The 72089-nt window shown below is 33.2% G+C and overlaps 7 protein-coding genes across 11 annotated transcripts in view; 1 reads left to right on the top strand and 6 right to left on the bottom strand.

Annotated features, from left to right (window-relative positions):
* Nucleotides 1–1184, bottom strand: part of LOC114759383 (NAC domain-containing protein 7) — a 4399-nt gene extending 3215 nt beyond the window's left edge. Inside the window, exon 1 of the mRNA XM_028948546.1 lies at nucleotides 539–1184. The gene's annotated coding sequence lies outside the window, so the exon portion shown is untranslated. The remainder of the gene's footprint in view (nucleotides 1–538) is intronic.
* Nucleotides 1185–13838: 12654 nt separating this feature from the next.
* Nucleotides 13839–17500, bottom strand: LOC114759382 (legumain). 2 transcript variants are annotated; one of them, XM_028948544.1, is made up of 7 exons: nucleotides 17029–17500; nucleotides 16728–16892; nucleotides 15604–15760; nucleotides 15427–15512; nucleotides 15072–15320; nucleotides 14754–14963; nucleotides 13839–14644 (listed from the first exon to the last, which is right to left on the bottom strand). In XM_028948544.1, the coding sequence occupies exons 1-7, from the start codon at nucleotides 17272–17274 to the stop codon at nucleotides 14255–14257; spliced, it is 1503 nt and encodes a 500-aa protein (XP_028804377.1). In that variant the 5' UTR covers nucleotides 17275–17500; the 3' UTR covers nucleotides 13839–14254. The 2 variants fall into 2 exon arrangements, with proteins under 2 accessions (XP_028804377.1, XP_028804378.1); XM_028948545.1 differs by having other exon boundaries at nucleotides 16728–16897; nucleotides 17029–17264.
* Nucleotides 17501–21728: 4228 nt separating this feature from the next.
* On the bottom strand, nucleotides 21729–28848 carry LOC114759384 (NADH dehydrogenase (ubiquinone) complex I, assembly factor 6). Of its 4 annotated transcripts, none has more exons than XM_028948550.1 (2): nucleotides 28579–28848; nucleotides 21729–23018 (listed from the first exon to the last, which is right to left on the bottom strand). In XM_028948550.1, the coding sequence occupies exon 2, from the start codon at nucleotides 22997–22999 to the stop codon at nucleotides 22085–22087; it is 915 nt and encodes a 304-aa protein (XP_028804383.1). In that variant the 5' UTR covers nucleotides 23000–23018; nucleotides 28579–28848; the 3' UTR covers nucleotides 21729–22084. The 4 variants fall into 4 exon arrangements, with proteins under 4 accessions (XP_028804383.1, XP_028804384.1, XP_028804385.1 ...); XM_028948551.1 differs by lacking the exon at nucleotides 28579–28848 and adding an exon at nucleotides 28276–28521; XM_028948552.1 differs by lacking the exon at nucleotides 28579–28848 and adding an exon at nucleotides 27990–28267.
* Nucleotides 28849–31169: 2321 nt separating this feature from the next.
* On the top strand, nucleotides 31170–34465 carry LOC114759381 (hsp70-Hsp90 organizing protein 3). Its single transcript, XM_028948543.1, has 7 exons — nucleotides 31170–32240; nucleotides 32677–32965; nucleotides 33078–33163; nucleotides 33254–33477; nucleotides 33620–33686; nucleotides 33796–33855; nucleotides 33980–34465. Exons 1-7 carry the CDS (start codon nucleotides 31326–31328, stop codon nucleotides 34091–34093), a joined length of 1755 nt encoding a protein of 584 aa, XP_028804376.1. The 5' UTR covers nucleotides 31170–31325; the 3' UTR covers nucleotides 34094–34465.
* Nucleotides 34466–38315: 3850 nt separating this feature from the next.
* Nucleotides 38316–42549, bottom strand: LOC114759386 (elongation factor G-2, chloroplastic). The gene is made up of 4 exons (XM_028948555.1): nucleotides 42196–42549; nucleotides 40163–41577; nucleotides 39206–39718; nucleotides 38316–38707 (listed from the first exon to the last, which is right to left on the bottom strand). The coding sequence occupies exons 1-4, from the start codon at nucleotides 42455–42457 to the stop codon at nucleotides 38540–38542; spliced, it is 2358 nt and encodes a 785-aa protein (XP_028804388.1). The 5' UTR covers nucleotides 42458–42549; the 3' UTR covers nucleotides 38316–38539.
* Nucleotides 42550–49944: 7395 nt separating this feature from the next.
* Nucleotides 49945–50780, bottom strand: LOC114759389 (pectinesterase inhibitor 9-like). Its single transcript, XM_028948558.1, has one exon. It carries the CDS (start codon nucleotides 50774–50776, stop codon nucleotides 50162–50164), a length of 615 nt encoding a protein of 204 aa, XP_028804391.1. The 5' UTR covers nucleotides 50777–50780; the 3' UTR covers nucleotides 49945–50161.
* A 4378-nt stretch (nucleotides 50781–55158) lies between these two features.
* Nucleotides 55159–55617, bottom strand: LOC114759378 (uncharacterized). The gene has a single exon (XM_028948541.1). It carries the CDS (start codon nucleotides 55615–55617, stop codon nucleotides 55159–55161), a length of 459 nt encoding a protein of 152 aa, XP_028804374.1.
* Nucleotides 55618–72089: the final 16472 nt, after the last annotated feature.

Below are 72089 nucleotides of genomic sequence, written 5' to 3'. Positions count from 1 at the left end.
TATATATGTACACTAGCTAATTCGATGAGTAGACATTTTTCAGACGTAAACCAAACATGACTTGGGACTTGGAAGCAGATTTGAGGGGAAACATTTTCACCTGTCTGTGGGTGTCTGTTGAACTTAATTAGTATAAAACAAAATTAATTAATGGTGTTAGGTGTAAGACATAAGAAGATGAGGGGAAAAGTGAAAACAAACATGATTTTAGAGGTTGGTGTTGATTAGATATATAATCTACAACCGAAACTCAGATCAAAGTCATGTCAAAGATTTTCCTAACATATATTTAGCGTTTGACTCTTAGGGCTTCTCTCTTTGTCTTTTAGTTGTCTGTTGGACTCATAATCTCTGTCTTTGACTCCCAACAACCAGGTTACTGAATTCGTGCGTGCTCATATTTATAACTCTAAAGCAGTTTTCAGAAGATAGTAAATAATTAAAGATGAAACGCCAAGAGAAACCCAGATGATGCAAAGTGAACAAGAGAGAAAACAGTATGTGTGTGTGTAGACCACCCAAAAAGGAAAATAAAAACCTTGATATGTTGCCGTCCCAAGAATGTAATGACTCCAAATAGGGTTGTTCAGCAGATGGATCTGATGAAAAACAACCTTGTCTCTGCAGCACTAAATCGTAGGATAGATATGGTAGATGAGAGAGACTTTATGAAGCTGCCTTTCCAATTGCATCGACAAGCTCAATAATAGCTTGGCGGAGTCCAACATAAACAGACAAAAAAAGCACAAAAGCGCACAGAGAAAGAAAGACGAGAAACACACAAACAAGAAGACAACAAAGTGGAAATTTTGAAAAGTGATGTCCTCGGGAATTGAACTGATAATAAACTTGTTCTTCGTCTCTAGTCGCGATCGAGCAAAAGAGAGATCTCAGATCCCGAGAAAGACCAAAAAGGAGAAGTTAAGGTAAAGCTGGGTAGGGAATTAAGGTTCTCAGGAATGGGAAATAAAGACGAAGTAGGGTTAAATAGCTAGGAAGAAACAGGTGAATGAGGAAGAAGAAGAAAGGACGTGTATATGAACGATACGAGAAAACCCTAGTAAGCCATCCTTCTCAATAGTTTCTATCTATCTCCTTCTCTCTGCGAGTTAGAGAGAGAGAGAGAGATGTGAAACTCTAGCACCAGCCACCAGAAACTGATGGAGACGAGAGAGAAAGATTGATGTAATTGGGGGGAGACAAAGAGTGGGAAAAAGATCAAATGGTGATGAAGACGAAAGGGAGGGGGTCTATAATAAAAGGACAAAACAAGTAATATATATAAAATAATAAAATAAATGTATAGGGGATAGTAGTAGTAGCAGTATAATAATAATGTAATATAATGTGTATAATGATGATGATGATAGGGAATGGAAGGAAGGGATATTTTTGTTTTGGTGGTGATCTCATGACTCTTATAGGTTACAACATATCCATCTTTCTTTAATTTGCCTCCCACCAAAAGTTACTCGCCTACTTAATTAGCTCTTCTTAAGCTTCTTCTATATCTTCTTCACTGTAGCCTCTCTCTCACCTTTTTTCTTTTCCTTTCTCTTTTTCCCTTCCTGAGTCCACACACTGCGTGGTGTACACGATCAGATTTAATTAATTTATAGCTTGTGGTAATCATAGTAATAAGGATGGTTCTTCTAGATGCCTCCCATTTAATTTCTTTGCCAATTAATATGTTATGTTAAGTACGGTAACTATTAATTAATTCCTTGCATTTACCCTATATATATATCGTCACAATTACCTCAGCCTAGCCAGCTAATGAATATGTAATTAATTTGTTGGTACGTACAATTCCATTAATAATGGAAATGTAATTCTCTATTATTCTGACCACTTCAACATTTGAATTTCTTGGGTATATGGAAAAGCAGTGCAAGAAAGTGTTTGGCGAATGATTTAGCCTCTCTATAAGGAACGATGTGGTACGAAGCAGACACTAATAATTTGAGCTCACAAATAGAATTGAATTCACAAACTTTCACTTGTATCAAAAAACTTTCATGTCACTAAATTACAAAATTGATTAGTATGAAATACTCCTTCGGTCCTATTTATAGAGCAGAAAGAGAAGATATTTTTTGTCCTATTTATGGGGTATTGAGAAAAACTTTTTGTATGGATGTATAATTTTACTTTTCATTTATTATTATGTTGACTTTTTTGTATGATGTATAGTGTATATTAAATAGGAATAAAGTTAAAAAGCTGTTGAATTTTAAATGAGAGTTCATAAAATTTAAAGTTTTTCTTGATCTATGTGAAACATGGTAGAAGTAACTTATAGAAGGGATTAGAAGAGTACTTGCTATGTGCGGAGAAGAGGCATTGCAATTTCAAGGAACTCAAGTCTTTCATACACTTAATTTTTTTTAACTTCTCTTTGTTTTAAAAAGAAAAGAATAGAGTGTGTTTCTGGGAGGAAAAGTGCAAATAAAAAAAAAGAGAAATAAAGAAGGGAGGGAGAAGTGGAAGGTGAGTGGTGGTGTTAGGGTTTAGAGAGGAACTAATAATAATAATAATAATAATAATAATATATGACAATGAGGTGCAGCAACCGCACGCGGTCTCTGGTTGGTTGGGAATAATTAAAAACGGTCCAAAAGCCTGCACGGGGATGGGCCCCACAGGGACCGACCTTGGACAATACGAAAGTGACACCTCTCCCTCCAAATACAAGTATACAACCTTTCGTTCTCCTCCCTCCCCACACCAAATTAAACTGCTCAATACCTTATCTTCATCATACTCTCACTTACGGTGGATGATTACAAGTATAGCCTTCTATCCCGTTCTGTGGACTCTGGGCCCCACGGCCCATTGTTTTCAGCCCAAAGGCTCTTCTCACTACTACTCTCAAACATGTATCTTATTAGTGTTAAGTTGAATACATACTGTCAGTAAGATTAAGTTTAGTGGAAGAAACTAGTTTTTTATAACATGATGAATTAAAATTTGAATCTTTGCTAGGAGTTGTGTTCATATTTAATCCCTGACAGTGTGTTGAATAGAATTGCTTCTAATAAGAAGATAACTCTACGAAACAAAGAAAAAAAAGTCGAATACATATTAGTAAAAGTTCAAAAATTCAATGGTAGAAGTACATATATGGCATCTGAACCTTCCTCCTTGTATTTTTCCTGTTCACATCAAAGTGCTGAAATTAGAACCAGTCAAAATATTGGTTTAAAAGTTAATGGTTTAAACTATCAGATTAATAATAATTAAAATAATATTTAAATAACAATATTAATTCACAAGTATATAAAATATTTATGTATAAACCACATATAATACAGAGTTCCTAAGACATTAATACAATGGATTGCAATATAAAATCATATGTAGGTAAAAAGAGAAAAATATAAAATCTAACCTAAGACACACCTTTTGATCGTCTGTATTGAAACCATATACCCAATTGTTAATGGAAGTCATTTTTAATATGTACAATTAATATATAGGGATAATTTAGAAAAAAAAAGTATAAATTTAAGAGATAAAGTTGATTAAGATATTATGTTTAAAATCAAATTAAGAAAGCCTATCAGCTGGCTACTATGTTTAAACCGAATGGAATATTAGTTATAGGTCATAAATAACGAGACTTATTAAATACTATAAACATGGGTGACATCTGGATTATTATTTTGATTAAAAAAATACTACTCCCAGAACATAAGCTAAATGAATAATTTAGGAGGAATGATTAGTTATATATATGTGAGAATGAAAAGGTTAGAGAGAGTGAGGTGGAGGTGAAATGATTAGGGACATAGACACATTATTTTTAGGGTTCCCCACGTTCCACTCCCACCAAAACACTGCCCACCAGGCAACTCAACTCCATTACTTTTGGCTTATCCTACACACCTTGTCAGTTAAATTATTCTCCCCCCTTCTCCCTTTTTCCTTTTTTTTTTATTTACATCAAATAAATTATACTCCTCAATATATATATATATATATATATATATATGTGTCTCAAAGTCTCACTGGCGAAAAGGGCAAAAAAGTCCCACATTTATGTATGCAAGCCAGCACTGTACTGAACGGATAATGTTAACTGGTCATGTAGCCAACAGGGCTCATTATTCTCCTCCGGTCATAAATGTAATAACCATTTTTATGAATCTGTTGCAAAATCCTGAAATCTAATTACCTGCAGAGCAAAGGTTAATTAATTTTAAATATATATATATATCTCTCTCTCTCTCTCTATATATATATATATATAGGAAGTCCTCATGCTCACCTTATATGTGTGAGACACCGTTTTTAATTTTATGTATTCGCTTGTTAAACTGAATCTTAGAAGAATTTTGTAGCTTTTAACTAATTAAACTGATGGCTCTGAGGTTATCTCAAAAAATAAATTAAAAAATGACGCTTACCCTCACAAGGATGATGTATAGAAGTAAAGGTTGGGGAATTGGTAGAGGAGTACAAGTAGGGCATACGCTAAACACAGAGAAAAAGTATATTTACAACAGATACGAGTGTCGTATAAATAAGGAAGAGATAAGCTCGTTGATTACATTAACACAAGTAATTAATTAAGATACGAGTTAGCTTGTTACCTTCTTCACATTCAGAGCAATAAATTCCACTGCTTCATTAAGCAATGAATCCTTTTATATACTCATCTGGTCCTATTTATAAGTCACTTCCAATATGTTTTATGCAGACACAAAAAAAAAAACCTTAAACTTCATTAACTCTCATTTAAAATTAAACAACTTTTCAACTTTATTTTTATTTAATATACATTATACCTCATGTAAACAAAGTCAATACAATAATAACTAAAAGGTAAAATTGTACATCATATAAAAAATTTTTCTCAGCGCCCCATAAATAAGACTAAAAAATGTCTTATCTCTCTGTCGTATAAATAAAACCAAAGGAGTATTTCTCCAACCTAACTAAACACATGTAATTCCTAATTACTACGTCCAGTCTTTGATATAAAAGCTAGTTGATTAATTTGAGTAGATCAGGAAAATTAACTGTTAGTTATTTATAAGAAATATGTATTGTCTTTCCTAAAATATCCTTGCTAATCATGTGTATTGCTTAGAAACCTAGAACTACACTTTGTCGAATTATTTAACACATGTAACCCGTACAAGGACTATCTTGGAAAAAAATGAATAAATATAGGAAACAAAGTGAATTGTGATCTTATATTTAGGAATAAACTGAATGTCAAACTATCTCTTATACTAAGGATTGTAGGTAGTGTGTGTGTGTGTAACCTCATATATATATATATATATATATATATATATATAGGACAGCTGATTCCAGAAGTTATTATATATCAGAAAGAAACAAAAAGAAAAGGGATGGTTGTTGAGTTGAGGTGATGAGAAATTAAAGTACGAGTCTTTATTACACGCGCAACACATACAGAGCCATATTATCGATCTGCACTAATTTGATCTTTCACAGAATGTCTAAAGAAATGATTAGATTATATGATATTTGATGCACGTGATGAAATTTTGCTTGGAAGCTTTTTGTTTCTTTTCAGCTGAGAATTAAAGAGCAAAATTTTCACTTTGTCACCTCATAAATATATGCTCTCACCCACCTGCCTTGCATTTTTCGTCTTTCATTTCCATTGGACTTTGGACATTCAATTCACTTCTCCATCCGCTCTCTCTCTCTCTCTCTCTCTCATATATCTCTTCCTAATTTATCCAAGTGAAATGAACTCAATTTACTTCCTAATAAGTTGTATAATATTGATGTTTCAGAGCTAGGCTGATTCATTGGGTTGGCAGCATGGATTGTATGATGTTATTGCACTTATCAATAACCAAATCTCTAACCTCTAGGCATATTGTCAACTAATTTTACTGAGTACTCTCTTTGATTTTGCTCTACTCATTGTTAGAGTATTTCATACCGTCTGATCTACCTCCCTTGTTAGCACCTCCAACAACATTCTTTGTATATATATTACATTTTAACTTCAATAGATATCATACCAACTGATCTTTCCCATATATCACGACTAAAAAAGGATTTTTGACGACGACTTTCAGCACTAAAAATGTTTTTTTTTTTTGTAGTGTATGTTCATTAGAAATTATCTATTTTTTATAGCCACATCTATTTCAACATCTTCATCTCTCTTGCCTCAACTTTATGCTGGCTATTATTGTCTTTCTAATTAAAACCCAATATTTATTACCATACAACATAAAAAGTCATGTTGACAAATATATATATATATATATATATATTCCTAATTAGACCCAACAAGATTCGAATTTGTCAAAATAAATAGTATCATATATCAAATAGCCATAAACAACAAGAAAGAAAAAAGAAATTCACAAAGCATTAATGAAAGCATATTTATTATATTTAGACCAAAACTGAATTTGATAGAGTCATTATTATCCGCAAAGCACACGTAACATATAAAGATCCCACCTGATGATCAGAATAATTAAAATGGGGTGTCTTTACGCTGCAAAATCAAATTACTTTTCACAGGGTGCCACTATTTCTTCCACTAACTTATCCAGAAGAATTTGATCTACACACACACAAATTAATTCTTGTAATGAATGTGTTCTATACTATAAGGATCATTAATATTACATCTAGTAAATAAACTTTATAAGACAGTCATAATTAAAATTAAAACGATCATCCCAATGCATGAATTAGGGATCATAATTGACCTAAAGAAATCAACCACCAGATGAATCATATCCGCCACTAAATTAATTGGAAGACGGCCAGTTAATTTTTTACATAGCAACATGTATAGAGAGGGTTCGAGGAAAAACATAATACTGCAATTTTTGTATTGATTCATTAGTTTGGTGGAAACCATTATTCGGAATCATTATATCAGCCAATACAAAACATTTTCAAGAGAATATGATCATGTAAGGAATAATTTTTAATTGTTTTTCTTGTTAATTTTTTGTAAAGTTGGAAGAGAGAGTGACACCTAGGCAGAAATGAATCTGAATCTCCAAGAGTTCTTTTACTTTCAAAGTTCTTGCAGAATTGGAAGAGAGAAAGAAGCAAAGAAAATAATTAAGAGGGGGAGGAATGAGAATCATACACACAAACACACGCACACACACATACATATATACATGTATATATATTACATTCGTGTTGTTTTGCTCCAAACTGTAAACACTTTATAATGAGGAGCTTGGGGGGGGGGGGGGAATGACATCCACGGATCTTGAAAGGATCCAACACAACAAAGGACCTAGAATTTGGAAAGGTATAAAAGGACCTAAGTTCTTAATAGGTTGAACTATAAATTCTTGCATATCAGTTGTAAATTGTCGAAAATTAGTTGTAAATGAAAAATGATGTGTCATAATAATATCTTATACTACATGAGGTTGTAAATTCCTTAATATTAATTATAATATTATTGATGGTCAATTGTAAATGTAAAATAACATTATTCAATTGATAATGTGGATGGTCAATTTTGTGGCTTATGAAGTGTTCACAAACCTTTCGTCTCACCAATCAACTAGCCCATTTTACTAGTTGATTGTTACTTTCTTCCATTTACAAAATCATTTTCCTTTTTTATTTTTACAATTTACAATAATTAATCTTTCGAAGCTTTATGATCCTTAGAAATCTAAAACTGAAACTACTAGTTAAGACCTAGGTCCTTCTACTTTTCCAAATGTGGAGCCATCATTTTATTTTACATCTTATGAGGTCCTTCAATGTCATTTTCCCTTAAAACTGTTGGTGGGATTAATTATTTTCTCTCTCTTATTATTGTATCTCTTTTCCCTCAAGATTCTAGGATGAAACTAATGTCATAGCAACATATCACATATATAGCCCATACAGAGGACTAAAGAAAACATATACAAGGGAAGTTTTGTGGTATTGATTTGATTTGGTTGTAGCAAGTATTGATCTATACCCTCTTTACTTAATCATAATAACCAATATACGCATAAAAATCTAATGAAGTCTTCTTATATTTATAAGAATAGGCCGTGTAAAAATTCTTGGACCTTTTTTTTATTGTCAACCTTATATTATTGGCGTATGCTCTATTTAGTTAAAAAAAGCTCGAAATTTTTGTTTGAGAAATATTGAATCCTTTTTTAATTACTTCATCAACTCTAATGAGTTACTTTTTCTTTCTTTCTTTCTCTCTGTTTTTTTAATAACTTTATGAACATGTTAAATGAAAAGAACTCGGGACTGCACTTGGTGGGGAAGGTCAACTGTTGTGGCACAGAAACACATGCAAATGAGCATCATATGTACAATTTTATAATCATGTTGTTTGGCAAATGAAATGTGTGGGAGAACTAATAATAACATACAGAATGCTATCTTTTGTGTTGTTCTAATGTTTGTGGATGGCTTTTGTGGTCGCGGCTCTTGAGGGAGCTTAGATTGCTCAGTGGGAAAAGACAAAAAGCAAAATAAAAAAAAAAAGAAAAGGATAAAAATGCATCTAACACTCTGATCTTATTTCTTAGATATATTTAGTATCTTAATCTTAATATTTTATTTCACATACATCCAACACCTTTATCTTATTTTTAATGTACCTAGCACCTTAAAAACTAAGGTGCTGAATGTAACTAAAAAAAATATCAAGATACTGGATGTATTACAAAAATAAGATTAGGATACTAAATGTATCTGAAAAGCAAGATTAGGGTGCTGAATGTGTCTTTAACTGTAAAGAAATAATATATAATCATTTGAGTAGCACCACACAGTAAGTAGCATTATAGGTTTTGGTTTGTGTGTCTGCTTCAATATAATAGTCTCCCAATTATAACACTCATAATAAGATTGAGAAATGACAACAACTCAAATTTCGACATGCTGGACTTCGAAATCATTACCCTCTCCTCTGATGTTATCCGATCCATCCATCTCTCCTTCTCATTTTAATTAATTTCACTATCATTCATGTGCCTAACACCACCCACTAATTACAATTTTATTATTTGATTAATGTTCATTCTGTGTTTTTTTTCCCGATCTGCTCATTTTATAATTACTAAGAGAACACAGAGACCCGAAGTTAAATATGTACTGTGTTATCTGTTAGCGTGTTCTCTTCTCTTCATTATTTTATCAGAAACAGAGAGAGATACTCCTACTATCAACTTTTCATGTGCCTCAACCCCTAGCTAAAGTCTCGCATTCAATTTTATAATGTTTAGTATATATGAAGAGATCTATGAGATCATTGTTGCTGCTGCAATTTTTAATGATTATTATTATTTTAATGAAAATACTATGAATGATGTAACAGTTTTAATAGTAAAATATCATGAGTATAAATATCTAAATTTGATATGCTTATGTGCTCGAAGTCTCTTACAATACTAGTTGGTGTGTGAAAGGGCAAATGCAACTAACCAGCCTCTTTTTTATAACCTGTAAACTATTTTATTTGGAATCACTTATAAGCAGCTTGTCAATTATGATTTGAAATACGGGATAAATATATGAAAAAAAAAATCCTGTTTCGATTTATTTAAACGTGTTTATAAGTACTTATTGATCATGTATTCAAACAAGCCATAAATTGTTAAACTTGAGCAACAATATTGGGTTTTTCCCACTTCTTTTTTCTCTTGAGTTAGTTTGAGATTAGTAGAACAAGTTAATTTCATTTTAGACCAATAAATTGCTAAATTTTCGATCTAAGGAATTTGCAATTCTTGCTCTCTCATTTAACCTGGAAGTATCACATATGTAGGTGTAGGATTTCATATAATGACTTTTCAAAATTTGACCTTTTTTCTGAACCAAAAAAGTCAATTTTATTAATTATTTTAAAAAATATTACACTCACCAAACAGACCCCGAAAAAAAAACAGAGAAAAGAGAAGACTCACAGGAAATAAAACCTAGAGTACAGCATAGAAGAAATGAACACAAACAAACAGGAAAACTACCCATGCTGTTCTTTGGTTTAACTTTTGAAAGAACCAAATATCCTGTAAAATATAAATTCGACACTTAATTTTATTGGTCTTATAATGAAGGTAAATTGCTCTACTTCTCAAATGATATTTCCCCCTCTTAAATAAATAAATAAAAATCATGTGCTCCACAAAAATCGGGCCCACTTGACCCTTGTGAAAATAGACAAGGGCCGGTCAAATGCTCGAATGAGAAAAGGGTCAACTAGGGGCGGGCTCACTGTCCAGCCCTTTTATATGAGAACATGAGCTTCGTCACCCAAATATTAACGTACAGATTCATCTTAAAAATTTTCACTTACAAACACAAGACACTAAAAAGAATTTTCTATGTGAAAATTTTATTCAAAAATTTAAAATTATAACAATTTTTCCCCTTATCATTAAAAATATTAATAATCAATCTTATTATTTTAACAATCGACCCTAATTTTTTTAATGGTATGGAGTAAAATTACTATGATTTTAAAATTTCGAGGCAAATTTGCATCTAAAACAACTTTTGAGAGCCTGGGACTCTTGAGTGAAAACTTTCGGGATAAATTTATACTTTAAGCTAATACCAAATAATACAAAGGGAACAAAATAGGCGCTGAAATTCTATTTATGCATGATTGTGCAATTTGAATCTGTGACATTCCTAGAAAAATGGTTTGGGAGAAACATATATTGGGTCCGTTTGGATTAGCGATTGGAAAAATAGTTTATTGTCAATTTAACTTTTGAAAAAGTTATATTAGGTGAAAGTTAAATTGAGTGATGTGAATTCTGTTTGGATTGGATTTTATAAAAGTTAGATTAGGTAAAATGTTAATAAAAGTAAGTTTAGTTTGTATAATTACCAAAATGGGTATGAACTTTATTAGATAATGAAAAATAATAATAAAATAAATTTACATAATACAATGAATTTAAATTAGTAAGTTTAGTTTGTAAAATTACCCAAAGGAGTATGAGTCTTATTAGATAATAATAAATGATTAAAAAAAATTTACAAAGTGAAACACAATTTGAATGGATACAACAAATATGAAGGAGGAGTATCTTCGGTGAATAATAATGGGAGAATAATGAGGGAGGAGTGAGGGGGAAAAAAAAAACATAATCTGACAATTCCAACGGTCCACCAAGATAAGCACGATTTTCACTTGCAAAAGCTACCCAGGTCAGCTTTTAATTAAGTGTGTTTTAATCCAGCTTTTCCCTCCGAAGTATGATGGCCTATAAGCTCTTCCAAACAACCCCCAATTTTCCAAACAGGCTTATAATGTAAATAAGCTACTTTTGGGCCGACAATCGCTAACCCAAACAGGCTGATTATTGTGTTCTGTAATTATGCCCATTAAGTTACATATTTATTATCATTGCTATACTTGTGTGTTCTTGAATTATTGGTATAGTGCGATTATACATTTATATGTATTAATTTTAAATTCAATTATGTTTCTACAGTATTTGAAAAGAAGGCTACGGTATTAAAATTTCAATAAAGTTATGGACTATAGATAATGGATTATTATTATTTTTTGGGTATAAGATAATGGATTATTCAATATACATGCATGACTTAATCTTGTTTTCACCCAAGCCCAAAAGGACAAATTCCATATACCCTTCAACCGGAAATGGGCCAGGCCCAAAAGGATAAATTCTATATACCCTTCAACCAAATATCCATATTTTATTATCACCAACAGAGGTTAGGTCTAATAGAAGGAGTTAGTCCCTCACAACGTGATGAACCAAGATTCGAATCTCTGTTAGAAGATATGCCCACATTTAGTGCCCGACAGTGAATCGAATAAGATTACCTTTAATAGGAGGATACCTATACTTTAGCAAAAAAAAAAAAAATCCATATTATCTAAGGAGATTGAATAGTGCACCCAGATACATTTGTATTTGTACCCAAAAGAAAAAGGGCTACATTTCTATATATATATATATATATATATATATATACATACAAATGTCATATGTTTAATGCATGTTGTTTCAGCTACAACATAAACTCCATTGGAGGATCTTGTTCTACACTCATCTTAGTTACAGATATTATTGGGCACTAAAAGTTAGCATCTCTCTAATAGGATTTCAAATTTTCATTTGCTACATTGTAAGAAATTAACTTCTTTTGCTCCCCAACTCCCGTTAATTTTTATTTTCCTTTTTAAATTACCTGATAGTTATGATGTTGGACACTTGGATTAGAATGATAAATGAAATAAAGAAAAAAATCTACACATTGGAGATTATTCTTATGAAATTCTAACTAGTTGGCGTGTAAATCTCAAAGTCTATTATGTTTTTATCTTACCATATATTTTAGTAACACATATAACAAAACGAGTTTTTACACTAGAGCTATAGAGCTATCAAATCATATGATTTGTCTTGGTCGAGAAATCTTCTTGATGTGTGTGTATATATTTATAACTATCAAGAACAACTCAATTAGTCACACTAATAACTGATGAACCATTTAATTAATCAATCAACGAGAGCCAGAAAAACAGGCTGAGCCTGTTTAGGCCCGAAAATTACTAGGGCTGGGCTTAGAATTTTTCTCCTAAAATGAAAAACATGCCCAATAGGGCCACGGGCTTAAATAGGCCGGCCCTGCAGAGCTGAGGCCCAGCCCGTTTAGACTCTTTTATAATTTTTTTTAATTTTTTTTAATTTTTTTGTAATTCTAATATTATTAATTTTTTACATTATTAATGGTATTTCAAATATTTAGTTATTATTATCATTTTAAAATTAAATTTTATAGAATGGTTTGACTTATTTAGTTTTAGACAATAATTTGTCTAATTAAATTTTTAAAAAATGGGCTAATTTGAACTTTAATAATAATTTGATTTATATTATATGTATTGATATTTTTAAACGATATATATTTGATAAGAGAGTATTTTTGTACTTATATAACTTGTGATTTTATAATTTGAATTAGAAATTTATAAGTTTCAACAACAATGTTTTCTCAAACTAAAGTAAAATAATAACCAGACTGCAAAATTTAAAAGTGAAATTCCTATAAAAAAGAAAAACTTGATATTTTTTGTTACGAAAGAAAAGTATATTTATGAAAAAGAGTAATTGATTATAATGATGATAAAATTTTAAAAGATTAATGATAGTATTTGTTTATTGCATATTTACACTATAGATGAAACTTTTGAATGTTGTTATCTTGTTAATGAATATTTTAGATGTTCTTGGATGTTGATGGATATTTATATATGATGATATTTTATATTTATGACTTAATTTTGTTTATATTTATGTCTTTTATTAATAATTTTATTGGTTTATTTTTTTTATTTTTTTGGATAAAAATGTGAGAAATATGAAAAATAATATATTTTTTTTTCTTAAATGGGCCGAAAGCCTGAGGGTCGGCTTTAAGCTTGTTAGCTTAAGAGCTGAGCATAACAAATTGGGATATTTTTAAAATTCTGACCCTGTAGGGCCGATTCTTTTAAACCTACCAGTCCAGTTTCTCTTCCCACCTCTATAATCAACCCAACCGATCAATTTATAGATTGATATGATACAGTTTTGATATGTTAATGAGACAAAATGTTGTTACAGTCTATAAATTTATACACGAATACCATAAATCATAATCAACTATAGTTGTTTGTATATTTTAATTAATTAAATTATATTATTTTAATGATGATCTATTTGATCTCACTTCAACTCTAACTGAACCTGACTGTTAAACTAGAGCTTCAACCTCTTCAACACCTTGAAATTTTTCCCCTAAACTGAAAAATGACAAAACAGAGAAGCAAAAGACTGTGGACCACAAAACTGAAATTAAAGAGAGCCGCTCAATTATTTTAATTTCACAAAAGTATTTGCACGCTTTTAATTACCAACTTCCATTCAAATGTGGCAACATATGCTTCCTTAAATCAAGCATGAATCATTATAGTACATATCAAAACAAAATTGAGCTTCTCACCCGCTTACAGTAAAACTAATATGTACTTCCTAAACGAAACCCAAAAAAAGGGTTAACTACACACTCAAACTTACAACACAAAGTACAGTAATTTCAATCATAACTTCTATAACAAGAAAAGAGAGGGAAAAAAACTGGGGGGTTGGATCAGCTGGTTGGAACTATTCCAGCTTAATCAAGAATTATGGGTTCCATTTCTTGGGTACGCAATACCTTAGGGACTAGAAATGTCAACCTTAATAGTTCCTATTAGGCCACGATAACAAGAAAAGGATGGGGAAAAAAAGAATCAAGCACTATAACCCCTGTTTTTTGGGTGTAACTCCCCTGCATCATAGCCACCACATGCCTCCCGGCAAGCCTCCTCGACGGAGGCGGCGGAGATACCACTGTTACATATGTTGGCGAATGCCCTCATGTGCTTCATCCCATACTGCGTTAGTGAACCACACTCAGTTTCAAATACTCTCACCATTTCTTTCAAGCATGTCCAATCATCCACAAGGGCCAAACCAGGTCCTCTCACATGATCCAATACTGAGGAACCCTTTCCTGGTCCGTACAGCAATATCCCAACCAATTTCACACTTTCATCTATATGCCTTCTGTGCTTCTCTGTGTCCTTAATTTGCTTCAACATTTCCGTCTTCCTCTCTGGCTCATGTTTTGATCTATTATACTGTAACAAAATGGCAACAAGAAGTCAGTGTTAGTGCTAGGAATTTAAGCATGAATTAAGATTTAAAGTTGGAGTAAACAATATATATATATATATATATATATATTACCATTTGCCATAGGAACAAGAGATCTGCGTCTCTCTGGGTAATTACTTGCATTGAAGGTTGGAGCTTGAAGTTGTAGGGAGGGAAGTTGACAGAAGCAGGATCAAAACCTAGGAACAAAAAAAGCTTGTCGCTTTTTATGTTGGTGTCCCCATATTCCATCACATGTGAACCAAATGCGTGGTTATCGAAATTGGAGGTCCGTTTCTTTACCTGCAGAACCAGAAGAAGAAGAAGGAACTATAAGTTGAGTCTTCTTGATATCTGCAGACTTAGCAGAGAAGATGAACAAGTACAGAAATGAAGATCTTGTCATCTCACAGTCTGATACTGCTGTTGAAGTGTTTCAGCTTTGAGATTGTGGGACTCTGCATCTTCCATCCAAGCAACACTGAACAAATCGCCTAAACAAGTGAGGTAATCTGGTGGAGGAGGAGGATCCATGCCAGGACAGTAAGTTCCAAAGCTGAGTTCTTGAGCATTTGAAGCTGTGGTCACATAAACATTGATATCTCTGGGCATTATTCCCTCGAAGATGCTTCCACTTTCACAAGCTTCCACATATATTACCTACACAAACCTCGTTCATCATTAGTCAATCCTCTGTCTGAAATCACAAGGTTGTAATGCAGATTCTGCAGAAGAAAGTGTATGTTAATGTTGTTTAATTACTTACCATCTCCCTGTAACCCCCAGAAGCGTGTTTCCTCTGCAGAACTTCAATGAAGTCCATGGCATAAACGTAGGGCCTGTTTGGCATCCCTGAAAAGTATACAGTCCAAGAATGAATTAGAGGATTAGGGATTTAAGAATGAAGAAGAAAATGAGTTATTTAAGAGAATAAATAAGTTACCAAGAACGCCGGGGCCTCCATGATCGGTGTAATAGATGAAGATTCTGTCGTTGGGTTTGCTATCTATTACTTTCCCACTTCCTCCCTTGAGCTTCGTCTTGTCCCCCAGAATTACAGCGTACAGATTCTCAGATGTCACGTTCTCGCCTGTGTAATCCTACATTAAACACAGGCCCCTTTTAATTATTCTATATACTAAGAAGAAGACTTCACCGGTTTTGATATGAGTGATATATAATAGCAGTATAATTTAAGCATGACCATGATAATCTGGGACTTAAGCTAAATTACCCAAGAATAGCCTTGTTTAATTACTTAACTAATCAAACATTGGATTCATTCTAAGTAAATCATCTAATCCTATTTATAAGTAACTTCTAACATGTTTCATACAGACCTAGAAAAAACTTAAACTTCATTAACTCTCGTTTAATATTCAATAACTTTCTAACTTTATTCCTATTTAATATATATTATACCTCATATAAACCAAATCAATATAATAATAAACAAAGGGTAAAATTGTTTATTCATATAAAAATCTCTCTTAAAACAAAAAAATATCTTATTTCTCTCTCTTATAAATATTGTTACTGTGATTGAGGGAATAAGGTGCGTATTTTCTGCTGTAATAGTCTTCTCACTATGCCCCACATAAAAGTTAGGTTTCCCCCAAAAAAAACAGAGAGAGATTGGTTCGTCAGTCCCATTACCAACACTGCTTTCCACCGCCGAAAGTAATGTGCCCACAGATATTTCAATCTGTCTCAGCCAATAACTTAAATCCTAGTTTTTTTCCCCTTAAGGAGGAAAAAATTACCCAGAAATTTTTTATATAAACGTTATAAAAAGGAGAGATTCTTCTACCAGATTTTCCTTTTATAAAGAAAGAAGATAAGCACAAGCACACTTGAAATATTCCAAGCACGCTTAAATATTCCAGGGTTGTTTTTTATAACCACAGTTTTTCCGGAAACTATGTCGTGTTGAAATTAAAAAGCTAAAAAGTAAAAGGTCCAGAATTAATAAGCCCATTAAAAGGTTTCCGAAACCAGAAGCAGAAGAAAGGAAAAGAAGAGGAGGATTCTGAAAGCATGAGGAAGAAAAGAGGAAAGAAGAAGGACCTTGGGGACTCCAGCATAAACATCTGGTCCATAAGGATGGTTGATGATAAGACCAGGTCTGGGATTGAAGCCAGAATCTGCAATATCATCGTACATGAACACCACTATGTTCTCTTCTCTCACTCCTCCTTTTCTCAGAATCTGATACGCATGGCACACATCTGCCTGTTCTTCATTCATTCAAACAACAGGAATCACTACTTTCATTTATTAATTAGTTAATCTGCGCAGGAAGAGATCAAAGAACAAGGCTGAGCAGAAATTATTAAATTCAAGTACGTAGCTGTAATTAATTACTTACTTGATGTCTGTAATTGGCGTAGCCCGATGAACCAGCCACCAGAACCGCCCACCGAGTTCCCTCATCTGACCACCGATCCCCCTCCGCCTCCCCCGCCGTTTCCGACGGCATCTCCAATCTCACGTTTGACTCATCATCATCATCCCAGTACCCCTTCACCCTCCTTCCTTCTCCTTCTCTCACTACACTCTTCATTTGCAGCATCACTAATATCACCATCAACCTCACGTAACTATACACCTCCATCTTCCTCCTCGCTCCACTTCAACACTTTCTCCCTCCCACTTTCTCTCTCTCTCTATATATATGTGTATCTATCACCTTTCTTATATCAACAAAATATATGTGTGTGTGTATGATGGTGTTGGTAGTTTCTCTCTGTTCTCTTAAGAAAAGATGAAGCTTCTTTCTGTTTCTTGTTCATGAAACCGTCCCCTATATATATTCTGTAACTCCAAACATGTTCGACCCACTTAGGTGCAAAATAACAAAAGATGGTACCCTTGGTTTTTTTCCTTTCCTTCTCGTTTTTTCTCTTTAAAAAATAATAATGGGCATTGCCCATTGTTGCACCAACTTTTGTTTGGTAAAGCATTATTATGACAATTCATGGGGCAGATTATAATATATTGATGGATCCTATATTTCACATTTAAAAGGGGTCCTTCAAAAAAAAAATTTTTTTTTGGCCAACAAAATGGACCCTTCAATTAAAATAGGTTTTCCCCAAATGATATTTTGTGAGTCTGATGTGACATTAGGTGTGGTGTATATTACACGTATGGTTGTTCTTATCGATCACTTTCCTGTACAGTACTCATATGACTGGAGTATTTCATTAAACGACAAGGTATTGCTGATTTAATATTGCACGCCACTGCCACCTTCAACAAATATCAAGTTATTTCGGGCCAAAAAAAACAAATATCAAGTTATTATTATTTTTATTTTTTTGATACCGGCATTTCTTCTAAATCCTATTATTTGGTATCCAAATGACCAGCTATTCCGATTCTAGGTTCATGATTGCCTCTCTCAACACAGATGTCTCCTCTGGAACTCATTTAAGAGGATATTAGACGAGGTCTGACATGCGGTTAGACCAATTTTCTGTGTTGGGAGTATCAAGTTATTATTTATTGATGGCAAAAAAAAAAAATCAAGTTAAGTACATTCCCTTTTCTTTTCTTTGTTTTTTTTTTGCCAACAACTTTTAAGCACAATTTTTTGGGTGATACAGCCTTTAAGCACATTCCAACTTTGATTTTGCATCCGCGGTATTGTTTAATCATAGAACACAGCTGGAAGATTAGGTCCGTGTTAATAATAGAAGGCAAAAACAACAATAATCTAGTACTCCTCCGATCCTTATTATAAGACCCAATTTGACTTTTTATTTGGTCCTAATTATAAGACCCAATCCATTTTCTCTCTTATATTTATGCATTTTTTTTCCAAGATAATCCTTCTAATAATGATAGTTTTAGCCAATATACTTAATTAGCAAGGATATTTTAGGAATAACAACACTTATTTATTATAAATAACCAACTTAACTTACTTCCTTAATCTCCTCAAATAAGTCAATTGGGTCTTATAATTAGGACTGGAGGAGTAACATAGAACCTGCTGAGATTTTTTAAAAACAAAAGTCTATCATCTGTCAGAAAAAAAATAATTTCTTAATTGGTCTAATATTGTTTTTTAATTCCCACGAGAGAGTACGTTTATCTAATTATGGTGGCTCACATCTAACTGGTATGATTACCAAAATATCGAGTTAATAATGAAAATTATAAATAGGCTTTTTTTTTGGCCTGAGAAAATTATAAATAGGTTACAAACTCTGAGTTACATTTGAAACTTAAATGTATTACATGCAATTGAGGCTCTTGAATTTGTCGTCGTTGTCCGAATGGATATTTACAACTTACTTTACAAAAAAAATTTGTCCGAAAATCTCTTAGGATGTTATTGTTATTGTGCCTTAACTAAGCCCTTGGTGATGCATATGATATAATTCAGAGTAAATTATATTTCCTTCTGTCCTTATTTTAAGCTTCAAATAACTAATTCACGCATAATAAATAATTAGTTAAAAATAATAAATAGGTTAGAAATATATTTTTGTTTCTAAATGTCCCTGTAATGAATGAAAAAAAAATGAAGAAAAAGAATGTGTGGGAAAATAAGATAAGAAAAAAAAAGAAAGAATTACAATTACGTCTAAGAAAAAAATATTTAATTACCATGAAATCCGTTGACAACTAAAGAGCATGTCACAACAAATTTAAGTGTAGGAAACAACAAATAATTTATACTACTTACTTGTCATTGAGACTTTTTAGTAATAAAATTCTTTCTTTGGAACCTCATGGTATTAAATTCTTTCTTTAGAACCTCACGGTAATTCTCATGGAAAAAAATTAGGAGCAACATTGAAAAGATACATTAAATATTAAGACAAATTTAAATTAAAGTTTATAAAATGGATCACTTTTTACCAAATTTGAAACTTATAAATAGAACCGAAGGGAGTAGTAATTAACATGACTTGAGTGTTGTATTCTCAGTGAAAAATGTGCTCATATTTAATATGAGACTGAATGTCGAATATTATTATTTTTCATAACAGGATTGAAAAAAAACCGAAACTAAAATATTTTTATATGATATTATTTTTTTGAAAATTACATAATAGTCCTCCTATTCAAAATAAACTACAGTCTTATATTAGAGTTTATGAAATTAATATATTTTTTAAAACAAAAATTATAGTTTTCACTAAACATAAAATCATAACATATAATAAATATATTACCTCCGATCCTAATTATAAGACCCAGTTAACTAATTTAAGGAGATTAAGAAACTTAGTTAAGTTAGTTATTTGTAATGAATATGTATTATTTTTTTTAAAATATCCTTGCTAATCAAGTTTGTTATCTAGAACTACCATTATTAAAGGACTATCTTGAAAAAAATAGATAAATATGAGAGATAAAATAGTTTGAGATCTTACATTTAGAATCAAAATAAAAGTCAAATAAAGTCTTATATTAAGGACTGGAGGTAGTATATACCTAACTAATCTAATGTTAAAGACTGGGGTGGGGTAATATAATATTTAAAATAAAAATATAAACTATTATGAATAATTTATAAAATTCAGGCCAAAAAAATTCATAAAAATATAATTCACTGAAAACTAATACTCCTCCGGTCTTTAATATAAGACCCATTTAACTAATTTGATTAGATTAAGGAAGTTAGGTAAGTTAGTTAATTATAAGAAAATTGACACATTTTTCCTAAAACACCATAATTATCTTTCTTAATACCCCTCTCTCTCTTTTACTTAATTATAGTTGAGGGAGTATTTATAGGGGTAATTTAGAGAAAATTGATAAATATGATAAATGGGTCTTATATTTAGGACCAAAACCAACTCAAGAATTGAATCCTATATTAAGGGTCGGAGGAGTACTAGTACTACATAACTAGTGCAACCAGACATTGAGCTCAGACCACAGAGTCCTTTGTCCTCTGAGATGCAGCTGATCGGAGAGAACACTCTCCACGTTACGACTTCATGTTCATTTGCATCAAATTAATTAACTTCAAAAATTTTTAAAAAAACCTCAAAACTAAGTAGAAATATTGTGTTGTTAATTCAGTGGCCTCAACTAATTTTTTTTGCCCATAGAAGCGGATCATGCTTACCAACTTTTCAACGGAAAAAAATATTACAAGAAACAAATAAAGTGGTACCAGGAAATGGTAAGTAATAAGCAGACAAATGAATTTAGTCGAGTTGGTAAAATGAAAGCAAATTATAGCCGTTCACAATATGTTAATGTTGACTGTTTTGGGCCATATTTATATATTTTGATTTTTTTTTTTTTGGGGTTGTATCCTCTTTGTTTTCATTCAAGAATGACAACGACAGTGATTAGAATTGCAAGGCACACCGTTTTCCTTCAAAGAGATTTTTAATAAATAATCTACGAGTTTAGGTGGCACACTGTGCTAGGTTTGAATTTAAAATAATAATAAAATCTATCATTGTCTTTATCAACTTGTATAAAAATCTAGCTTCTGGCCACTAATATGTGGTTTAGATTTATGATTAATAAAGCAATTTAGACCTTAAGTTTGCAATTATGATCTTGGAACTTGGAAGGACCCACTCCCAACAGTTTCACCCAGTCTCCAGCTTATTATATTAAAAATGATATTAATTTTTCTTAAAACACATTTTTAATAAATATTAATGTTAATTCGATCTGTCTATCACAATATTTATATTTGTTAGTTCATATTTATTATCTCTCTAATCCTTAATGTAAAACTTAATTAATTAATTAGAGCAGATCAAGAATATTAATTAAATTAGTTAATCTTATATGTTTTATTTAAAATACCCTAAATGTCTTTTTCAATTTTTTTTCTCCTTCTCCTACTTGATATTGTTGAGCGAATATCAACAAGGTTAATTTGAAAAAGAATTTGATAAACATGTAAAAAAAAATTTACATATAAAATCAGCGTTAACTTTTAAATTAAGTCACACATTAAAAAATAAGGAGTAGATATTTATTATATTGAAATCAGATATTACTAAGTATGCTTTTACTAGGTCATTTTTCGATTTGTAAGAGCTAGAGCTAGTGATGCTCTGCACAATTAATCTCATAACGTCCAATACCAAAAGACAAATATTTATAATTCGTCAAGGGGATAATAATTGCAATAAGCAATTCATTGTAAGTAATATCAACAAGAACAAGTACAACAAGATGCAGACTTCAAAATCTTATCATGCCAGATGCAACTTTAAATTCTTCAAGGTTATTACCCCCTTATTTCATCTCCCACTATGGCAATTGAATTTCGGGGGAAAAAATTAATATCAGCCGACAAAAATTTCAACGCTAATTGTCTAATTCTGTGTCACTTTCATAAGGAGCGCCAACTTCGTCAAGAATGCAAGATACACAAGAAGCTTCCTCAAATTTTCCACCACACAAATTATTCCAAGACAAATGACAAATTATCAGTATTTCCTTCTCCATGAGGTCCACTTCAGTTTAAGCTGATACCATAAAGGGGATACTCCCAGAACCCCTCGGGCAAGCCTTGGATCAAACACATCAAATTGCACCCGATTCAGAGAATCCAAGAGAACCTGAGCTGGCACTGCTGGGAGAAGCACTGGAACAGCTTCGGGAGGCACAAATTCAGCTAACTTCCTAGCTTTCTCTAAATGAGCATTTGCAACTGAGGCCATCTCAAAAACTGCATCACAAAGAGCCTCACGAGAATCCAAGCGCATCTCTTCTCGACGTCCCTGCTTAACTAATAACCTGTGTTTGGATGCCACTTTAGCCGGTATGTAAGAAAAATGGCGGTCACGACTGATGTGATAAGGCAGCGATTTAAGTAGCAAGAGAATGCCGCTTGCCTTACCGACATGTGAGGCTGCATGATCAGCTGCCGTGGATCTGATGCCACCAGCTTGAAGTGTCAAGTATAGCATAGTTGATGTTGTGTCCTCGGAATATTTCTCCATCTCTTCCATAGTTTCTGGCATGTCAGTAGGCTCTCTTCTTGCATCTTTGATCCGAGCTTCAACAGATCGTTTCAGCCATGTCTTGCCAAGTTTGGTTTCACCTATAACAGATGAGAGGGCCTGTGCTGTTGGGTGTTCAATCAATTTGTTGGCATATATTTTGTCTATGGCTTCTTGCCACCATACCAAACGCATAAGACCTATCCTGGGATCAGAAGCAACATCCATAGCTCTGGCTGTTTCAACATTCAAGGCTCGCAGAGCGAAGGCAGCTTTCCGCATAGATGGAGGGAGTTCAAGAAGACATAGATAGTGATGATAATCATAGCTTCGCACTTGTTGTACGCAATAGGAGAATGCTGCCTTTAAGCTATTAGATGTAGAAGAAGCACTATTCATTAAATCTTCAGCTGGTTACCTACAGATAAAAAATACGTTGATAACAACGATACTAAAAAGGCAAAAAATATATGATGCAACACAGAATTCATGTCGACAGTGAACTAGATATCAAAGATGAAAGAGAAGAGAGATGACCAGAAATTGAACAAGAGAAGAGAGGCCCTCAACCACCCAAACAGAATAAATATATGAGCTACAACATGAGATGTCAGGAGCCAAAAGTTCTGCATAGCAACCTAGAGAAACCACATCATGATAGAGTCCAATAGTAGGGGCAGTTTACAAATTAGTTATTTTCAGTTATTTTTAACCTTCAATTTTAGGTGGTTATATTCAGTTATCCTTTTCAGACTATTACAGTGGGATTATTTAAATATTAGTTATTGTTAGTTATTGTTAGTTATTGTTAGTTATTATCCTAGTAGAATGTAGAAGGTTATTAGGAAGTTATCAATCAGTTATTCTCAGTTATATTTTCAGCCTATTTAAATCTATTATATGATGACATTAGGGTGTGAATAAAGTATATTATTCAGGAATTCCCATCTTCTTCTCTCCTAGGATTTCAGTTACTGATTCTAGGCTCTCTCTCTCTCTAACACACATCTCTCTTCTGCCTTCTCACCTCTTCTTTCCCCTCTCTTCCTTTCTATCTACCAATTCTTATTCTCTCTTTTGCAGAACCTAACATTTTGGTATCAGAGCACAACTTTCCGAACCTGTTGGGACATTATGGTGAACAATGTGCCTCTCCTGCCAAATCCTAACCCCTCTCACGGCCCCCACCAACTCTTCTGACCTTCCCTCTACAGAATTGCTTTCCCAACAACTGTCAGCCATTATCACCAAATTAAATAATTTACATACAGAAATGACTACTCTGAAGCAACAGAAGTCATTTCAAGAGCCTAAAGGAAGCCACAGCCATAGTGGGAAACAGATTCATGAAGAAGTTTGATGATGAAGATCATGACAACCTTTGGGGAAAAAAGAATCCTTCTAAACGCCCACACTCTAAAGTAGAATTTCCTAAGTTTGAAGGAGGTGATCCTAGAGGCTGGGTTATGAAGGCAGAAAAATACTTCAAGTATTATCAAATACCTAAAGACCTTAAAGTTGATGTGGCAGCCATGAACTTAGAGGGTGATGCACTAGATGTTTTTACATGGATTTCCTCTGAAAGATCTATCAATTATTGGGATGACTTGATTCTTCAAGAGCACTTTGGCCCTGCTGAATTTCAGAATCCTGATGTGTACCTTTGCAGCATCAAACAATTGGGTTCCGTGCAAGAATATAGGCAGGAATTTGTCAGAAGGTCTTCAAGAGTGCATGGGTGGCCTGAGCATTGCTTATTAGGTGTTTTCATCAATGGTTTACAGGAAGAACTGCAGTCAGATGTTAAAATTCAGAAACTGCAAACTGTTCACAAGGCTGCAAGCTTGGCTCTTGAATTCGAAGACAAGTTACAAAATCAGAATCTGCATCGTTATGGACAGTGATCTGGAGCTACACGTGGCACCAAGAGCAGTGTCAATTTCAAGGAAGATAAAAATGCCAACATTCCTAGGCTGTGTTCAAACTCTGGTCTTGTAAACACACCAGTTGTTATGTCAATTTTCAACACCCAAAAGCAATTATTACCAACTGATACTGGAACTTCCCAAAGAATGACCCACAACCCGACAATCTCAGACCATGATAGGCAGTTTTGTAAAGACAAAGTGCTGTGTTTTAAGTGTGGAGATAAATTTGTCCCCGGACATAAGTGCCAACCCGCCCCTTTCAAACTCATGGAAATTACCGAGGAAGTGGGAGACCTCATTTGGGAGCTCGAGATTCAAATTCATCATTAAAAGCTACCCAATTTCCCACATTTCGCCTTGAGGACAAGGCGTGTTTGCCAAGGGGAATAATGATAGAGTCTAATATTAGGGGCAGTTTACAAATTAGTTATTTTCAGTTATTTTTAATCTTCAATTTTAGGTGGTTATATTCAGTTATCCTTTTCAGACTATTACAGTGGGATTGTTTAAATATTAATTATTGTCAGTTATTGATAATCCTTACCCTAGAATATAGGAGGTTATTAGTCAGTTATTCTCGGTTATATTTTCAGCCTATTGTACGATGACATTAGGGTGTGAATGAAGTATATTATTCAGGAATTTCCATCTTCTCTCCTAGGATTTCAGATATTGATTCTAGGCTCTCTCTCTCTCTCTCTCTCTCTCTAACACACATCTCTCTTCTACCTTTTCATCTCTCCTTTCCCCTCTCTTCCCTTCTATCTCCTAATTCTTATTCTCTCTTTTGCAGAACCTAACACATCATCAGCATAATCAAGCTGAGTGTAACACCTTACTCTAGGTTCCCTTGAGCTGTTTGTTTGACAATGAACCACTTTTGACGCAATTAGTACCTAAAAGAACTGAATGTTTTAAAACTTCTTAACTAACATGGAGTACTTTTCTCAAAAGAATAGGATTTTCCGGAAAACTTTGAAAATCCAAATCTTTGAATCAAAATCAAGATCACTGGTTCAAACTCTACATAAAATATTTTGAAAACCCATGATAGAAATTAATACCTGGGTTCGAACATTGTTTGAACCAGAAAACATTTATTCTAAGATGAACTGAAGACCTGTATATAACCTTCTTAGATAACAAAGTCATATAATATATCTCTGTATCCAAAATCCTCTTAACCGAGATTAATTAGCTACCTGTTGTTAGAACTCAAACCTGTATTAGATTATGAAATAGTAAGGGCTTAAAAGATACTACCTGGCATGCTTTCTTTCAATTTATATCTTACTGTACTCTTTTTCTGGTATTTCCTTATTTATAACTTATAATTTAAATAACTTAAATTCTAACTTATTCTTACTGTACTCTTTTTCTGGTATTTCCTTAGTGGGCTCAGGCAAATATCAAAACCTATCATACTTCTGAGGGTAGGTTAACACTTATTCCATTTATAACTTATAATTTAAATAACTTCAATTCTAACTCATTCGAGCTCTACCCTTACTAGGTGATTGGTCAAGAAGGACAAAACATATATATTTACATCATATGATTAGGGCATTTGAAATGTCTTCCCTTTCTAAATCCTCACGGTTTGTTACCTTTGTGTATATATGCATTCACCAAATCCTAGCTTTATAAATTAGGCCTTGGGAGTGAATTCTTAATATTGACTATTCTTATAAAGAAATATAAACGTCATATAAAATCCTTAACCATGGTTTAAACTCTAACATAGTTGCCAGGCATTTGAAGGTAGCAAACAGCAACTTAAATTTTAATTTTCAGCTATATATAATTCGCTTAACCACTCCAAACAGTTTCTCTTTTAAATCTGAAATTTCCCAGCATCTACATATCGTTTCACTCATCCTAGAGAAGTGCTTAACATGCTTAATCAATCCACATTCTTCTTTAATTCTTCAGGGTATCAAACAGCAAGTTTTAGATAAATTTCCAGTTCCCAGGATGAGGCTTACCACGTTTCCAACATTATATCATTAACCAACAGTATCACTACCCATTGATAATCTAGTAGTTAGACGCTTTTCTTTCATTGAGCACCGTAGGCATAAATCTAAACATTTTCCAGATTTAAAATCATGAATCCCAATTTAAATTTAGCAACTTGCATCTCCCTATATCACACCAAACCATACAACAGTAAGCATTTTTCCCATATCCATTCTAGCTCTCAAAAACCCTTCTCTTTAATTCTGAAATAACTTCCAGACTTATACCAATGCTTTTTCCCCCCTTTTGCCTAGACTTGTATCAATGTGAAATCACCACTTTAATGCCTCTAAACAAAATGCCTCTAAACAAAATTATTTAGCTAAATAATTGCCTAGCACAGAGAAGCATCGAAACAGCACTTCCTTACCAAAGAAAATTTTTCAAATTTAATTAAGAACAACACTTAAAATCATCATTCTAATGCCTCCAACTCTAAATAACTACATAGAACAACTATTTAACATTTAGACACATTTAATAGGAACTTCAAATCAGTTCCTGAGCTCCAATTCACTCCATACGCCATTAACAAGCCTAGATATATGCATCCTTCATATTTGTAGCATTTAGACACTTTTAATTCTATAATAAACATCTAAAATAATTATTTAAATAGAAAAATGCCCAAACAGTGACTTATCATCACTTTGCTCGATCTTCATTAAAACACCACTTCATTATGTATGCAAGTATGTACGCGTCTTATTTACATCCCTTTAATTAGCCTTTCGCCTCTCCTTAATTATTCATACAGCTACCCTCTTTAACTCTGGAAATTTTTCAGCTCTAAGCACAACAACCTAATCATCATTTAAACATCATTAATATCTACTTTCAACATTATTTTAGATTATAAATAAGCACCTTTGAATGTCTTAAAAGTCCTTATCTAATAACAGCAAGCATTTTATGCATTTTTCAGCTTCAATAGTCTATCTAATAATTTGCAATATCCACCTAACATTTCAGCTTCTATGATGGGTTTCAAATATCATTTTACCACTGTCAATCACGTTTCAGTAGTTACAAATACTGGTTCAGCATTTGAGAACATGTTAATCAGCAACCTTCCCAACCAAATTTCAGCTCCAAAATTGAGTCACAACAAAATTATCAAAAACTTCATGCTAGTATTGTTTAAAACATAATTCTTACCTTCAAACCATACTTTAATCCTTGTAACCATTCAAATAATATATTTACAGTCAATTCTGAAAATTCCAGCTCCAATCACAAGGTTTAAACCATCATTTTAAAGTCTCTAGGCATGTTTTGAACATCTACAACAATGATTCAGCACTTAGAAACCAAATCAGCAAGGTCCAAATCAGTTTTCAGCTTCAAACTCTTCGGTTTCAACAAGCAGTCATATTATATTCATCTAAACAATCCATAAACTACTTATATCATAAAATCTCAGCATTTATATTGTATTTAACCATTTTGTCAGGGACCCAACGCCTCCACACTTAGAAACAACAAATATATTGTTCGGCAATCGCAACCCCCAAACAAATAGCACATGCAGCCTCAGTACCATCTACTTGAGCTTCAATCTACGCTATCACTCAATTTCTAGCTTAATCGCAACCCTTCCTCAACTTAATACCAACTTCCAATCACCTCATCCTTTTAAATCAGTGCCCAATCAACGAAACAGGGGATAGAGGATTATATCAAACACTACGAAGGCAATCGGAAGGACTTTCTTCCCCTCAGACATACTTCATCAAAAGTTAGCTGAATTTGAGCCTTCTGAAGCTGTCCCAGTGCTTCTACCAGCAGTGCCTGCTCAGGTTCTCTCGGATTCTCTGAATCGGGTTCCACATTTATTTCATCAGTAATAACTTGCTTTCGTTTACCATCCTCACCAGTAGACATCTTTCCAAATCGACCAGCAGTGCAAATGTGAACAATAATTGACAACAATAATCCAAAAAATCTATCAATGAACTTCAAATTTGCCAATCTTGAATCAGACACAATGGAATGGAATGAGTTGAGAGTTGAAGAGAGAAGGTGACTCACTGTGAGGCCGGAAACGCCGACGTTGGAAGCCTGAGAGTGAGACGCCGGCGGCCGACTGTGCGGGCTCAGCTCCAGCTGGTCCGTGCCGCGGTCGACTCTCGAATGTGCGATACTGGAGACAGAGAAAGAAGAAGTGTGTTGTGGTGGTGGTTTGGTCCGTGGTCGACTGTGCGACACTGGAGACAGAGAAAGAACCGAAGAAGAAGCGTGCAACGTAGTGGTGGTCCCTCCGGTCCGGGGTCGGTGGCGACGAGCTAAGTGAAGGAGGGAGGCTAGGGCAAGCCAAAAGTTTAGTATTTTTTTTTTCCAATTTTATGATTAAAATAAAAATTCAACAAAATTCAATTGGACTTTTTTGTTTGGGCCGCAGGTTGGGCTTCAATAGGTGAGTTTGAAATTTTGTACTTCTCCGGTCCTTAATATAAGACTCTTTTAACTAATTTGATTAGATTAAGAAAGTTAGATAAGTTAGTTAATTATAAGAAAATTAACACATTTTTTCTAAAACACCGTAATTATCTTTCTTAATACCTCATCTCCCTCTTCTACTTGATTATGATTGAGGAAGTGTTTATAGAGGTAATTAGAGAAAATTATAAATATGAGAAATTGATTTTATATTTCTGACTAAAACTAACTCAAAAATTAAGTCCTATATTAAAAACTAGAGGAGTAGTTGGACTTGGACTTGGACTTGGGTGGATTATTGACATTGCGACTTTGTGAGGTGGAGGAGAGGAGAGGAGAGGATTGATGTGTTTTAAAATGCACTCCTTCAATACTAAATGTAATAACAGCTATTATTCTAATTATAAGATTTTATTTATAAATTATAAATAAGACTTTATAATTAAGACTGAAGGTAGTATCTATTTAATTAGATTTAAAAAGTTAGATAAGTTAAATAATTATAAAAAATATATAACATGTTTTTTTTAAACACCATAATCATTTTTATTAATATCTTCCTTCTCTCCCCTACTTAATTATGGTTGAGAGAGTATTAATAAAAATAATTTTTAAAAAATTGATAAAAATAAGAAATAGGTCTTACATTTAAAACTACTATTAACTCAACAATTAGATCATATATTAAGCATCAGAGGAGTATTTTAGTATTATCCCTATACTTTATATAAGATTTAGTTGAAGGTTAGATTTGATCATAAGTATAAGATATCAATTTATTTTATTTTTTATATTTATAATTCTTCTTAAAATATTCATATTGATTAAAATTTTCTCACTAAAAGGCTATTCAAATGCACATAATTATATTTTTAAAAAAAGTAGTTTAGAAAAATAAACACACATCAATTATAAATAATTAATTTAACTAATTTTATTAATATTTTGAAATAACTTCTATCCTCATGATAGAAGATAGTATCATTTTTATTACTTACTAAATTTTGATTGTTTTTGTCAAAAAGACTTTATTTGGTTATCCATAAGCTACTCAAGAGATTTGTTTTCAAAACTTTCTTAATCACCCTAGCATATCAAATGATTCTTTTGAGAAATTTGTTTCGTGCATATGATTTTGAGTTTTGCAATCTCAGTTCTTAATCTAGTTAAAGACTCTTTCTATCCGTTCGTGAGGTTTTTATTGTGAATCTCTCAGATAACATGAAGATTATGTGTTTTAAATTTAAGAAATAATTATTCTTTAATATTATTGACTTGGTAAACTACTAATGATATACTTTGAGCAAGATTATTACAAGTTTAGAGCTAAATGAAAAAATAATATTGGTTAAGCTATTTTATGTCAGAAGCATTAAATTTAAGTCAACCGTTACGAGTCACCAACCTATTTGATCTTCTTTTCAACGGTTACAATCTTTCAAATCTAACAGATAATTAATGAATATCAAGTATACATAGATATGAACCACCACTCTGCTACATTCAATTTGTTTATTTATTGAGATGTTTTCCTCGTTATTCTCTTTGCACTCTAGTGATTATCATTCGGGGAGAGAGAGAGAGATATATATATATATATATATAAATATTTATTATCTTCGTGAGAAACTTAAGATTATGGGAATTTAAATGGGTTACAATCTTATGAAAAGTTTAAAAAAAAAAACAATTCAGAGAAATCGTTTGATGTACTAAGAACCCAATAAATCTTAGAGATTATAGTTGAACTCTTATAGATATTTTGAAAACTGAACATAAGTCAAGTGATTACAACGAACAATATAAATCGATTGTGTGATTCTCTTCTTATCAACTCTTTGAGCAAAATTTTTTGACCTCTCACATATTCTGTTAATACTACTTAATTTTCAGTTAAATTTTTAAATATTTCCCAATTCATCCCTTCTTAGATAAAACTGCTATTCTAATATTTTATATTTATATATTAAGTTATCTAATCACATATATAATAATAATAATAATAATAATAATAATAATATATGTCTTATTTCTCTTAATGTTATGTGTCTTATTTTTTTCATTTAGATGACAATAAAAATTAAAATCTAGCATAACAATTCATAGCACCATCTATAACCTTCTGGAATCTGGACTCTGGATTGCCCAAAAAGAAAATTGCGGATTTTCAAGAGAAGCTTCGAGAACCACCACTACCCAGCCGGAAGTCTCCGCCTCTTTGCAATTCCCCTTTTTCCACTGTCTGCCAGTTGATTTATGATTATATATCGTCCCCTTTGTCCTCCTTGATTCCAATCAAATCCCTCGAACACTATCGCCGTCTCCATCATCCCCTAATAATGGCCGACGAAGCCAAGGCCAAAGGTAACGCAGCTTTCTCTTCCGGTGATTTCGCCGCTGCCATCCGTCACTTCTCGGACGCCATCGCTCTTTCGCCTGATAACCATGTCCTCTATTCCAATCGATCCGCTGCTTATGCCTCCCTTCACAAATACTCCGAAGCCTTAGCCGACGCTAAGAAGACTGTCGAGCTCAAGCCTGATTGGTCTAAGGGCTACAGTCGTCTCGGCGCTGCTCATCTTGGTCTCGGCCAACATGATGAGGCTATTGCTGCTTACAATAAGGGCCTGGATATCGACCCCAATAATGAACCTCTTAAATCCGGCTTGGCTGATGCCCGGGCGGCGGCGACGGCTACTTCTTCGAGGTCTCGTTCGACGCCAACTTCTAACAATCCTTTCGGAGAGGCTTTCGCTGGACCCGAGATGTGGGCAAGGCTTACTGCTGATCCCACCACTAGAGTCTTTCTTCAGCAACCTGATTTCGTGAAGATGATGCAGGACATCCAGAAGAATCCCAACAATTTGAACTTGTATTTGAAGGATCAAAGAATCATGCAAGCGCTTGGGGTTTTACTCAATCTCAAGATTCGTACCCCAACGGACGACGCTGATATGCCAGAGTCCTCGCCTTCTCCTCCGCCACAAGAGAGGAAGAGAGCTGCTGAAGCGGAGCCTGCGAAGGTAGAGAAGCAGCCGGAGCCTGAACCGGAGCCTATGGAAGTGACGGAAGAAGAGAGGGAAGCAAAGGGAAGGAAGGCGCAGGCTCAGAGAGAAAAGGAGGCTGGTAATGCGGCTTACAAAAAGAAGGATTTTGAAACGGCAATTCAACATTACTCAAAGGCTTTGGAATTGGATGATGAGGACATATCCTTTCTCACAAACCGTGCTGCTGTGTACTTGGAAATGGGAAATGTAAGTCAATTCGCATATATTATCTGGTTGAAAGTAATTTATTCCAGTTCAATGTTAAATGCCGTGGCTTGCATCGCTTTTGTTAATTTATGCTTTAGTCTGGCCTGTTAATGTATAAGAAGGTCACAACCTTTATATTTAAGGATGTTTTTACCAATTCAACTTTTATACGAGGGAGGATGTTTTAAGGGCGGTACAGTAGCGTCTATATCATCAGATAATGTGCCTTGTAAATATTGCCTTTGTGGCTAAGGATTTTAGAGGTTATTGTGGATTTGACAGAGAAAATTACTCGAATTTGCTCTCGGGTGATGACGTAGCTTACGTTACTAGGGTGTGTGTTCTTTTACATTACATAGCTTTCATTTTATAGCTGGCTAGGTTAGTGCATTAGGCGTTCTAACAAGTAGTCTTTGAATGCTGAGCATTTTTCCAGTTCGAAGAATGCATAAAAGATTGTGACAAGGCTGTTGAGAGGGGAAGAGAACTGAGATCGGACTTCAAGATGATAGCAAGAGCTTTGACAAGGAAGGGAACTGCCTTGGTCAAACTGGCAAAATGCTCGAAGGATTATGAACGTGCCATTGAGACTTACCAGAAAGCACTGACGGAGCATCGTAATCCTGACACATTGAAGAAACTTAATGAAGCTGAAAAGGCCAAGAAAGAACTTGAACAGCAGGAATACTTTGATCCAAAACTGGCTGATGAGGAGCGTGAAAAAGGTATCCTCCATTTTAGAATGTACCCCTGATTCTCCATCTTTTGTAATAAGGTTTGCTTTATATGGAAAGAAATACTTGTAGCTATGTATTTACCCCTTTTGTCAACGTGCAGGTAATGAATTCTTTAAGCAGCAAAAGTACCCTGAGGCTGTAAAGTGTTACACAGAAGCTTTAAGAAGGAACCCTAAGGACGCTAGGGTAAGAATATACCAATTCATTAGGGTAGATAATTGCGCCTTACAGCAAATGCAGACTCTGACCTGTTAAAAATACTTTTATTTGTTTCAGACATACAGTAACAGAGCTGCGTGCTATACAAAACTTGGTGCGATGCCTGAGGGTTTGAAGGATGCAGAGAAATGCATTGAGCTTGATCCAACCTTCTCAAAAGGTTATTCTAGAAAAGGTGCCGTACAGTTTTTCATGAAGGAATATGATAAAGCGATGGAAACATACCAGGAGGGTTTGAAACATGATCCTAACAATCAAGAGTTGATTGATGGCATAAAACGGTAATCATCTTAAGCTTCATCACTGCTAAGTAAATGTGCTGTACCCAAGTGCCTGCTTTGCATTCTGCGTGTAGATCAAATAAAGTAGTAATTTTTTCATCCCAAATAAAGTAGTAATTTTTTCATCCCGTTATCGTTTCAGATGTGTAGAACAAATTAATAAGGCCAGCCGTGGGGATTTATCACCTGAGGAATTGAAAGAGAGACAGGTATGTCTTGCTGCCCATTTTTGAAACATTTGTAGCCAAAACCATGACAGTGGGATCGGGAAGTTCGATGATTAATTTGTTTTAAAATTCGTTGTGATCTTGCTTGCAGGCCAAGGCAATGCAGGACCCTGAGATACAGAACATCCTTCAAGATCCTGTTATGAGACAGGTAAGCACTAATACAGAACGAGGCAATACGTTGCCCCTGCTGATCTGTGCAGCGTAGCGTTTTAGGATAACAACTAATACGAATGAGCTGTGCTAATGATAGTTGGGGTTGCACTTGTGTGCAGGTGTTAGTTGATTTCCAGGAAAATCCCAAAGCTGCCCAGGAGCATACAAAGAATCCGATGGTGATGAACAAGATCCAGAAGCTGGTCAGTGCTGGAATTGTCCAGATTCGGTGATTTGGGTGGAATAGCAGAGGAGCCATGGCTGATTTCACTGTGAGATTGGATCAGAAAAGGAAAAGGAAAATACTGCTGATAATTTTCGAGTTAGCTTTCTGTTTTTGCAATGTTAAGTTTTCTTTCTTTGTTTATTTTAAAATGGCCATAAGCAATGTTAAGTTAATTCTCATGATTTAAGTAGTTCGGGTGCTTCAAACTCTAATCTTCTCGTTTGGCCAAAAAAGAGAGACTCAAGTCTTTGTCCATTCTTAGCCTTGGAACTTTCATATTTTTGGTGGGAATTCTAGCTTGATTATGCAAATTTAAGGAGTTTCCTACTATCGGGGTGTTTTGAACTTTTGGTTCTCACATAAAGTCGATTGCAGATTACGCGTGATATTGAGTACAGGGACTTGGGCTTTAGCCCTTGGAATAAGCAATGGACTTCAAGAAGGAAACAGCTATGATTCCAAATGAGAAGTGTTAATTAGACATCCCCCGCTCCCAGGGTGTTTGATAGATAAAAGAGGAAATAATGAAATTGAATATTGGTCCCTATATTTTAAAAAAGAAAATTGTTTTTTAAAAAACTCAGACTGATATTTTAAATGATTGTAATCATAGAGATATGTTAATCATTGAATCTGTTGCCTAGTGGTATAGATGTTTTACTGCTTGTTTATATTCCTATGGGCTATAGTTTCTGAAAGAGGAAAAATTGAGTTTTAATAGAGAGCGAGTTATCAATTGAATATAATGAGATAATTATAAGAATTAAATGACTAATTTTTTCTAATTATATTTGATATTTTTTGCCAACAAATATTGAATGTGCTTCACACTTGTCTTATTCTCCTAATGTCCGTATGGGATCTGCTTCGTGTCAAAGAACTAGGTGTTATTCAATTGGTGGACTCATGCTGGCGACTCAAGGATGCCGTCGGCTTAATAATAGGACCAATGTAAATGTGGTGTACACTTTGTGAAAGTAAAGGGTTGAGATGATAAGTAGTTGCATTTTGTGGGGGAAAAATATAAATTTAAATTTTAAAAAACGTATTTGTTTATTAGAATTTTAAATTTAATGTTCCTGACTCGATGAAAATTAATTTCAAATTTAAAGTAATTTTAGAATATTTTTAAGTTTATATATATATATATAAGCATATTCACAGGCAAAGTCAGGAACACTCTTTGTTTGTTCAAAGAGGAGAGGACAGGTTTTTCACATTTTATTTGATTGTTACAGGTGAGTTAAAAGGTAAGTGGTCATAATTTTAAGAATTCTATTGTGGGGGTGGGTTGGCGTGATGGACCTACATTGCCTATACTATGTGCCCACGTGGAAGTATCAAGCCAGATGAAGAAATAAGAAGACATAAGATGTAGAAGATCATAACATGAGTAATTAGGCAAATTTCGATTTCTGTATATCCACACAAGTCAACTCTATCTCTTGTCTTGCGGAAAAACTAAAAAAAGATTTATCTTTACCCGAATGCCAATTCTCCTCGAGACAGAGAAAATGTCCGTTCTTTATAGTCGCAGTCTAACTTTGCACAAGGAGAGGTAAAAAAATAACAAGAAGAAAATGAATAGAAACAAAAACTTCAACTATTGGACATAAGGATATAATTGTTGTAGGAAAAATTGTTTCTTGTCAGGAGGGGACAAAGGAAATATATTAAGCAGAAGCTTCTTGCTCCTTTTAGAAGAGTTGGTTTTGGATGTGTTCGTTTTCATGATAAAATAACACTAGGCTCGGCAAATATTATCTTTTGTCAGTTCATAGTCTAAATCTCTTGTTTGTTCTCCTCATAGAAGACTTATAATTACGTCAAAGAAATACATCCATTTCACAGCTATTACATGGAATGGGGATGATGATATGATATTAAGATAAGATTTCTAGACTTGTAATGAAATCAGAGATTTCTTATCTGAACCCAAAAATACCATGCAATACTAGGTCAAATCTTAACAAGGGTTAAAGTGCATCTAACATCTTAAAATATTTTTTTTAGAATATCCAATATTCTAAAATATTTTGTAATGTATCTAACAGCCTTAAGTATGTTTTTTTTAGGTGAGTCTAGCATTGTAAAGTATTTTTTCGTGTATCCAGCATCTCAAAGTATTTTTTTAGGTCCATCCAGTACCAAGAAATTTTTTTGGTACATCCAACAACAAGATAACAAAAAGATATTTCAAGGTACTAGATGCATCTAGAAAATATTTCGAGGTACTGTATGTGCCATAATATATTTTAAAGTGCTGGATATATCTGGAAAAATATTTTAGGGTGTTGGATGCATTTTAATCTTTTTAACAAAGACTAAATTGTCATAACAACCACCAAGAAACTAAACCATGTAAAATAGGGTAGAGGATAAAATTTAAATACCAAAATACAAAAATTATGAAATTTAACTTCTATAATGTAGCCTAGATATGATATTATTATTATTAGGTTTTTTTTTGCCAGCATATTATAAGACTTTTATTATGTATTTTGATGTATAAATGAGATTTTTATTGTACTTATTAGGATTTGATGCCAGACGCTAATACCTTTGATGCTGCTGATTATAATTAGAAATAGTTGTTACGAAATTGCTCATTTGGGTGTGAAATGTGAATGTTAAAGAGCATTTATTATGAAATGAATTACCACAGCTTAATACTTGATAAGAGCTACAAGTTTTGTTAAAAACTAGAAATTTCTCTCCCGTGGCATGCATGATTAACATATTTGATTAGACAGAAAATTCCAATAAATTGTATTATCTCTTATAGTTCAAGATTTAACTTTTATAGGAGTATGATTTTTTTAGTCATTCAAATAAAATTTGATTTAGAGATACAGAATCTAAGGAGAATAAATAAAAAAAATTAAAATTATTTTTTTGCTTTTCTATTTAAGCCTCTAATTGACATACTATTTAATTATGATACTTTCCATTAATTCAATATATTCAAATCCCAATTAAGATGTTATTCAAATTCAAAATTAACCATTAATTGTTTCATTTAAGCCTCCAATTGAAATTTCATTTATTTATAATGTTTCCCATTTAATTTAATATATTCCAATCTCAACCAAGATGTTATTCAAATATCATTAATTGAATATATTCGGATCCAATAATTTTATACCCAACTCATTTTTAAATGAATTAGGCATTACAAGTTTCAAAAATATAGTTGATAGTTGATGATTGATTGATAGAAATTTTTTCCCCTGTGCCATGCGTGATTAGCATATTTGATTAGATTGAAAATTCTAATAAATTACATTATCCACTGTAGCTCAAGATTTATTTTTTATAACAGTAAGATCTTTTTATTCATTTAAATATAATTTCAATTAGAGATGCAGAATTTAAGGGGAATAGATGAAAAATTGAGATTAATTATTTATTTCTTTATTTAAGCTTCCAATTAACATACTCTTTAATCATAATCCTCCCCATTTAATTCAATATATTCAAATCTCAATTAGAATATTATTTAAATTCAATATTAATTATTAATTTTTTTATTTGAGCTTCCAAGTGAAATTCCATTTATTTATAACTAAGATGTTATTTAAGTATTATTAATTGAATATATTCATATTCAATAATGTCATATCTAACTCATTTTTAAATGAATTTGGTATTACAAATTTTCAAGAATATATAGTTGATTGCTGATAGTTGATTAAAATGTCGATTGTTTAGTAATTATGGTAAATTTCAAAGCCTTCTATCCTATCTTTTTTAGTCCTACTTATAATCTTATACTGTTAGTCTATACCCTTGTAATTAGAAAGACAGAGACATTGTTTCGGTTGTGACAAAATTATAATTTATAAGGATTAAATTACAGCAAATTAAAATTTATAAATCCATATTTGAGTCATTTCATAATGAAAAGGTATTGGAGTCATTTCATAAAATTTTAAATCATATAACCTAATTAAGATTGACAAATTAAATGACTTAAATAAAAATTAGAATTATTTATGTATCTTTGTAAAAGATTCCCGCAATTGAATCAAAATTATAAATGATTAATCTTTTCAATAAATATTTTTTTAACCAGCAAAAAATAACTATACTTCACACTTGTTTTATTCTCCCATCGCCCATACGGGTCTGATGATCTGCTGTGTCCAAGAATTGAGTGCTCTTGAATTGGTGGTCTCTCGAACACGAAGTAAAAAAAATTTAGATAATTCTCTTGTTTTCTAGAAAGATTGCAAAAGGATTTACCATTTAGCTGGAAGCTAATTCTCTCCGAGGCACAGAAAAAAATCTGTTTTTCTGTGTCTATTATAATTGTCATCTAACTTCACACTGGGAGGAGGGAAAATGAAAATGAAAAATAAATAAAAACAAAAACTTTAACTATTATTGAACAGAATACAATTGTTGTAGGAAAATTTGTTCCTTGTCAAAAGGAGACAGAGGAAATAAATTATTAAGCAGCAACTTCTTGCTCCTTTGAGGAGAGTTGGTTTTGGATGTGTTGAGGCACAACATCAAACTTGGCTAATTGCATTATGTAAGACGCACGACCTTTGGTCATCCCCCTCAATGTACTCACATACTGAAACATCTCAGCAAGAGGAACCAGGGCATCAACCACCTGTGATCAAATAGAAGAATCAAAGGGTGAGTCCAAGTAAAACAGAAGGCGAATCACCATTGACTTCATCTAAACTCCATCACTTATTTCTCCTAACTTTGATATTTAATGTTCAAATAAATGTGTTTGTTTCTATGATAAAATAGGATTAACCCCTGTAAATCTTTCATAGGGATTGCATGGAGGGGGGAAGATGATGCGATATGAAGATAAGATTCTTGGACTTGTAACAAAATACACAATAGCTGCATAAAAATTCTGATATTTTCAATCTGAACACAAATATACTACGTAACACTAGATCAAATTTTGACAAGGACTAAATAGGCATATCGACAGACAACCGGGAAGCTAAACTGACTACTATCACTTGCCATCCATCTCACAAGAGACAAACAGGCAGGTAAAGTTGACAGAAGCATTAGCACATGTACTTTCTAGTTATCCCTCAAAATCAACAGAATAATCAAATACAGAGAACCAGGTTGACTGACATACCTTTAGGCCACCGGGTTTGTCACCAAAACTGTTGATCTGTCCTCTTCTTGAGTTGAGATCACCAATTACATCTCCTAGATGATCTTCAGGAGTAATCACTTCAACTTTCATAATTGGTTCAAGCATCTTTGGTCCTGCTTTTCTCATTCCATCCCGGAAAGCTCCTCTCGCTGCCAACTGGAATGCCAATACACTTGAATCTACATCATGGTAAGATCCATCTACAAGTACTGCACGTACATCAACTACCGGAAATCCAGCAAGTATCCCATTGGACATGCACTCTTCCAATCCTTTCATCACTCCCGGAATGTATTCTTTAGGTACAGCGCCTCCTTTGATCTCGCTCTTGAACTCATACCCACTACCTGGTTCCAGGGGTTCGAAACGAACAGTGATATCTGCAAATTGACCTTGTCCTCCTGACTGTTTCTTGTGCACATACTTCACCTCTGAGATTTTGGAAATGCTTTCCCTGTAGTTCACTTGGGGTGCACCAACATTGGCTTCCACCTACATTCAACAATTTAGATAATTATTTCAAACATATAAGACAATCATGAAGGGAGGAGGCGAAAAGGAAAAATAAAAATCTCACCATTTGAATGATCAAATGAAAAGGAAAGGAACAAAATGCAAATTGACACATAGTAATTCTTTATCATAGGACAGGCATAGATATTATCCATGTTCAGAAGTCATGCCACAAAATGCATAATTAGTTTACAGTATTTTCTTCCTCCCTTCTCATTCCCTAAAGATTGTTAATTATGAAGAAACAGAGAGTAAATGAGTTCCATGAAAATCAAGAGAGTACATAGTACTCCTAGGCCACAGCTCTACACATACAAGTCCTATTATTTTTAGCTATTTTTTGTCAAAAAAAAAAAAGGCAAAAGTGTTAAGCATTTGAGAGGGCAAAAAAAAAAAATATCCTAAGATGATCAAAGATATAACCTTAAATTCTCTCTTGAGTCGATCAACAATAATTTCAAGATGCAATTCTCCCATTCCTTCAATCACCGTCTGGTTAATCTCTTCATCCCTAGAGAAGTGGAATGAAGGGTCTTCTTGGGCGAGCTTAATTAAACCAGTTGCCATCTTGTCAACATCAGCTTTAGTTTTGGGCTCAATGGCAACCTTTATCACAGGATCAGGAAAGTCCATGCGCTCAAGCACAACGGGACTATCAGGGTCACTCAATGTTTCACCTGTAATAGTATCTTTTAAACCTGCAAGAGCAATGATATCACCTGTTAAAGCTACTTTAACATCCTCCCTGCTGTTCGCATGCATTTCCAGCAGTCTACCAATTCTCTCCTTCTTCCCTTTGTTTGCATTGAGTACATAAGTCCCTGCGCTTAGCTTTCCAGAATACACCCTCACAAACGTAAGGGAACCAACAAATGAATCACTCATGATCTTAAAAGCCAATCCAGAAAACGGCTCATCATCACTTGCTTTCCTTTCTATTATTACTTCCGGGTTTTCAGGGTCAGTTCCCTTCATTGGTGGCAACTCAATTGGTGATGGTAGATAATCCACAACAGCATCAAGCAGTGGTTGAACCCCCTTGTTTTTGAAAGCTGAGCCACACAGTACTGGCACAAATTGTCCTGATAAAGTTCCCTTCCTAATTAATCGTTTGATGGTTTGCTCATCCAGTTCATTTCCTTCTAGGTAGCTCTCCATGGCCTGATCATCCAACTCAACTATTGTTTCAACCATCTGGGATCGGTAATCCTGAGCCAATTCTTGAAGATCGTTTGGAATATCTTCATAAGAAAACTTGGCACCTAACTCTTCTCCAGACCAAATTATCGCTTTCATTTTTACAAGATCAACAACTCCCTGAAAGTTATCTTCCGAACCAATTGGAATCTGAATTACAAGTGGTTTAGCACCCAGGTTTGTCACTATCATATCTCTTGTCCGAAAAAAGTTTGCTCCAAGACGGTCCATCTTATTAACAAAACAAATACGTGGAACTCCATATTTATCAGCTTGTCTCCACACAGTTTCTGATTGTGGTTCTACACCAGCAACACTATCAAACAAGCATATTGCTCCATCTAACACCCTAAGAGCCCGCTCCACTTCCAGGGTGAAGTCAACATGACCAGGAGTATCAATGATGTTGATCCGGTGCTTATTCCAAAATGTGGTGGTTGCAGCAGAAGTTATGGTAATCCCTCTTTCTTGTTCTTGTTCCATCCAGTCCATGGTAGCTGTTCCCTCATGTACTTCTCCAATTTTGTAGTTTCGTCCTGTATAGTAGAGAATTCTTTCGGTTGTGGTTGTCTTTCCAGCATCAATGTGTGCCATGATTCCAATGTTGCGATAATCTTTCAATGGAACTCCTCGACTTGCATCTGAGGAGAAAGTCAAGAGGCCATTGTATTTGTATTAGTCAATGCGTTGTCACTTTAAAAAGATGAATGCAAACTACTCTGAAGTTCGATAGCATATGTGCATCAATGGCATTATGAAACCATTCTTTTATAGTCAAGTTAAAAAGGCCATCATTTATTTTTACCAAAAAAAAAGGGCCATCCTATTAGTAGTGACCAAGTTGAAATGTTTTCTTAAGCTCAAGGACGTATAAATGTTCCTTACAGATGTCTGGAAAAAGGATTTCTTTCCTTCAACGAGAATCATACCAGATAACATGAAAATGCAGGTGTGTCTAGAAACTTAAATCACGTTCACAGAACAGATAAAAGTATTGAACAAGAATACACAATCAAACATAAAACATGCAAGGTACTGAAGAGAATAAGTTTGAAGGAAGAGGATCATAATGAGCAATGCATCGTTCCTAATCAGTTTCATACACTATAAAGAAAAGGGAATCATAACTCAAGTCTAAACAAATAAAGCAGATATGAAAGCGAGACTTCCTACGAAATTAATTTAATTATCCAAGCAGAATGTAGAAATAGAGCAGACTATTTCAGAAATGAAAGATGACTGAAACCAGGGAAAGAGACCTTCAACGGCCATGGCGAAAACAGATAAGTTTCTTCTGCTCTGGTGGCGCAAATAAGACAGCTGGGAAGATTTAGACTTAATTGGAGAAGTTCCAAAGAACTGAGAAAGGGAAGATGAAGTGAGAGGACGAGAGGGTCGAGGTCGAACACCCATGAAACGGAGTGGAGAGAGAGGAGTTGGCTTCCTCTGCGACCCACTGAAATTGCGGAGAGAGGAAGCCGAAGCTGAGGCCGCCGTCACTCTGAAAGACTCCGTCGCCATATTTTCCGCAGAAAAATTGCGTTTTGCACAGTCCTCCCTCGCTCCCTGCTCCGGTGGTGAAGGTAGGAGATAACGATAGCGGGCGAGCAGGCGAGGCCCCTTCAAGCTTCAACCAAGCAATCTCAAGCGTTCATTTTATCCTCTCTCTTTTTGATTAAAATAATTCATATAATAAATAATTATAATTACAATCACAATCGAGCCCCTCATCCGGAAGAAACCACATAAATCACTTTCCGCAAAACGAGATAAATTCTTTTATATATTTACTTCGTAAACTATAAAAACACTTTTAAAATCATAGTTTGGTTTCTCTTCAAACATGCCCTGAGTTTTGTTAGATGTAAATTAATTTGGAAAGTTTTTTTAATATGCAAATTTAAAATTACAACAATGCTGCTCTTTAACAGTTGAAAAACAAACATTGCCTTAAAATAATGAAATTAGCTGTTAACATTTTTGAGAATATAAAATAACATTACTATGATTTTAAACTTTTGAAAAAAATTTGTGGATACTGAATAAAAATTCTTTAAGTTTTTCTTTAATTATTTTCCATGGAGGCAGATGAAAGCAACGTGGAAATAGCTTAGCCAGGAGAACTCAAGGCTGCAACTGGCTCAGACATTTCGTTGAGTCCTAGTTTTAACTTCATGAAACAAATTGAGCCACATGGTAGCCACGTATAATCCATTATTATTTATAATTTATTATTAATGAAAAAATATTATTTAAAATGAGTTCGCGTACGTGCATGTAACTTAAAAACTTAGGATGTGTCATATATATAAATATATATATATTTCTTATACAACTGAGTCATATATTATTATTCGTAACTTGTAAACTGTTCACATACTTGATAAATATACTGATTATCATTTTTAATTTCTTATGAGATTCAAAATTATTAGAGAATAATGTTTCAACTAATTGTTAACACTTAGAACAGTCATGTGGACCAATCTTATCCTGTTATTGAATTTTATTTTCATGATTTTTTTCTTGAGAAATGACAAATAAAGACCCCATAATATGTGAAATTATGCTTTGAGACTCTCAATTTGAAAAATGACAAATAAAGACCCGATCTCATATTGTAAATATGAAATCTTAGTGAAATGTCTGAAATGACTCTCAGTGAAATAACGACTTGACAATTATAAATGACAAGTTCACTTTAAAAAATTTCAATAGACCAAATTACAATTTGGTTAAAGATATACTAAATGATAAATTGATTATAGAAAATAACAAGTTTACTTTAACAAATGACAACTTCAGTAGTCCAAATCACAATTTGGTTGAGAAATATTTCAGACATTTCATCAGGATTTCATATTTACAATATGGGACCGGGTCCCTCATGACAATTTCTTTTATTTAGGTGACCTCCTTGTAATTTTGGTAATTCAATAGTTTTTATTTGTCATTTTCTCTTTTTCTTCATCTTGGTTTTTTTATTTTTATTCCTCTTGAGTTTTCCTCCTCTAATAATTTGTGGATAAGCTAAATTGGCATGACTTGCAAGTTGTTTGTGACCCAATATGATAATGCTTGTGCCTTACCATTTGTTTGTGTTTTTGCCGCTGCTTAAGCCTAAAAGTGATATGCTTGTCCCATTGCACTTAGGCAATTATATACTCTCTCCCATATTATATATAAGTAGCATTTTCTTACATAGGATTGATTTTATATACAAGTAATATTTTGCATTTGTTTAAAAATTGAATGCATTTTTTTTATTTTTATCTTTAATTAATTATATGTATTTTTCATCTCTCTTTTTTTCATGTATTCTACTTCTCGCTCATCATTTTCATAAATAAAAGTATATTTAAGAGGAAAAAAAAGTATATCTCTTGCATAGTAGAACCTATTCTAAATATAAAATCTATTTTGTAATGTATTTTGTAATACAAATTAAGTCTTATATTTAGAACGAGAAGTAATATTTATAACTAATTCTAACTAGCATTTTGATTTATATATGTTGGTTAATTATTGCTTATATACGAAATCAAAGGCAGTACTCTATATGGTTACGTCTCATATTACTCCCTCTGGTTTAAAATATAAGATAAATTTTATCCATTTATGTTTTTCATAAATTAGTTAAAATTAATTTTAAACAACAAATATGTAGGACATGTATTTTTCCCCCTAAATATGCCCTTATTAATTAAGAAAAAATGTAATAAATGAATCAAAAAGGAAAAAGAACATATAGGGGTAAAATTGGAACAAACTTATTAAATGTTTAGACAAAAGTAAATGTTATCTTATAAAAAAATAAAGCCCCACCAAACAAAATTTAGCTTATATTTTGAGCCAAAAAGAAGTATTTAACAGCTCCAACCATTTTATTGAAACTAGTAAAAGATGGTTAATTATTAAATTTGTTTGAAAATAATTTTTTTAATTTGCTCATATTTAAAATCATGAGTCACATTTTGAAAAGTGAAAAGGAACAAATGGGATCAAAATTTAAATGGAGACAATTTAAAAAAACTGTAATTAACACTATAACTCAGGATAGAAAGTGACTTATAATTGAAAGTCGGAGGAGCATTTGTCTTTATTTGAACTTTTTCTGTTAGTGAGACCAATATACTTGTGGAATTGTGGCAAAAGATAATAGATGCCATCTTGCTTTATTCCTTTGGTATATTTCTTCAAATATTTCGATGGAAAATCGCTTTGCGCACTCTATCAATTCTTTCTTTAAAAAGTAATCATATTCGAAGTATTTTTGGTATTAAATATAGACATTTCTCCTAGCAGGGATTTCAACTATGATTCACTTTCAACTATGATTCACTACATTATAAAGAATTAACTCTTTCTGCCAGACCCAATCTTTCTTTCTTTCTTTTTTGGGTAAGAATAAATATTCTTTTATTAGAGACCATTCTGTTTAAGGCAATATTAAACATTAAATATAAGCACCTTTTTTAATAAGAATTCGAATATTGATTCACTATATTATAAGCTTTGATCCTGCCAAATGTTATGGAAAGGATGAGAAATAACCAAATCTCGCTTTACTGGTATGCTGAAACTGGGCTCAAGCCCAAATATGTCTGGGCTAAGCCCAATCATCGGATATAGCTTTCTTCCTGTTTGCTGGGCCTGAGGAATACAGATTGCCGGCATGAACTTGACACTTACAACAACTCATTATATTTATTATATTCTACACACAATTAAATCTTCAAATACATTGTTTATTAAGAGATCTCATAGAAGAACTTCTTTAAATGTCTCTTTTCGTTAATCCTTATATATAGTATTTATGTGATCGAAGAACTTCCAATCAAGTTTTCTGGTCTGATGCCCTTATTAGCTTTCTTTACTTATGTCTAAAATCATTATAAATAATTTTCTTTTATATAATTCAGAGTATCCTCAAGTTACTTTGGATTTGGGATTAATCTCTATCAGACTGGGAGAATAAAGATTAAACCCCTCTTACTAAATGCATTTATTGGAATCATTATAAATAATTTTCTACTCTTTCATTCTCCTTCTTCATTAGATTCAAAAATAACTTTTTCTTACCGAGACATTTTTTCAAATAAGTTTTGCTTGGTCCCTAATATAAGATACTTTATAAAATTTAGTGAATCATTTTAAAATTATTTCAAAAACTAATTATACATATTCAACCAAAAATATGATCATATATTTATTCTAGCTGATGGCATATTTTACTTTGTCCACATATGAAATTTGATGTCAATTCTAAACAGAAGAGTTAGATAATGGGTTTACTTTAATTCTAAATTTATCTCGCAAATTTATAACTAATATATAGACCATATAAACACAAAACAAACAACCATACAAAACCAATATATCACTTTCTAAATTAGGGGGTGTTTGGAATAGTTTTCAAAAGTAATTTTATAGAATTCGAAATAAGTATGTGATATGAGTTTTGTCATATTATGATAATTACCTAGAAAGTGAGAAACTTAAGACTGATCAAAGGCCAAGTAGTATAGTAGAAACAAAGACAGAATAACTTTTGAAGCAAAACCCGAGGAAGGACCGGGCAGTCATTTTGAAAAGTTCCAATCAATGAAGAGCAAAACTAAAAATTATTCCTGAAATTCTTGAAAATTTTTAAAAATTCATAAAAAAATAAAATAAAGGGTCTAGAATAGTATTTGAGGCCTAAAAGGTGCAAAAAAAGTAAAAATAATTTATTTTAGAATTTTCTATAATTATTGGTATTTTTGGCTAATTAAAAAAATGGTCAAAATCAATTATTTTAAATATATAGAGGCCTTAATAATTCACAAAAAATGAGAAAAAATTACTTGAGAGGTTATTATAAATTTTAAAATTATTCTCGACATCTAAAAAAACAGAGGTTAGTTTTAAAATATTTAAAACTAAATTATGTCAGTAAAAAACTGATTTTAAAAAAAAATAAATAGGAACAGTTACAGGTCAAATTTTGACCTGAGAAAAATAAATGAACCTCTCCTCATAAAAAAAGTTATTGAGGTAGAAAAATGAATTTTTAGAAGTACTATATTAGACAGAATCTAAGAACAATTTAACTGATATTGAAAAATTATACAGTAAAATAACCAAAAGCTTGGTGCTACAAATTTTTTTTTCAATTTTTCTATATTATTTGGCGCCAAAAATGGAGGTAGAGGACGTGGATATGATAATACAATTTGCTAAGGGGTAAGCTTGGAAGAACAAAATTATTTAATAAAATAGTGTTTTATAAATCATATGGTTAATAGGTGAAAGGACACTTGGCAACTTGGGGAAACGTGGCATGATCTTGTGATGAATGGTTAAATTAGCAATTTCAGTTTAAAAGCTGAAATTGTGTAGGAATATATAGAGAAAATGTGTTTGAAAGCATTAAATTTGAAAAATGGAATTTTTGGAATTCTAGCCCCTATATTCGGCCAAGTGAGGTTTGATGGGAAGGAATTGAATTTTGATAAAACTAAGTTCAAATATGAATTATACATAAAAAATCATGTAAGAAAAGCCTAAGAGAATTATGTTAGGGAAGATGATGAAAAAATTTTAAAATTAAGAATTAAGAGCTAGGGTTTTAAGTTAAGTGCTTAATGAAATTGTTTGAGTAATGTAGAATGCCATTGTTGTGTGATTGATAGACATTAGTTTTGAGCAAGAGGAGGCACAAGAACAAGCAAAGGAAATTGAAGAGCCAAGCTAGATAAGAGGTAGCGAGGACTTACGATTTTAGTATTAAATTATATTAGTTATTTTTGCTATGTATATTATGTCATGACGTAGTTGGGTTATATATGATGAAATGTATTTAACTTCTTGCATTTATGCTTTAGTAATATGTGTAGTTGAGTTGTTAATGAAACAATTTTATGCTCCCTTTCCATGACATGAAAGTGTTAATAGATATGTGAAGAAACTTAATTGTATATAGCATGAATAAACCTTACATTATTAATATTATAATTATTGTTCTATACTACTGGGATTTTTTTTTTTGAAATCTTATCTCTTTTTGTATACAATTAACACTCCTAGGTGATGGCTCATCAACAGAGAAAAGAAAAAATATGGAAGCTTGAGAGGAAACTTGCATAAGATGTTATACAATTCTATGTGTTTGTATTATGAGTTAAATAGATTATGTAACGTATGTATATTATGTTGGATGCTTGTATGGATGGTTATACCCACTTCTTGGGAGGTATTATGCTATATTATCCATGATGATATGATTAGCTTTTGGTAAAATGGAAGTTAAGAATCAAATTTCACGAGTTAGGGCAATCAAATAAGATCATAAATTTGAGGCTTGTCTTTTATGACTAAATGATCGAATTTGGCTGTGAAATTTGATAGACTTAGAGTTCACATTTTAAGCTTCAAACGAAGTGGTAGATCACCTGAATTGGAGTTTTATATGAAAAGATATGAATTTTTAAAGTTAAAACAAAAGGATAGAAAATAAAAATTGACCAAATAAAGAGTGTTTTTTGGGAACAAAATGAAGCCCGAATGGATTTAGTAATTGACCAATACATATTTTTCTTACATGGAGAAATGAATGAGCTTCAAATAAAACTTAGAACCATTTTATTTCTATTTTTTTAGAATTAATTATGAATTTTTAAATTTGGTAATATTTGTAAGGTTACCAAATGAATAGTAACCTGAGAAAGTGATTTTTTAAAATATGATTTCCCAAGTCTAATGCTATGCAAAGTGGTTCCAATTGATATGTTTTGGCTTCATGTATGATCTAAAGGTAAAGTGTTACAAGTTTTATCTCGACTTATGTAAAAATATTTTTTTAAGTGATTATGAGTAAATATGAAAACAGAGTATTAGAATTGACCAATCTAACCTATGTATTGTTTTGCCTTTTGTTTTCTTCTTTGAATAAATATTTTTGGTAAAGGTACACTTGTTGCTCTCATCTTGTTTCTCAAATGCACACAATATGTTAATTTTTTAGTAGTGTAGTTTTACTCATGATCTATTAAATTTGGTGCAATTTTACCCATTTTTCATTTTTTAATGTGATTATAATTTGATTACTTTACATGAAAATTGTTAATAATTTAATAAAAAGAACCAAATTGTTAATTTTAAATTTTAATATAAATAGAAGGAAAATGATGATTTTAAATAAATAAAGAAAGGGCTAACAAAAAAAATTAAATAGAAAAAAAGGTGAGATTGAACCACGAAAAAGATTCATGTGTTAGATCTACATGAAAAATAAAATTAGAGTATTAAGTGCTATTTTACTCTTATTTTTTCATCAAACATTAAATTTTAATTGAGTTTATAACATGGATTACCTAACTTGTTGAATCCATAACATCCCCTATGCGTGTGCAATGTGAAGTTCATGTTTTACATAAATCAAAATATTTAACTTATAATTTATAAATTATAATTAAAATTTTATTTATAAATCACTTGTCAAACATCATCTCGCACCAAAACAGCAAAGTTGTCCGGTGGTCCCGGATGTTTTGTTGGGAATATGCTCTATTTTCTATTTAAAAAATTGGTGATTTCACGCCAATCTTGATGTATCTTCTCAGTTTTTTTTTTTTTTAAAAAAATATTTTCTCAGCTTTTCCTCCTTTTCAAGTCTATTTCTTTTGCCTCTTTCCTAGACTCAAAAGTAGGAAAATAATATTCCCTATACGTGCGAGCGCAGTTCTATTCTTCGAATCTTCGATTAACAAACACACCACCCTTATATGGTGGACCCCTATCCCTGCTTTTTTACCTGGTAGGTCACCAAACTCCATATCGGTACTAAGCTTTGATAGTTTCTGTAGTTCGTGTTCATCCACTTCATTAAACTTCATTATCCCACTGTAAAAATCCCCATCAATATTCTACTCATGTCTCTACTTGGATATCTCTTAATCATCGTTTAAATTAAGATTGTTCGTGGACTTCGACATAAGCATTCCACTAAGACCAGATTCGGGCATGATTTTCAGAAATTCATCAAAATTACAAGTTCAAAAGGATCATGGTCGCTGTAACTGAGAAAGAAGCCCTGGAGAGGAAGATCTGTTACATGTGAGTAGAACAGAGAACGAACATGACAAACAACAGAACACAAACATCAAACAGTACGCAAAACAACCTTAAAAAAAAGCAAACCTCAGTTTAAAAAGCTCATATATACACATCAACAAAGGCCAAATCTTAACTTGGATGCCTTGAAGCGAAGCGATTAACCAAAGCCAGAGCATTACTAGTGACTTGAGCAACATTCACAACCCTGCGCCTAATCTCAGCCTTGACGTTTTCATCAAAACCAGAACCAGAACCAGAGAATCCATCGAGACATGTGTCTTGGTCTGTGAGAGCAGCACTAACCCAAGTCTGCACATTGCTCATATGCCACACAAACTCCTGACCAGCGGCCCCACCAGTTCGTCCTAGTTCTTGGACCGATTGGCGAAGCCGGTCCAGGCTATCACCCATGTTCTCTATACAGTCCTGAACAGCCCTGTGTTCTCTGGACTTTTTTATTCTTGTTTCTTGGCCAAGCTTGTGGACGAAGGAGGAACATGATCGAGTCCTCGAGATGCTGACGGAGAGAGCAGCAATGGCTATTTGTCTCTGGCTTTGATGAATCAAACTTGCGTAGCCTGATAGGCACTGAACGCAGAGAACAGGGTAGCGAGTGGCTCTGCAAGAGGACTTTATGAAATCTGTTGGGTTGGGAGGTCTGGCTATGGCGGATTCTGATGTGTAAATGAGGAGATTCAGCAGTAACAGAGAAATCCCAAGTCTCGCCATGTCTGAGAAATGCATACAGATTTGAGTCTGTTCTGCTATGAGCCGATCGCTTTCATATATTATACTCCCTCCGTTGTTTATATAAGAGACGAATAACTAAATTATGTTGATAAAAAAAACAGTTAAAATTAGTTAAAGTAATCAATGTGTAAAAAGTATAATTTGTTTTTCAAAAATATCTCATTAATAAGGAGAGAAAACATGAGAGAACAATTAAATTATTAAAAAAAAAAGAAGTGGGAGGAAGAGAGTATGAATTAGAGACAAAATAAATATGGATAAAATAGAAAATCAAAAAAAAATATAGACAACTTTTAAATATTTCTTATATATAGAAACATGCCATAAACATCAAATGTCTCTGTAAAAAGGAAAGAGAGGGAGTAACATTAAGGGAAAGTATCGTGATGGTCAATGGTCATGGTGCTCGTTTATTGATGTACTTTTTCTCCGCAGTAATAGCCACCTAAGTTCCCGGTAAAGCAAGTACTTTTATATCATGGCTAGTTGGCTAGACTCATTAGTGCAACTATACATATTTTCCGAAAAATGACAATCTTATAAGATTGATCATTACATTTAAAGGGCATCCAGCTACTAAACTTGTTTTAAACAATAAGGGTTGTCAAAATAAAAAGAAATAGCGTAACTTATGCTACTAATTTTATAATAAAAAGAAATATTATAATAATATTCTATAAAAAATTATGTGTGAATCATCAATCGAGTTTGAGAAGGCATGAGGTAAATATTAGTAAGAAAAGTTGCCGTTGGCATTAGCACATTGAAAATAAGGTTAAAATATAAATTTGTCTCCATATATCTTACTATGTATCATATGGCATTAAGGATCAATAGTATCTTCATTTTAATTTTCAAGTTCTTTTCGGTATGATGTTAATTTCCACATGAGGCGGATCACATCACTACAAAGTTAAAAAATTAACTTTTAGTGGCAACTTTTTGTCCTAAAAAAATCCTTAGCATGGTGGTTTTGGCCGATAATTTTCGGCAAAGACTTTTACGACGACACGGAAATGCCTTTTAGCAATGACGAATGTTGCTACTAAGTTTTTTTTAGCTGTTGCTGCCGATCTTTTAGTAATGATAAAAACTGTTGCCATTAAAAGTGAGATCTTCAATGGTCACTCTGAAAAATCATCAAAAAAAGTTAATTTTTAGTGGTGATTTTTTTTTTGAATGATAACTAGGAAACAAGCAACAGATACAAAGAAACAGACTTAACCTAGCAATTCTTACACTCCTTGATCGGCCCCCACCCCAGAAATGTTGGGAGGAGGTTGATCAAAGAGGCAAAAATTGCCATCAATCCCATGAGAAGACTTTGCTAAGTGGTCTGCTAAGGGAATCGATTCCCTCCCTACATGGCAAAATACAGTTAACCAATCTCTATTAATAAACAGTTTGACCTCATCGACTAAGTCTTTGAACGGATACTCCTCTTCGCATCCCCGAGTTGCTAAGTTGATAGCCTCTATGTTGTCTGAGTGGATACAAATCTTTCAAAAGCCTCTAGTCCAACATAAGTTCAAACCGTGTAAGAGCCCCATCAGTTCTGCAATAGTTGGTGGCACATTTGTGAGTTTAGAGCAATAACCACATATCCAACGATTCAAGTGATCCCGAATGACTCCTCCACAACCACTTTGTCCATTCATCAGGACAGACCCATCCACTTCCAGCTTAACATAAGTGTCATCAAGACTGTTGGTATCCTATTGCTGATTAGGTTCCACCCTGTATATTGAACAATTTCTTGCTAGGCTGTAATCCAAGCAAGCTCGGAAGAAGCTATCATTAGCATGTCTTCTAATAATTATATCCTGGTCATTGAACACTTTACTGCATCGAGATGTCCAAATATCCCAGCATATGTATCCAAAAAGTGTCCTCCAAGGCAATTTTTTAGTGAACTGGCGTCCTGCTTCTTGTATGAGGTTCTAGTTGATCCAATCTGCACCTGAAAGGGAGAAGAAAGTATGCCATTTGGTTGGGTCGACAACCGATCTCCATCTATCTACCGCATTCGAGCAATCACGCAGAAGATGCATTTGATCTTCAACTTGTTGACATCCTAGCTGGCATATGTCTGTCTCTGCAATACCTCTCACTCTCCTTAGCTGGGCTGTATGTACTCTACCATGGCAAAATAGCCAGATGAAAGTTTTGATTTTCTCTAGCATTGGCCACCTCCAAATACGCTTCCAAACGCTATCTTCCAGGCGTAATGTACCTGCAAACAAAAAGTTATAGGCAGATTTCACAGAAAAACGACCATCAGAAGATGGTTTCCAATAAAATTTGTCCTCTCCTCTCTCCTCACAGGGTGGGTGTGCACAAAGGATTCGATCAATCATATGACGGGACAGCCACACCTCCATTTTCCTTCTATTCCACCCTCCATCCGGACCTGTATACTCTGCCACCTTCTCATTTCCATTTATCAAGTCTTCATAATTCGGGACTACCTCCGCTAGTGGTTTATTTAGCTCAGACCAATTGTCATACCAAAAAGAGGTAGAGACACCATTGCCTATTTTCTTTCCCACAACTTTCTTGAACTTTTCCCAAACATCACATATACCCATCCAAGTACGAGAAGCCTGCTTCTTCTTACTAATCTCAGGCAAGTCCTGATTCCCACATCGATACTTTGCTCGGAGTACTTTAACCCAAAGCGCCTCCTTGTTAGAAATGAGACCCCAACACAGCTTCATGATGAATGCCTCATTCTGCCTTCTCAGGTTTCGAATACCCAAGCCGCCTTGCTTTTTTTCCTTAGTCACCTGATCCCAAGATATAAGATGTAGATTCCTATGATTATCTTGTTGACCCCACAGAAAACTTCTATTCTTTCTTTCCAGCTCCTCTATCAATCGCTTCGGTAACAATACTGTTTGCATGTAATAAGAAGGAAGTGCTGAAAGTACTGCCTTAATCAAGGTAGATCGTCCTGCCATGTTCAAGCAATTTCTCTTCCAACCAGAAAGTCTTTGTTGAGCTTTTTCCACCAAGGGGGCGAAAGTGACATAGGACGCTCATTTATGAATGAGCGGAATACCTAAATATTTACCCAGATCAGATGTCAAACCAACTCCCATCCTCCTACTAAGATCAAGGGCTCTTGTAATATGGACATTCTTTGAGAAGCAGATTTTCGTTTTATTTCTGTTCATGTTCTGGCCTGAAGCATGGCAAAAATCACCCAAACATCTCAACATAGTGTCAACTTGAGAGCTTGATGCCTCTCCAAAGAGGATAAGGTCATCAGCAAAAAATAAGTGAAACACCTGAGGCCCTCCCCTATTCAATCTTAACGGTTTCCAGTTTCCATCTCCTATGGCATCCCTGATTACATGGTTCAGCCTTTCCATACATAGCGTGAAGATATAAGGAGACATGGGATCCCCTTGTCGTATACCTCTTGAAGGAGAAAAAGAATCTGTCAGTTCCCCATTCCACAATACTTGGAATGAAGAGCTAGAAATGCAGGTCATGATCAAGTTGCACAGTTTATCCTCGATGCCCACTGCCTTTAAAGTATCTCTAATAAAACTCCATTCAAGCCTATCATAGGCCTTCTCCAAATCCACTTTCACTGCTAGCCACCCTTTCTGACCTGTCTTGAGTTTCATTGAATGAATCACTTCTTGGGCAATAATGATGTTGTCACTACTCTGCCTCCCTTCAATAAAACTGCACTGGTGTTGCCCCACAACTTTGTTCATAATCACCTTCAATCTTTTACTAATTATCTTCGTCACCACTTTATAGCTCACATTGCACAAAGAAATGGGCCTGAAGTCCCTCATAGCTTCCGGCTGGTCTGATTTGGGAATGAGTACAATATTGGTATCATTCAGTTTTTTGATATGATTCGGGTCCTCAAAAATCTCCTTAATCAAACCACAAACTGATTCACCAATAACATGCCAAAACTCATGATAAAAGAAAGCCTGTAAACCATCCGGTCTAGGGGCCTTGAAAGCACCAAGATCAAAAACAGCTCTCTTAATTTCCTCCTCCGTGACTTCTGTTGCAAAATTGAGCTTATCTTCATAAGAGAGAGTAGGGAACCCATTACCAGTCTTAAGCTCCTGTGAATTAACCATGCCACTGCGGAATAGCTCCCTGTAGTAATCTTTTGCCATCTTCCTCAGCTCTTGTTGATCAAAGCACCATTCTCCATTATCCTTTTTAAGGCCTTCAATCCTATTTTTCCTTTTCCAAATTATAGTAGAAGTATGGAAATACTTGCTGTTCCTATCTCCCCATTTGAGCCAATTGCACCTTGATTTTTGGAACCAAATTAGCTCTTCTTGAGCCAGAACTTTGTTGTATTCATTTCATAACTCCTTCTCCATTTGCACCAAAAACTAGTTATCTCTTCTTGATCTTGCTCTATCAGTGCCTTCAATTCTTCTTATTAAGTTTTGCTTCTTGACAGATAAATTCCCAATATTATTCCTGTTCCAAATCCTAGCTTCCTCTACAAAAGTTTGAACTTTATCAAGCCACTCCCCCCTCTCCCAAGCATTCTTTACCACCTCAATAAATCCCTCTTCAAGTAACCAGGCTGCATGACACCTAAAGGGAGTTTTCCTTCTTTGTTGGACTTCTTCAGGCTTACAATTCAGGAACAGAGGCCTATGATCGGACCCATATCTGCTAAGATGGTGAACCTTAGCAGTCGGCCACAACCAATTCCATTCCTCATTTCCAAAGGCCCAGTCAATTTTCTCTTTGATATTGTTCCTTTCCCAAGTGAATCTGTCACCCACTGTGTCTATTACAATCAGGCCAGACTGTTGGATACAATCAGCAAACTGTCGCATAGACCGAACATTTGGAGTTGCCCTGCCTTTTTTATCTTCAATGGATAAATAAGCATTAAAATCACCTATCACCATCCAAGGCCCAACTACTTGTGTACTTAAATTAATTAAATCGTTCCAAAGAGAATTTCTCAGAATTCCACAAGGTTCAGCATAAACACAAGTAACCCATAACTTTTGTTGTAAATCCGTGAGTTCAACATGAATATGCATGAATTGAGTAGAGGAGGAAACATATTGGATAGCAATATTCTCCTCTTGCCATAGAACCCAAATGCCACCTGCATATCCTGTAGCCTCAAGTCTAATCTAGTGACTGAAGCCCACTTTATGGATGGCTCTATCTGCTTTCAAACCACTCACACGAGTTTCCATCAAAACAAGAATATCTATTTTCCTTCCTTTCAACAGGTCCTTTATTCTACCAGGAAATAATTTTGAAGCCGCTCCTCGGCAGTTCCAAGCTACTACATTCATTGAGAAATTGGAGGAAAAAGGAAGACCATTACCTGCTCAGTGTAACGGCCCTACATGCATCTTCTTTTCATCCAGATCCTCTACCTCTCTGACATCATCTTGGGTCTCATACCAATAATCATTAGCTTCCGTTGCATCCTTTCCTTGTTCCTCAGGAATTGATGCAATTCCTATATCAGGTGGCAGCTTCGATGGATTATGTAACTCCTCTTCCATCTGGTGCTGGGAGTTCTCCCTCCTCATGGAGTTCTGCTCTATGGGCACCGTGGCATCCATCTGAGCTTCATTTTGGGGATTTGGCATGGCCTCCTGATTAAACACAAGTGGGCCAATTTTTAACAAAGACCCAACAATTACTTGGTGTATTCTGCTTGTAGATTTACGCTTTAGCACTGGTGAAGTGATCTTGGGCCTTGTAGCTTGGTTCCTCTTTTTAGACTCCACTCTTCTTTTAATTTTCTCCCCTCCAATCTTTCTGGGGTCTTCCGAATTTGGGCCTGGACAGTAGCCCAACGGTCTGGTTTCTTCTTCTCTCACCTCTACTGTGGTCCCATCCTCCTTCTTATTCCCTCCTAGCTTCTCTTTACCTTTTCTCCCATTTGACGTCAGTGGCTCCTGCATTTTTTTCTCTTTCATTTTCTTTTCACCACCCGAGGAGTTGACTCCACTCTTCTTCTCTTTTCCGCCAACGGTCTCATTCTCCTTCTGCATGTCTGCTCTATTCTCTTTTCTCTTCCATTCTTTCACAGTTTCCTTCTTCTTGTTACCTGTCTCTTGTTCGGCTGATTTGACCATATTTTCCAAATCATGCAACACGTCAAATCTTGATCCAGGCATAGCTTTCTGCTCTCTTGCCATAGGTCTGCTGCTCGTTTCTGCTTTCCCTTGAAATTTTCTCTCTACTTCCGACTTTGATGTCCTTCGTTTGAAGGTTTTTGTGGCTTTCATCCAATCTTCGTACGATTCAGCAGAGGTAACTCCTGGCACACTGAACAAGGTATGTTTCCCTTTCCAATGATCCTTCTGTTGTTCGGCATCCATGGGCGAGGGGCTCCTTTCCGATGACTCTTCCATTTTCTCAGCATTCAGGGAACACATTTCCTGTTTGTGGCCATATAATCCACATTTAAAGCATATTATGTCAAGGCCTTCATATTCAACTGTGTAGATCTTTCGCCTGATCACGAATCTGGACTGTAATTTCTTGTTTAAATCCACTTCCACACTAACCCTTGCGAATTTTCCACGCTCCACTGTATGGTTTCCGTTCGTATTTGACTGGGCAAGAGTATTCATATCGACCTTAAGGGCTTTACCTATCATATTACCCAGCTCCCACATACACTCTTCAGAATAACAATGCATCGGCAACGTCAGTACTCTGACCCATATAGCGACTTTCCTCACCTTATTACAGTATTGGTGATTTTTTTTTTTTTGTCATTGATGAAAGTCTATTTTTTTAATTTTTATGTTAATTTATAATTAGAGGAAGAGCATCTAATTCATTATAAAGAAACTGACTTATAATCTGAACAAAAACTTCGAATAATATAAAGAAGGAAGCAAATAAGAAAAATTTCAAAAGGAGATAGTATAAAAATTTCAAATGAAAGTGATCTAGGAGCCTTGATGGTTCTTTTGAGTTTTGATTGTGATAAAAAAGAGTCAAATTTTCTTCTTGATGTATAAGTTTTATTAACCAAATTCAAGTTGTCTGTTAAACACATTAGATATATGATCGTAACTCACGTGCAACATTTATTATTTTCTTTTGGAAATATATCCCATTTTTTAAAATTTATTTAAATTAAAATTTGATATTATATTGAAAAGCAACCTGTCGATTTTAATTTTTTATTTGAGACATTGCTTGCTTAAATTAAATTGATTTGATTTGGATTAGGTCATATCAATTAATTTTCATTTACAATCATTAATTTTAAATAAGTATTAAAAGCTACCGTGCTAATTTAAAATTTTTGAGTAATAAATAATTATTAGTTAATCTAGGCACCTATATAGCCATCAAGTTTATCTAGATGATTTGTAAGGATCAAGAAGAATAACGTTTGTGATGCATATATGATGCAGTGGAATAACCTGGGTTATCTCCTAAAAAGCTTGTGAGTTGACCACTTAAATTGAGAAATTAAATAAGCAAAATTTATAAGTTAGAAGGGGGTTTAAATCTAAAGTGCAGAAAAAAAAAATTAACTAAAAAGATTACATTAACAACTAACAATCTAAGAAACTAATGTGCTTTAAATAAACTACATGCACAAATCGATAACTTGTTCCACAATAAGTAGTGTTTTGATTTTTTTTTTGAAGTATTTCTAAAATAATTTTTAATTTTGACGGGCCATAAATATGAGGATTGAGTTTACTCTTTAATAGTCATTTCTATATTCCCTAAGAAATTAAAAAAAGATTAAACCGTTTGTATAACGATAATTTTTAATTTTGGAAAACTATATATATGAAGATTAAATTCACTCTTTAATGATCATTTTTACATTCTCAAGTAAATTAAAAATAAAAAATAAAAGATTAAACATTTGTTTGAGGTTCTGATACCAAGTTCTAATATTTTTAATTATGTCCAAATCATAAAAATTATGAAATTTAACTTTTGTGATATAGTTTAGATATGGTACTATTGTAAAACTTATATTATGTGCCTAATTAGGGCCTAATACTAAATTTTGATACTCTGACACTTTTAATTATAATTAAAAATAATTATTACAAAATTATTCATTTGGGTATCAAATGTGAGTATTAAGAACGTGTTATTATAAGTACTTCTTTATTAAAAAGGGAAACTAGTAAAAACTAGTCCTACTTGAAAATGTTCTCAATCAAAACATGTTATTGCAACTCAATACTCACTTTATTAATTGATTTAGAAAAAAAAGATGTGTAATTTGTGAATAGCTTTGTATACTTTCAACTAAATCTCTTATTTTTATTATACCTCCCGCTTTTATATATTGATCTCATTCTTTCACCCATTCTTCCCTCTGCCATTCTTAATTCTTTCTTATTCTACTTAATAAAAATGATAAAATTCATCCATTAGTTGATTTGAGGGGGGAAAAAAGGAAAAATTCCAAAAAAGTGATGGTTGAATTTCAAAATTCTAAATCAGTATTGGTTATTACATTCATAAAGAAAATAACTACATTTGAAAAACAAATAACAACACATTTTTATAGTAATTCCTGATTTGAAATTTTGAAATTTAACAATCATTTTTTGGGATTTTTCCCCAAAAAAAAGGCATTGTTACAAAAGTTATACCGTCTAAATTATGGTAAGCAACTAGTTTTTTTTATTAAGACATGCTATTTTCAACATGATTTATTTTATCAATATTTATCGTTTTGTCATCAGTACTTATTTTTTTACATTATTGTAACCGTTAAGAGGTATACTAAAATTAAAACGAGCAATTGGTTGGATATTGAGATGGGGAAGCAAGCCACAAGAACAACCACTCCAAATTTTAAAAGCAAAAAATTATTCTCAAATGAGTTACACATTTTTTGTTTAAATTCTGCCAATGTATAATTACTAACCAAGCTTGTAAAGTATGGGGAATAAATTGATATTTGCTTGGCATAATGGTTGGAATGAGGGACCATGGCAAATTTGATTTTGGCCATTTTGAGTAGAATGTGACAACAACAAATCTCAAAAGATAATAACAGTAAATCTCAAATTGATCAATTGAAAGAGTTAATATTCATCATTTCTTTTTTTAATACAAAAAATTTGAAAAGGAAGGTAAACTTAGAATTTCAGTCAAGAAAGTTGTGAAAATTCTTGAAGAGATATTACTCCAAAGTGGTATTGATATTTACACGATGAATGGTTTTGACATAATTCATGTTAAAAGATCAACTACTCAAATTGTCCTAGCCGGATGGAATAAGATAGGGTAAATCACATTTTATTAACTAAATTTTTTTCCTGCTAATTTATTTATCTGACAATAAAATCACTTTTCACATCACTAATACATTATGAACTTTGACTTTTATAGTATAGTCTTTTTTTTTTGTCAGAAGATTTTTATAAGACTTCTATTAGAGTCTGATACCAAATATGATACTTTGAGATGTAACAAAATTGCTAATTTGGTGTAAAATGTGAATGTTAAAAAAATATTTCATCATTATTTGTGTTTTCATAAAAGGGGAACGGTACTTTAAAAGGAAATCAGATGAACCAAATCTCAGATTGATTAACTGAGTAAATAATTGGCAAGTCATGTCGTGCAGCTATCAAATATTACCTCTAGTCCTAATTATAAGACTTTGTTTATAAACTATAAACGAGGTCTTATAATTAGGACCGGAGATAGTATATTTGATTTTATTTATGTCAAATATAGCCTTATTTATGTCAATTTGATTGTATGTTTAATTTCTCATTTTCTTTAATAATTTATCTTGTTTATATTAATATAATAATTATATGAAATAGTTAGTTTTGAGGTTAGTTTAATTATACATATTCATGAAAATATAAAAATAGGTACAACTAGAATCCAGTCTATAAAATTTTATAATTTAATTTAATTCTTAAAATTTTTTAATGGTTAAAAAAGAAAATTATAGGTTTTTCAACTTGATTTAATTTAGATTTTCTCTTTATCTTACTTCAATTTTTTAATTTACTTTTCATTAACTTTTACATTATATATTGGTGACTAAAAGTTTATTTCAAAATATCCTATAGTTAAAAATTAAAATTAAACTTAAAGGCTTGGATAACTGTTCATTCTCAAAAAATAAAATATAAATTCACCCATATTACTATTTTGGTGACATATTTTCCTAATGTAAAGTGCATAACAAAAAATGAATTGCTCACATAAAATTTCTTTGGTGCTTATGTTGTTTTTTATGTTTGTTGGATCACTATGTTTAAAATTAAGTTCATTTCAACCTTTACAAAAAGGTTCTTTGCACTAATGTCTATTGGTATTCCAAAAATACCCTTTTGAAGTCTTAGAGAGGAAGATGCATCTTGGGTTGACATATAGTATGACTTGTCAGATATATGAGGTCATAGGGGATTTTCGCGTTCTCTCCCCCCATAGAGATATCCTCTCTTTCATTCCAAAAGAGATTGATTGAATTAACAAAAATTTAGAGCGTAAAGTATGTAATTAGATCTTCTTTTTTTTTTTTGGGATACACAGATTATCCATATTAATATTAGAAATTTACAATAATTTATGGTTTGCTTAGTTGGACTAATAAAACGAAGACATCCAAGCTTGAGATAGTGGAAAACAAATGAAAACACTAACCTGATGTTCGATATGAGGGAATTGGTGGGGAGGAAAATAGAGGAAAAATTTTAATGAGATCAATTCAAAAAATTAAAAAAGTGAGATTATAAAGCTTTGATTAAAAAAGATGCAAAATAAAAGAATAAATAATATTAGTTAAAAGCTTTTAACCCCAACTTTCTAATTTTTTGAACTACACTCATTAAAATTTTTTTCTCTCATCCCTCCTCCATTTCTTTTATGCCAAATGGACCATACAAGTAGTTGGTTGGCTGCTTCTTTCTCAAATTATAATTGCTTATAAATCATTCGGGTAATGGAGGAGATGGGAGGAGAGAAAAAATTCGATTTAAAAATTAGAGAAATAGAGTTAAAATATTTTAATTAATTTTTTTACCCTTTTATCTTACATCTTTTTTTTTTATTAGAATTTTAAAACCTCACTCCACCAATTTTTCAAATTTAGTTTATTAAAATTTTTCCACCTGTCACTTCCTACCAAATAAACGGTGAAAGGAGGGTCGGGTGTTGATGAAGAAAATCCCTAGATCTTGTTGTACTCAATCTTGTGAGTTAATGGATTTCAATTTTGATTTTTTAAAAAAATGGTGAAAGGTCTTTCTTTCTTTCTTTTTTTTTGGGGACCTGAGTGAAAGGTCATATGGACGAACTTTTATCCATATCCAGAGGGTGTGTTTGGGTGTCTCCCCAAACCATGGTTTGGGGGAAAAAATGACCCAAATACCCATAAAAAAAATCAAAACCATGGTTTTGGAAAAAGCATCTTGAATTTGTTTTTGGAAAAAATTGGAGAGTGTCATGCTTTTGGAAAAAATGTTATAGAATTTCATGTTTAAAATCTTTAAAGCAAATTAATATTTTTCTATTAGAAAAAATAATCATTTTTCTATAAACATATTTAATCTTATAATTTAAAAATATATATACATATTAATTATTTATTAATTATATTATCTTATATATTATTAATTATGTTGGTAAAAATTATTTTATTAACAATTTTATTCCTTCAAATCAAAATATATTATAAAATCTGTCTCTTATATAATTATCATATTAACTTATGTCTTTTTTAGTAATTTGCACATGTAAAAAGTGCTTCCGGTAATAATTATCCAAACACTCTCACTTCTCAGAATCACTTTTTTACAAAATCTATTCTTTAAAAAATCTATTCTCTCCAGAATCACTTTTTCAAACTATGGTTTGGTTTTATCCAAACACACTCTCAATCCCCATGTCGCGGTTTCGCACATTTTCACGATTGGCTCCTCCTTTGCCAAACAAACGACGTCGCTTCATTTATAATATTTCTCCATCCGCTGCTTTTTTTTCTTTCTTTTTTTTTGGGGGGTTACAACAGAGGGCAAAGCCCAGATAACTACAAAAAAAACTAATCAAAAGTGGAATTAAATCCCACACACTCAGAAGCCACTAAAGTGCTTAGCTGTGGAGGACAAAAATGCAAAAGGGAAGAACTGCTTAATCCTCCCTTCGCCAAAAAGCCCGCTACTCGGTTGCTCTCTCTGGGGATGTAATGCAAAACAACTTGCCAATGAAGTGCCAAGAGCTTCTTGATCTGCAACATCAATAGGCTATATAAGCATCAGATTCCAGTCTTACTTTTTTAAAGCCCATGTCCCAAACTAATTCCAATCCTTTGCAAATAGCCCATTGCTCGGCCCCCAAAACAGAGCAAGATCCTGGCAAGGGCTTAACACCTGCAAGCCGAGTACCATCATGGTCACGTAAAAGACCCCCACATCCAGCTCTCAAAGTTTTGGAAGATATGGCTCCATCCCCGTTTAATTTTATCCAATCCCCAGTAGGAGGGTGCCAAAAGGGACAATCCGAAGACTCCTCTGGTGTTTGCACATAGCTTCTCCAACTATTCATAATAATGAAAGCTGGTTCCTCAGGTTTAACATATCCCGGATTGAAAATAGTTTCGTTTTGCCATTTCCTAAGTCTCCAGATTGTGACTCCCCAGATCAAATCCCAAGAACCATCCATAGTAGAACCCAGATATCTTTTTAGATTAAGTGCAAACCAATCTTTCAAAGGAGTTGTGAAAAAGGAGGAGTAAGAAAAGGATTTAAAATCTGGATCCACAAATTCCGAGCATAATTGCAGTCACGTAGAATGTGCAAGGTGTCTTCTCGGCTTTGATTACAATGATCATAGATAGGTGAAGTAGCGATTATAAACACTCTTATCCTCTCGCTGCTTTTCATTTGTGCGAGCATTGTACAGTGAAGCATTAAGGTAGCAGAGGGGAAGTAGATCTTAAGGTAGGGGAGAGAATCAGCCTCCTTTTTAATATGAATATGGCCCAAACAGATAAAGGTAGGGCTGCACAATGGAACTCATCCTATAATATTAAGACTTCATCATAAATACATAAAAATATCTAAAAACATTAAAAACAATTAAAGGCACAATCTAAATTACAAATTATTGAAAAATAAAAATTTCACCTAGACTGGACTGGACCAGTCTAGGTGACATGATCACTTGGTCCGAAACCCAGTCTAGCCTGACCAACTAGTCTAGTCCAATCTAGTCTAATTCCATTATATAGTTAATTTGGACTGGATTGGACCGGACAAGACCACTTCGGGTTGGACTGGACTAGACCGGACTACCGGGTTTTTGCACACCCCTAGATAAAGGAGCCTTCGGTGTAAAGAAATATAGAGATTTGGATCAATTTGTTCGGTTGAAAAGCCCAAATAAGTATTGGGCCTATTAGCCGAGGCCCAAATTTCATTTTGAATTAAAAAGGGGCCTCCTTCCGTGAGAGAGGGAGAGAGAAGGGAAGCAACAACGTTACGTTGAGAGAGACCTCATTGATAGGGCATATATACTATGCGACGAAGAGCTTCGGAAGTTTGGTGGCAAAATTTTGAAATAAAAAAGTGGGATCTTAAGAGTTTTCTAAAACACACAAATTGACTGTTTGTTTTGAAAATAGGTGTTAAATAGTATAAGTCTAACAATTTCTTTGAAAAAATATCAAACTTTAAAAGTAATTTTTTAATTGCAATTTATCAAATACTCTAAGATAAGTACGTGAAAAGAGTTTTATTTCGATTTGCATGAAAGTACTTATAAGTACTTCATGTAAATTACATATTTGACAGTTCTTAGCTTAAGCAAGAAAATATTTTGCCATATATATGGTTCCTATAATAATCATTAAATAACATCTCATATTTTGGTCCAGGTTTATGTGACGCTTTCATGTTGAGCCGATAAGTATATTAAAATTAATTGCTGAGAAAAAAAAGTGATCATTAGAAACAATTACTCTTGGGTTCTAAATTAAAAAAAACTAGTTATATCTAATTCACAAAGATTAAGAAAATTTGTCAAGTTAATTCTTTATCACTATTATATAAAAACTGTTACTTTTTTTTTTTTTTGCTAAAACATATATATTTTTTATTAGAGGTAATCCTATTTAAGCTAATGTCGGGTACTAAATATAGGCACCTCTCCTAACAGGGATTCAAACCTTAATTTGCCACGTTGTAAGGAACTAATGCCTTCCACCAGACTCAATTCCAATTGTTACTATGTTACTTTTCTTAAAATATCTCTCTTTTAATGAAATTGGTGAAGATTATGTGGGAAAAAAAAATCAAATGAGGGACACAATGAATTATATAATTTTTTTTAATTGTCAAATGAAGAGTTGAAGATGAAAATATATAAAGAAAACAATTAAGAGAGTATGAAATTCACCTTTTTCGCCTTTGTTTATCTCTCATTTGAGATTAGAGCGATTTTTATATCTAGTTGCTTTTTTTTAATTATATCAGGAATGAAAATAAATTGGAAAAGAAGATGTGATGCAAAATAGCCATCATATCTTATTCATAAAATATACAATCACGAAAATGATAAAAGCTCTGTTAAATAAATAGTAATTTCTAATAAAATACAATCGATTGCATAAATTATTTATATAAGAAATTAGTGATAATGGTGCTTGAGGAAACAATATAAAAAGGAAAAATTAAAGGATTAAAAAAAAGGAAAGAAAAAGGAGAGGAAAGCTTTCCTTGCCCTAATTGTTGTCAGAGAGCAATAATGGGAGAGTAATATTGGGAGTGCGACTTGTCATGGAAAAATATGTTCACTAGTGAGAAAGTTAGACATATTGTCTCCCCTTTTTTCTTTTTTTGGTTAAATGAGGGTTAAAAAGCATATTCATTTTCAATATCCTTTTTAAAGAAGTTATGAACACTTTAAAAAAGTTGTGAAGTAATAATAATATATATCTGTATAAATATATATATATATAGTATACTCTTTTCATAAATTACCTTAAACATGTTTCACTAAACTAAAGAAAAATTTTAAATCTCATTAACAGTATCTTAAAATTTAATAACTTTCTAAATTTACTCATATTGAATATATATATGCTTTTCACGAAAATAAAAGTTTACTCAATAATAAACAAATGCTAAAATTATATATTTATATTAAAAATTTAATGATGTGACCAGAAAAAAAAATTCCTCCTTTTGGTTTATAAGTAAGATCAAAAGAGTATAATTTTTAAAAACTAACATAATGTTGTTGCCTTTTTCTTAACAGTCAATGCTAGAACAAATCGACATTCACCCTACCAATACGAAACTAGTTTTGGTGTTCATCCTTTTGATAAGCACCTTAAACTCATCAGACCTAAAATGTCTATATTTTATTTGGATGGTCTGAATTTGATTTCTTTTTTATTTTTATTTGTTCAAAATAATTATGTTAATATATATAATCTAAAATAAAGATAATCTCTTAACTATTATTTTTTTAAAAAAATAGCTTTTTCTTTTTAAAAGTAATTAATTAAAGATTTTAAATCTGAACTGTTCAAATCAGATATAAACGGTTTAGATCTGATGAGCTTAGAGTGCTCATCAAAGATATAAGCAATGAAACTTGTTTCCTACTAATATTAAGTTGCTAAGAAATTGATAATATGATATGGCATCAGTTTTAAAAGATTATGTAATACATTAATTTATAGTTTTTTTAAAAAATCAATACTGATAAGTTCATTAGAAATACTTATAAGCAAACTCGTATTGACCCTTTGTTTAAATATAAACTCACATTGTTCTCAAATTGGAAGATCAAAAAAATTATTCTAATATAGTGTTCCCCTTTCATCACTTACAAGTTTTCAACCTCAAGGTTTTTAGTTAAAAAGAATGGATTTCCTCTTGCAACTTTGAGCGAAACACTATTGGTATTTGTTGTTGAATGATCCAAAACTTGAGGTGGGCAGTCATCTCTCAACCTCTCTTCTCATTTTTATTTCCTAATAACCGTTCAGGTCACCGGATATCTGACACTTAATCTGGATCCCATTAGAAGTTATTCGAGCAATCAAGTAACCCAAATTGAGTTTTGTAGGACCATTGGTGGGCGCAGACTCTTCCAACAAATTTTAACGCAATTACATCTTTAAGACTCGAATATAAGACCACTGATTAAGATAGACGAACCTTACCAATTTGACGAAGGGCTTGTTGGTCTCAACCTTACCTCTCTTCATGCATACAGATAAAAGTAGACAAAGCAGACATATATGATAGCAATCTTGGTACAACAGAACTGTGCACCATTTTCTTTACGCAGCTTTTTGTCTAAAATTTCTTTCCTTTCAAGCAAACACCATTGGGATTTATACTGACAAAACCAACGAGGTCTTTCCTTTTGCCATGTGCAATTTTGCTGCTTTGTGTCAGACATTTCTAATATTTTTACAGACAGACGTATACTCATAATTATGCAAACACAATCTGGTCTCGATCACTCTATTTATATATATATATATATATATATATAGATCTTCCTCAAATCATCAAATTCGTTATCGTTTCTGACATTCACTGCCACCATCGATCTTGATCTTGTTTAGAATCCAAGGTTATATGTGTATGTATATGCGGGTGCTTTTCTTGTATTCTGCATGATTGAAAACACTGTGTATTTGCGAGTTTCAGGCGAAGGAATGACAATTCAAAGATGGCTTTGGGTAAAGTTTGAGGCGCAAAAGTGAATGATATGGGGCTGGTTATTTTGAGAGTAACATCAATTTAAAAAGAAAAAGGGTTCGTAGGACCACTGCCTAGAATGGGATATATAGGCTTTATGATGATGATGATAAGATGCAATTGGCTGACCCATTGATTATTATTATTATTATTATTATTATTGCTGTTGTTATACGCCTTTCTTATTATTTTCCTTTCCAGTTTGAAAAAAGATTCATAAACTTGCTAAATTATCGCCGACGGTGATTGTTTTGTTATAATTTGCTGGCACCATCATTGGAAATCTGCAACACACCCAAAAAGATCCACAAGTCAAACGTGAATGATAGTATTAATTAGGGTTCATATTTTGAATGGACAGGTACGTGGTGGGGCTGTTTTCTTATCTGTCTTTTAATAGAATTTCAATGATATCAATCAATTTTGGAGAAGCTTTTGCTGATCATTTCGCCTTCTCGTGTGTATATTTAGTCAGCCAAACATTGACTAAATCAAACTCCTTTGTTTCATTTCTATTTCACACGCACACAGAGAAATAAGGGATAAGCATCTGAAAAGCTTGAAGAAATTATTGGTGGTTATTATTTTCTTCTTTACCAGTAAAATAATAGTGGGGTTATATAGTGCAGGTTGAAAGTGAAAACCATAAAACTCGAGGGACCTACCTCTCTGCAATATTGATTTATGGTGTATTGTTGCTCAAAGTTTGGAGTAGTTGGATAGTTGTACGTGGGTCACCCACCTTCTCTCTCTCTCTCTTTCTCTCTCTCTTCCTCCATGATTATATAGTTTATCTCTGAATGATAATTACTGGACACTACTGGCTTTCTGCAACTAGCTGGTTGTAAGCAACGGTAAGGATTGATATATTATTCCATTTCATCAACTCTCGTCAACACTAAGATTCCGCATTCAAATATTCGCATATTCAACAAAGTAAAAACGAACACAAACACAAACACAAAACAACAAGTCGTTTAAATGCGTCATCGTTTTAACATTCAGTAATGTCTTTGCTTTGGTGTATATATATGTGTCTGTACATATTTGTCAGTGTTGGTCTTTTGAAACAAGGAGAAGAAGATGAAGCCGCGTCAAATATATATATATATATATATCGTGACCATTGTAACGTGATGGCTAGCTAGCTATCGCATTCTTTCGTACAGCACCTATTTTGGTTTCTGTGTGATCTGGACAATTCATCATAAAGCTTCTGATACATCTCATAGACCAGTCAAACCCCTCCGATCAAATAAATTTAGGACCATGGCTTGTGAACTGTGACTGCAGCCCTAGCTAGGTTCAATATCCATTGACTCACATTCATAAAACATATATATATGTATGTATATGTAATGGTGAAGTCATGTGATGCTTTTTTCTGAGGTGATTCGTACAGATTATGGGGAGATTTTGAAGGGATTGGGTGAAGAACTGGAACATGAAAATGAGGATGGACCCATGTTTGATGAGTAATGACCTCAGATTCTGAAAAAGCAAAGAGGGCTATAGGGAGGACCACTTGAATAATATGTCAAAAATGCCCATTCAAGGCATAGACTGGTGGGTTTTACATGTGTTTCCGGTTTTGCCATGAATAATCACAGACCACTTGGTGGCAGACGTTTTCAGAGGAAGAAGAAGAAGAAGAAACAAAGACCAATACTGACACCAACCAGGAAAAATCCAATTACAAAACGGTACGATATATAACATATACTTCCAATATTACTGCTCATATACAAACACATTAGAGCATCATTTTGAACCTAGCTATCACCTTTAATTTACCCCGCTTCTCTCTCTCTCTCTCAACTTTTGGTACGTCTTTTAAATTTTTTATTAGATATTGTAATCCAAAAAGGTTAAGTTCAATACTTTATTATCACTATATTTTCCATAATTATCCATTAGTTGTGTGATCTCATGACTGAATCTTATCATAATGGGGTACTGAAGTAAAGTGGGACTTTAATTTACTCCAGAGTCCAACGACTCAAAAAAGAGACATGAGACAGACGCAGAGGAAAGTGTCAAGACTATAAAATAATATTGAATATGAGAGGCATCGTACGACTAGGTAGATTCTATACGAGATCCTCTACTTTAGTTTTCTCTCTCAAAATTTTGATCATCTCTGACATTGTGCCAGATTATTGAATTGTCGTCCAAGATTCTTAAGTAGCCTAAACAGACACACAATGGTCGTGTTTTTCTTCCCTATCGTTTTGAAATTTTGGTGGGAAAGGGGAAAACCTGTTTACACACACACACACACACACACTACTATATACGAAGACACTTAAATCAACCTTTTATTTAGGTTAAGAGACACAAATATATGTATGTACGATGTGGCCCCACTGATCACTGCAGAAAATTCTGTCACTAGCTATATTGTGCCCAAGGCTATGTCTATGTACAACAAAGTTATTGCTTCTTGCTTCTCTGTGCTGCAACTTGTGGCTCTAATAAGACACATCCTTCCATATTATTGCAATTGTTCATCTTCCATGAAAGAAACAAAATTAGATCTTTTCAAGTAACTACATCAAGAAATTAATATAAGTTGTACTGTTTATATTTATAAAATAATACTGCTTATTTTAAATTTTAGTATATGCGTCACATGTATATACAGCAGAATGTTATATATAAAGAATATATAATGCAGAATTCACCCTTCTTTTTTTTTAAACTTTCCCCCAACTTTATGGTGAAAAATATTTTATGATTTGTTTACCCAACTATCTAAATCCTGCAAACAGCCAAAGCGTTTGTGTGCTTATTATTAGTCTGTGTGCGCCCCACCACGCCAACTTCAATCATGTAATGAACTAATTATTAGTCAACATATATAATCAGCAATATCATCTTATTTTTATCCACTTGATATCCGAAAAGTTCAAATAAATCAACACTAATAAATATACTAAATTGAGAGAGAATCCCAATCACCACCCCCTCTCAAAATTTTGAAAATCTTTACAACTAGGGTATGGGCAGGCACATGATGATGAGCAGGTTAGGCAAGGTAGTGATATGACATTATTAACGATTAAGTTTAAAATAATATAATATTGAAGGGTGAAGAATATATATTGCTTCATTCATAGAGGACACCAATAGCTGTGAGAGGGACCTCTTGTTCCTGCTTGTTAGTGCTTCAATGAGTTGTTTCCCATCTGGAAGTTTTGTGATCAATATCTCCCCCGGGAGCAAGAAATTGTTCATTGACTAGTACTTTAGAAACATGGATTTGATTGTTATTTGTTGCTTTCTTTCATATACTTTGTTTCATTCTTCAAAATTATGCAGGAAAAAGAATGAACTTATATCATATCACCATATGGGTTTAATTATACTCATCTGAATCCATATGCCCCACCTCTTAATTAATGAGTGTGATCTCTCTGTGTTCTGATCTTTGAAAATCTCCATGCAGCCTCAATCCCATTGCACTGCATGTGCAATTCACTGCCTTTTTGCTTTGCTTCTTTATCAAGTTTCTGCTTCATGGTTTGGATCCCCCATGCACGCCCAATTTCTATGTCTTATTGGAGTTTTTACCAATGCCACGACGAGTTGGAATCAAATCAAGCGCTTGTTATTATTATTATTATGTCAAGAGTTATAGCTGTTAGTTATGAACACGCGCAACTGTTTCTGCTTAACCTTATTAGCCTAAGCATCATGATTCAATGTAATTCTAATTCCTCACGGCATTGCTAAAGCAGGATGCTGGACCCCCCACCACACATAGCTTCTTCAAAGTATAACACATGACCATAATTATAGTAGTGGGTTGAAAAAGAAGGCACACAGCTTTAAATTGAAAGCAAAAATATTAACATTTCAGAAGCTGCATATATCACTGTGTGATTTACAATATTTAGCTTAGCTGTCATCACCTTGCTTGCTAGCTAGATATAACCACATTATTTAATAAACAATTTCCAAGAATCCATGTGTTTCCATGGACAGAATCACAGTGATGCTTGATTGTTTTTACTGCAATATGAGAATATTGCTTCATCTGGTTGCAAAATATAGTACAGGGGTGAATCAGATATTGATGATCTGTACGTTTATATAGATAAGGTCAAGAAAAGTTTGCATTTTTCTGTTTGTAATTTTGTTTCCTAGCTCTAGGGCTTCACCTACTCGCATCATTAGCTCACCCAACGCATCGGCCATAAAGCTATTCCCCTCATTAATTATATCTTATCCTCCTTTTCATCTTAAATGTATAGAGAGCTATAGTGCGATACATTACTAATTCATATTGAGATTAATTAAAGAAAGTTAGGTTAGTTATTTAAAAAATATGTGTATTACCTTTTAATCATTTATAGTGAAAATGCTTTATTGATGGAAACATCTTTTAATATTAATATGGGTAATCAATAAGAATAATTTAGGAGAAAAATTTCGACTATTAGTTTTTAAATTTAGGACTTGGGAGAATATCAATTGACGTAATATTAATACTCCTCTAGTTTTTAATATAATACCTAATTGGAAAGTTAGTTTTGGTTCTAAATGTATTCTTTCAACAAGGTGTTAGGCTCTTCTTTTACAATAATGATTGA

The sequence above is a fragment of the Neltuma alba genome, unplaced genomic scaffold (genome assembly GCF_004799145.2).
Source record: "Neltuma alba isolate B1F8T4 unplaced genomic scaffold, ASM479914v2 tig00010837_pilon, whole genome shotgun sequence".
Lineage (NCBI taxonomy): Eukaryota > Viridiplantae > Streptophyta > Magnoliopsida > Fabales > Fabaceae > Neltuma > Neltuma alba.
The sequence above is the reverse complement of the archived record's forward strand: the minus strand, read 5'-3'. Positions and strand labels throughout refer to the sequence as shown.

What these genes read in the sequence shown, in the direction of transcription:
- LOC114759384 (XM_028948550.1), bottom strand. Translation starts at nt 22,999, where the DNA reads ATGAATAGTGCTTCTTCTACATCTAATAGCTTAAAGGCAGCATTCTCC.
- LOC114759382 (XM_028948544.1), bottom strand. Translation starts at nt 17,274, where the DNA reads ATGGAGGTGTATAGTTACGTGAGGTTGATGGTGATATTAGTGATGCTG. An exon ending in TTTATGCTGGAGTCCCCAAG is followed by an intron (nt 15,761 to 16,727) that starts GTCCTTCTTCTT and finishes TGTTTAATGTAG; the next exon opens with GATTACACAGGCGAGAACGT. An exon ending in TGGAGGCCCCGGCGTTCTTG is followed by an intron (nt 15,513 to 15,603) that starts GTAACTTATTTA and finishes TATACTTTTCAG; the next exon opens with GGATGCCAAACAGGCCCTAC.
- LOC114759381 (XM_028948543.1), top strand. Translation starts at nt 31,326, where the DNA reads ATGGCCGACGAAGCCAAGGCCAAAGGTAACGCAGCTTTCTCTTCCGGT. An exon ending in TTGATTGATGGCATAAAACG is followed by an intron (nt 33,478 to 33,619) that starts GTAATCATCTTA and finishes TTATCGTTTCAG; the next exon opens with ATGTGTAGAACAAATTAATA. An exon ending in AGGAATTGAAAGAGAGACAG is followed by an intron (nt 33,687 to 33,795) that starts GTATGTCTTGCT and finishes TCTTGCTTGCAG; the next exon opens with GCCAAGGCAATGCAGGACCC.
- LOC114759389 (XM_028948558.1), bottom strand. Translation starts at nt 50,776, where the DNA reads ATGCATTTCTCAGACATGGCGAGACTTGGGATTTCTCTGTTACTGCTG.
- LOC114759378 (XM_028948541.1), bottom strand. Translation starts at nt 55,617, where the DNA reads ATGCGACAGTTTGCTGATTGTATCCAACAGTCTGGCCTGATTGTAATA.
- LOC114759386 (XM_028948555.1), bottom strand. Translation starts at nt 42,457, where the DNA reads ATGGCGACGGAGTCTTTCAGAGTGACGGCGGCCTCAGCTTCGGCTTCC. An exon ending in TTTCGCCATGGCCGTTGAAG is followed by an intron (nt 41,578 to 42,195) that starts GTCTCTTTCCCT and finishes CTTTCTCCTCAG; the next exon opens with ATGCAAGTCGAGGAGTTCCA. An exon ending in ACAAACCCGGTGGCCTAAAG is followed by an intron (nt 38,708 to 39,205) that starts GTATGTCAGTCA and finishes ATTTGATCACAG; the next exon opens with GTGGTTGATGCCCTGGTTCC.